Source organism: Pseudophryne corroboree, chromosome 8 (assembly GCF_028390025.1).
Source record: "Pseudophryne corroboree isolate aPseCor3 chromosome 8, aPseCor3.hap2, whole genome shotgun sequence".
NCBI lineage: Eukaryota > Metazoa > Chordata > Amphibia > Anura > Myobatrachidae > Pseudophryne > Pseudophryne corroboree.
The window spans coordinates 199,522,356-199,594,444 of NC_086451.1; positions in this window are offsets into that span (position 1 = coordinate 199,522,356).

The window sequence follows — 72,089 nt, forward strand, 5'->3', positions numbered from 1 at the left end:
TATCATTGCTGCATTGTGGTGACCAGTACATAGTAGTACAGTACAGTAGTCCAATGCTGTTCTCGCTGCCCAGTGTCAGTACCATTATCCTGAACAGTGCTCAGTATCTGTGCTCATTATTATCATTGCTGCATTGTGGTGACCACTGATCAGTATATATTAGTACAGTACAGTAGTCCAGTGCTGTTCTCGATGACCAGTGTCAGTTCTATTATCCTGAACAGTGCTCAGTATCTGTGCTCATTATTATTATTGCTGCATTGTGGCGGCCACTGACCAGTATGTAGTAGTACAGTATAGTAATCCAGTGCTGTTCTCGCTGCCAAGGGACAGTACCATTATCCTGAACAGTGCTCAGTATTTGTGCTCATTATTATCATTGCTGCATTGTAGTGACCACTGACTATTATATAGTAGTACAGTACAGTAGTCCAGTGCTGTTCTCGCTGCCCAGTGTCAGTTCTATTATCCTGAACAGTGCTCAGTATCTGTGCTCATTATTATCATTGCTGCATTGTGGTGACCACTGACCAGTATATAGTAGTACAGTAGTCCAGTACTGTTCTCGCTGCCCAGTGCCAGTTCTATTATCCTGAACAGTGCTCAGTATCTGTGCTCATTATTATCATTGCTGCATTGTGTTGACCACTGACCAGTATATAGTAGTACAGTACAGTACAGTAGTCCAGTGCTGTTCTCGCTGCTCAGTGTAAGTTCTATTATCCTGAGCAGTGCTCAGTATCTGTGCTCATTATTATCATTGCTGCATTGTGGTGACCACTGTCCAGTATATAGTAGTACAGTACAGTAGTCAATTGCTGTATTTTGCTGCTCTGTGTTAGTTCTATTATCCTGAACAGTGCTCAGTATCTGTGCTCATTATTATCATTGCTGCATTGTGGTGACCACTGACCAGTATATAGTAGTACAGTACAGTAGTCCAGTGCTGTTCTCGCTGCCCAGTGTCCGTTCTATTATCCTGAACAGTGCTCAGTATCTGTGCTCATTACTTTTATTGCTGCATTGTGGTGACCACTGACCAGTATATAGTAGTACAGTACAGTAGTCCAGTGCTGTTCTCGCTGCCTAGTGTCAGTTCTAGTATCCTGAACAGTGCTCAATATCTGTGTTCATTATTATCATTGCTGCATTGTGGTGACCAGTATATGGTAGTACAGTACAGTAGTCAATTGCTGTATTTTGCTGCTCTGTGTTAGTTCTATTATCCTGAACAGTGCTCAGTATCTGTGCTCATTATTATCATTGCTGCATTGTGGTGACCACTGACCCGTGTATAGTAGTACAGTACAGTAGTCCAGTGCTGTTCTCACTGCCCAGTGTCAGTTCTATTATCCTGAACAGTGCTCAGTATCTGTGCTCATTATTATTATTGCTGCATTGTGGCGGCCACTGACCAGTATGTAGTAGTACAGTATAGTAATCCAGTGCTGTTCTCGCTGCCCAGGGACAGTACCATTATCCTGAACAGTGCTCAGTATTTGTGCTCATTATTATCATTGCTGCATTGTGGTGACCACTGACTATTATATAGTAGTACAGTACAGTAGTCCAGTGCTGTTCTCTCTGCCCAGTGTCAGTTCTATTATCCTGAACAGTGCTCAGTGTCTGTGCTCATTATTATCATTGCTGCATTGTGGTGACCACTGACCAGTATATAGTAGTACAGTAGTCCAGTACTGTTCTCGCTGCCCAGTGCCAGTTCTATTATCCTGAACAGTGCTCAGTATCTGTGCTCATTATTATCATTGCTGCATTGTGTTGACCACTGACCAGTATATAGAAGTACAGTACAGTACAGTAGTCCAGTGCTGTTCTCGCTGCTCAGTGTAAGTTCTATTATCCTGAGCAGTGCTCAGTATCTGTGCTCATTATTATCATTGCTGCATTGTGGTGACCACTGTCCAGTATATAGTAGTACAGTACAGTAGTCCAGTGCTGTTCTCACTGCCCAGTGTCAGTACCATTATGCTGAACAGTACTCAGTATCTGTGCTCATTATTATCATTGCTGCATTGTGGTGACCATTGACCAGTATATAGTAGTACAGTACAGTAGTCCAGTGCTGTTCTCGCTGCCCAGTGTCAGTTCTATTATCCTGAACAGTGCTCAGTATCTGTGCTCATTATTATCATTGCTGCATTGTGGTGACCACTGACCAGTTTATAGTTGTACAGTACAGTAGTCCAGTGCTTTTTTCGCTGCCCAGTGTCAGTTCTATTATCCTGAACAGTGCTCAATATCTGTGCTCGTTATTATCATTCCTGCATTGTGGTGACCAGTATATGGTAGTAAGAAAACAGTAGTCAATTGCTGTATTTTGCTGCTCTGTATTAGTTCTATTATCCTGAACAGTGCTCAGTATCTGTGCTCATTATTATCATTGCTGCATTGTGGTGACCACTGACCAGTATATAGTAGTACAGTACAGTAGTCCATTGCTGTTCTCGCTGCCCAGTGTCAGTTCTATTATCCTGAATAGTGCTCAGTATCTGAGCTCATTATTATCATTGCTGCATTGTGGTGACCAGTATATAGTAGTACAGTACAGTAGTCCAGTGCTGTTCTCGCTGCCCAGTGTCAGTACCATTATCCTGAACAGTGCTCAGTATCTGTGCTCATTATTATCATTGCTGCATTGTGGTGACCACTGACCATTATATAGTAGTACAGTACAGTAGTGCAGTGCTGTTCTCGCTGCCCAGTGTCAGTTCTATTATCCTGAACAGTGCTCAGTATCTGTGCTCATTATTATCATTGCTGCATTGTGGTGACCACTGACCAGTATATAGTATTACAGTAGTCCAGTGCTGTTCTCGCTGCCCAGTTCCAGTTCTATTATCCTGAACAGTGCTCAGTATCTGTGCTCATTATTATCATTGCTGCATTGTGTTGACCACTGACCAGTATGTAGTAGTACAGTACAGTACAGTACAGTAGTCCAGTGCTGTTCTCGCTGCCCAGTGTCAGTTCTATTATCCTGTACAGTGCTCAGTATCTGTGCTCATTACTTTTATTGCTGCATTGTGGTGACCACTGACCAGTATATAGTAGTACAGTACAGTAGTCCAGTGCTGTTCTCGCTGCCCAGTGTCAGTTCTAGTATCCTGAACAGTGCTCAATATCTGTGTTCATTATTATCATTGCTGCATTGTGGTGACCAGTATATGGTAGTACAGTACAGTAGTCAATTGCTGTATTTTGCTGCTCTGTGTCAGTTCTATTATCCTGAACAGTGCTCAGTGTTTGTGCTCATTATTATCATTGCTGCATTGTGGTGACCACTGACCAGTATATAGTAGTACAGTAGTCCAGTGCTGTTCTCACTGCCCAGTGTCAGTTCTATTATCCTGAACAGTGCTCAGTATCTGTGCTCATTATTATCATTGCTGCATTGTGGTGACCACTGACCAGTATATAGTAGTACAGTACAGTAGTCCAGTGCTGTTCTCACTGCCCAGTGTCAGTGCCATTATCCTGAACAGTGCTCAGTATCTGTGCTCATTATTATCATTGCTGCATTGTGGTGACCACTGACCAGTATATAGTAGTACAGTACAGTAGTCCATTGCTGTTCTCACTGCCCAGTGTCAGTACTATTATCCTGAACAGTGCTCAGTATCTGTGCTCATTATTATCATTGCTGCATTGTGGTGACCACTGACCAGTATATTGTAGTACAGTACAGTAGTCCAGTGCTGTTCTCGCTGCCCAGTGTCTGTACCATTATCCTGAACAGTGCTCAGTATCTGTGCTCATTATTATCGTTGCTGCATTGTGGTGACCACTGACCAGTTTATAGTAGTACAGTACAGTAGTCCAGTGCTGTTCTCGCTGACCAGTGTCAGTTCTATTATCCTGAACAGTGCTCAGTATCTGTGCTCATTATTATCATTGCTGCATTGTGGTGACCACTGACCAGTATATAGTAGTACAGTACAGTACAGTAGTCCAGTGCTGTTCTCACTGCCCAGTGTCAGTACCATTATCCTGAACAGTGCTCAGTATTTGTGCTCATTATTATCATTGCTGCATTGTGGTGACCACTGACCAGTATATAGTAGTACAGTACAGTAGTCCAGTGCTGTTCTCGCTGCCCAGTGTCAGTTCTATTATCCTGAACAGTGCTCAGTATCTGTGCTCATTATTATCATTGCTGCATTGTGGTGACCACTGACCAGTATATAGTAGTACAGTACAGTAGTCCAGTGCTGTTCTCGCTGACCAGTGTCAGTTCTATTATCCTGAACAGTGCTCAGTATCTGTGCTCATTATTATCATTGCTGCATTGTTGTGACCAGTATATAGTAGTACAGTACAGTACAGTAGTCCAGTACTGTTCTCACTGCCCAGTTTCAGTACCATTATCCTGAACAGTGCTCAGTATCTGTGCTCATTATTTTCATTGCTGCATTGTGGTGACCACTGACCAGTATATGGTAGTACAGTACAGTAGTCCATTGCTGTATTTTGCTGCTCTGTGTCAGTTCCATTATCCTGAACAGTGCTCAGTATCTGTGCTCATTATTTTCATTGCTGCATTGTGGTGACCACTGACCAGTATATAGTAGTACAGTACAGTAGTCCAATGCTGTTCTCGCTGCCCAGTGTCAGTTCTAGTATCCTGAACAGTGCTCAATATCTGTTTTCATTATTATCATTGCTGCATTGTGGTGACCAGTATATGGTAGTACAGTACAGTAGTCAATTGCTGTATTTTGCTGCTCTGTGTTAGTTCCATTATCCTGAACAGTGCTCAGTATCTGTGCTCATTATTATCATTGCTGCATTGTGGTGACCACTGACCAGTATATAGTAATACAGTACAGTAGTCCAGTGCTGTTCTCGCTGCCCAGTGTCAGTTCTATTATCCTGGACAGTGCTCAGTATCTGTGCTCATTATTATCATTGCTGCATTGTGGTGACCACTGACCAGTATATAGTAGTACAGTACAGTAGTCCAGAGCTGTTCTCGATGCCCAGTGTCATTTCTATTATCCTGAACAGTGCTCAGTATATGTGCTCATTATTTTTATTGCTGCATTGTGGTGACCACTGACCATTATATAGTAGTACAGTGCAGTAGTCCATTGCTGTATTTTGTTGCTCTGTATTAGTTCTATTTTCCTGAACAGTGCTCAGTATCTGTGCTCATTATTATCATTGCTGCATTGTGGAGACCACTGACCAGTATATAGTAGTACAGTAGTCCAGTGCTGTTCTCACTGCCCAGTGTCAGTACCATTATCCTGAACAGTACTCAGTATGTGTGCTCATTATTATCATTGCTGCATTGTGGTGACCAGTATATGGTAGTACAGTACAGTAGTCAATTGCTGTATTTTGCTGCTCTGTGTCAGTTCTATTATCCTGAACAGTGCTCAGTATCTGTGCTCATTATTATCATTGCTGCATTGTGGTGACCACTGACCAGTATATACTAATACAGTACAGTAGTCCAGTGCTGTTCTCGCTGCCCAGTGTCAGTACTATTATCCTGAACAGTGCTCAGTATCTGTACTCATTATTATCATTGCTGCATTGTGGTGACCACTGACCAGTATATAGTAATACAGTACTGTAGTCCCATTGCTGTTCTAACGGCCCAGTGTCAGCACCATTATCCTGAACAGTGCTCAGTATCTGTGCTCATTATTATCATTGCTGCATTGTGGTGACCACTGACCAGTATATAGTAGTACAGTACAGTAGTCCACTGCTGTTCTCGCTGCCCAGTGTCAGTGCTATTATCCTGAACAGTGCTCAGTATCTGTGCTCATTATTTTCATTGCTGCATTGTGGTGACCACTGACCAGAATATAGTAGTACAGTACAGTAGTCCAATGCTGTTCTCACGGGCCAGTGTCAGTACCATTATCCTGAACAGTGCTCAGTATCTTTGCTCATTATTATAATTGCTGCATTGTGGTAACCACTGACCAGTATATAGTAGTACAATAGTCCAGTGCTGTTCTCGCTGCCCAGTGTCAGTTCTAGTATCCTGAACAGTGCTCAATATCTGTTTTCATTATTATCATTGCTGCATTGTGGTGACCAGTATATGGTAGTAAGAGTACAGTAGTCAATTGCTGTATTTTGCTGCTCTGTGTCAGTTCTATTATCCTGAACAGTGCTCAGTATCTGTGCTCATTATTATCATTGCTACATCGCGGTGACCACTGACCAGTATATAGTAGTACATTACAGTAGTCCAGTGCTGTTCTCGCTGCCCAGTGTCAGTTCTATTATCCTGAACAGTGCTCAGTATCTGTGCTCAATATTATCATTGCTGCATTGTGGTGACCAATGACAAGTGTATAGTAGTACAATAGTCCAGTGCTGTTCTCGCTGCCCCGTGTCAGTTCTATTATCCTGAACAGTGCTCAGTATCTGTGCTCATTATTATCATTGCTGCATTGTGGTGACCACTGACCAGTATATAGTAGTACAGTAGTCCAGTGCTGTTCTCGCTGCCCAGTGCCAGTTCTATTATCCTGAACAGTGCTCAGTATCTGTGCTCATTATTATCATTGCTGCATTGTGTTGACCACTGACCAGTATATAGTAGTACAGTACAGTACAGTAGTCCAGTGCTGTTCTCGCTGCTCAGTGTAAGTTCTATTATCCTGAGCAGTGCTCAGTATCTGTGCTCATTATTATCATTGCTGCATTGTGGTGACCACTGTCCAGTATATAGTAGTACAGTACAGTAGTCAATTGCTGTATTTTGCTGCTCTGTGTTAGTTCTATTATCCTGAACAGTGCTCAGTATCTGTGCTCATTATTATCATTGCTGCATTGTGGTGACCACTGACCAGTATATAGTAGTACAGTACAGTAGTCCAGTGCTGTTCTCGCTGCCCAGTGTCCGTTCTATTATCCTGAACAGTGCTCAGTATCTGTGCTCATTACTTTTATTGCTGCATTGTGGTGACCACTGACCAGTATATAGTAGTACAGTACAGTAGTCCAGTGCTGTTCTCACTGCCCAGTGTCAGTACCATTATCCTGAACAGTGCTCAGTATCTGTGCTCATTATTATCATTGCTGCATTGTGGTGACCACTGACCAGTATATAGTAGAACAGTACAGTAGTCCATTGCTGTTCTCGCTGCCCAGTGTCAGTACTATTATCCTGAACAATGCTCAGTATCTGTGCTCATTATTATCATTGCTGCATTGTGGTGACCACGGACCAGTATATAGTAGTATAGTACAGTAGTCCAGTGCTGTTCTCACTGCCCAGTGTCAGTACCATTATGCTGAACAGTACTCAGTATCTGTGCTCATTATTATCATTGCTGCATTGTGGTGACCACTGACCAGTATATAGTAGTACAGTACAGTAGTCCAGTGCTGTTCTCGCTGCCCAGTGTCAGTTCTATTATCCTGAACAGTGCTCAGTATCTGTGCTCATTATTATCATTGCTGCATTGTGGTGACCACTGACCAGTTTATAGTTGTACAGTACAGTAGTCCAGTGCTTTTTTCGCTGCCCAGTGTCAGTTCTATTATCCTGAACAGTGCTCAATATCTGTGCTCGTTATTATCATTCCTGCATTGTGGTGACCAGTATATGGTAGTAAGAAAACAGTAGTCAATTGCTGTATTTTGCTGCTCTGTATTAGTTCTATTATCCTGAACAGTGCTCAGTATCTGTGCTCATTATTATCATTGCTGCATTGTGGTGACCACTGACCAGTATATAGTAGTGCAGTATAGTAGTCCATTGCTGTTCTCGCTGCCCAGTGTCAGTTCTATTATCCTGAATAGTGCTCAGTATCTGAGCTCATTATTATCATTGCTGCATTGTGGTGACCAGTATATAGTAGTACAGTACAGTAGTCCAGTGCTGTTCTCGCTGCCCAGTGTCAGTACCATTATCCTGAACAGTGCTCAGTATCTGTGCTCATTATTATCATTGCTGCATTGTGGTGACCACTGACCAGTATATAGTAGTACAGTACAGTAGTCAAGTGCTGTTCTCGATGACCAGTGTCAGTTCTATTATCCTGAACAGTGCTCAGTATCTGTGCTCATTATTATTATTGCTGTATTGTGGTGGCCACTGACCAGTATGTAGTAGTACAGTACAGAAGTCCAGTGCTGTTCTCGCTGCCCAGGGTCAGTACCATTATCCTGAACAATGCTCAGTATTTGTGCTCATTATTATCATTGCTGCATTGTGGTGACCACTGACCATTATATAGTAGTACAGTACAGTAGTCCAGTGCTGTTCTCGCTGCCCAGTGTCAGTTCTATTATCCTGAACAGTGCTCAGTATCTGTGCTCATTATTATCATTGCTGCATTGTGGTGACCACTGACCAGTATATAGTAGTACAGTAGTCCAGTGCTGTTCTCGCTGCCCAGTTCCTGTTCTATAATCCTGAACAGTGCTCAGTATCTGTGCTCATTATTATCATTGCTGCATTGTGTTGACCACTGACCAGTATATAGTAGTACAGTACAGTACAGTAGTCCAGTGCTGTTCTCGCTGCTCAGTGTCAGTTCTATTATCCTGAGCAGTGCTCAGTATCTGTATTCATTATTATCATTGCTGCATTGTGGTGACCACTGTCCAGTATATAGTAGTACAGTACAGTAGTCCAGTGCTGTTCTCGCTGCCCAGTGTCAGTTCTATTATCCTGTACAGTGCTCAGTATCTGTGCTCATTACTTTTATTGCTGCATTGTGGTGACCACTGACCAGTATATAGTAGTACAGTACAGTAGTCCAGTGCTGTTCTCACTGCCCAGTGTCAGTTCTAGTATCCTGAACAGTGCTCAATATCTGTGTTCATTATTATCATTGCTGCATTGTGGTGACCAGTATATGGTAGTACAGTACAGTAGTCAATTGCTGTATTTTGCTGCTCTGTGTCAGTTCTATTATCCTGAACAGTGCTCAGTATTTGTGCTCATTATTATTATTGCTGCATTGTGGTGACCACTGACCAGTATATAGTAGTACAGTACAGTAGTCCAGTGCTGTTCTCACTGCCCAGTGTCAGTTCTATTATCCTGAACAGTGCTCAGTATCTGTGCTCATTATTATCATTGCTGCATTGTGGTGACCACTGACCAGTATATAGTAGTACAGTACAGTAGTCCAGTGCTGTTCTCACTGCCCAGTGTCAGTACCATTATCCTGAACAGTGCTCAGTATCTGTGCTCATTATTATCATTGCTGCATTGTGGTGACCACTGACCAGTATATAGTAGTACAGTACAGTAGTCCATTGCTGTTCTCACTGCCCAGTGTCAGTACTATTATCCTGAACAGTGCTCAGTATCTGTGCTCATTATTATCATTGCTGCATTGTGGTGACCACTGACCAGTATATAGTAGTACAGTACAGTAGTCCAGTGCTGTTCTCGCTGCCCAGTGTCTGTACCATTATCCTGAACAGTGCTCAGTATCTGTGCTCATTATTATCGTTGCTGCATTGTGGTGACCACTGACCAGTTTATAGTAGTACAGTACAGTAGTCCAGTGCTGTTCTCGCTGACCAGTGTCAGTTCTATTATCCTGAACAGTGCTCAGTATCTGTGCTCATTATTATCATTGCTGCATTGTGGTGACCACTGACCAGTATATAGTAGTACAGTACAGTACAGTAGTCCAATGCTGTTCTCACTGCCCAGTGTCAGTACCATTATCCTGAACAGTGCTCAGTATTTGTGCTCATTATTATCATTGCTGCATTGTGGTGACCACTGACCAGTATATAGTAGTACAGTACAGTAGTCCAGTGCTGTTCTCGCTGCCCAGTGTCAGTTCTATTATCCTGAACAGTGCTCAGTATCTGTGCTCATTATTATCATTGCTGCATTGTTGTGACCAGTATATAGTAGTACAGTACAGTACAGTAGTCCAGTACTGTTCTCACTGCCCAGTTTCAGTACCATTATCCTGAACAGTGCTCAGTATCTGTGCTCATTATTTTCATTGCTGCATTGTGGTGACCACTGACCAGTATATGGTAGTACAGTACAGTAGTCCATTGCTGTATTTTGCTGCTCTGTGTCAGTTCCAGTATCCTGAACAGTGCTCAGTATCTGTGCTCATTATTTTCATTGCTGCATTGTGGTGACCACTGACCAGTATATAGTAGTACAGTACAGTAGTCCAATGCTGTTCTCGCTGCCCAGTGTCAGTTCTAGTATCCTGAACAGTGCTCAATATCTGTTTTCATTATTATCATTGCTGCATTGTGGTGACCAGTATATGGTAGTACAGTACAGTAGTCAATTGCTGTATTTTGCTGCTCTGTGTTAGTTCCATTATCCTGAACAGTGCTCAGTATCTGTGCTCATTATTATCATTGCTGCATTGTGGTGACCACTGACCAGTATATAGTAATACAGTACAGTAGTCCATTGCTGTTCTCGCTGCCCAGTGTCAGTTCTATTATCCTGAACAGTGCTCAGTATCTGTGCTCATTATTATCATTGCTGCATTGTGGTGACCACTGACCAGTATATAGTAGTACAGTACAGTAGTCCAGTGCTGTTCTCGCTGCCCAGTGTCATTTCTAATATCCTGAACAGTGCTCAGTATATGTGCTCATTATTTTTATTGCTGCATTGTGGTGACCACTGACCAGTATATAGTAGTACAGTGCAGTAGTCCATTGCTGTATTTTGTTGCTCTGTATTAGTTCTATTTTCCTGAACAGTGCTCAGTATCTCTGCTCATTATTATCATTGCTGCATTGTGGTGACCACTGACCAGTATATAGTAGTACAGTACAGTAGTCCAGTGCTGTTCTCACTGCCCAGTGTCAGTACCATTATCCTGAACAGTACTCAGTATCTGTGCTCATTATTATCATTGCTGCATTGTGGTGACCAGTATATGGTAGTACAGTACAGTAGTCAATTGCTGTATTTTGCTGCTCTGTGTCAGTTCTATTATCCTGAACAGTGCTCAGTATCTGTGCTCATTATTATCATTGCTGCATTGTGGTGACCACTGACCAGTATATACTAATACAGTACAGTAGTCCAGTGCTGTTCTCGCTGCCCAGTGTCAGTACTATTATCCTGAACAGTGCTCAGTATCTGTACTCATTATTATCATTGCTGCATTGTGGTGACCACTGACCAGTATATAGTAGTACAGTACTGTAGTCCATTGCTGTTCGAACGGCCCAGTGTCAGCACCATTATCCTGAACAGTGCTCAGTATCTGTGCTCATTATTATCATTGCTGCATTGTGGTGACCACTGACCAGTATATTGTAGTACAGTACTGTGGTCCAGTGCTGTTCTCGCTGCCCAGTGTCAGTTCTATTATCCTAAACAGTGCTCAGTATCTGTGCTCATTATTTTCATTGCTGCATTGTGTTGTCCACTAACCAGTATATAGTAGTACAGTCCAGTAGTCCAGTGCTGTTCTCGCTGCCCAGTGTCAGTTCTATTATACTGAACAGTGCTCTGTATCTGTGCTCATGATTTTCATTGCTGCATTGTGTTGACCACTGACCAGTATATAGTAGTCCAGTACAGTAGTCCATTGCTGCATTTTGTTGCTCTGTATTAGTTCTTTTATCCTGAACAGTGCTCAGTATCTGTGCTCATTATTATCATTGCTGCATTGTGGTGACCACTGACCAGTATATAGTAGTACAGTACAGTAGTCCACTGCTGTTCTCGCTGCCCAGTGTCAGTTCCATTATCCTGAACAGTGCTCAGTATCTGAGCTCATTATTTTCATTGCTGCATTGTGGTGACCACTGACCAGTATATAGTAGTACAGTACAGTAGTCCAGTGCTGTTTTCTCTGCCCAGTGTCAGTTCTATTATCCTGAACAGTGCTAAGTATCTGTGCTCATTATTATCATTGCTGCATTGTGGTGACCACTGACCAGTATACAGTAGTACAGTACAGTAGTCTAGTGCTGTTCTCGCTGCCCAGTGTCAGTTCTATTATCCTGAACAGTGCTCAGTATCTGTTTTCATTATTTTCATTGCTGCATTGTGGTGACCAGTATATGGTAGTACAGTACAGTAGTCAATTGCTGTATTTTGCTGCTCTGTGTTAGTTCCATTATCCTAAACAGTGCTTAGTATCTGTGCTCATTATTATCATTGCTGCATTGTGTTGACCACTGACCAGTATATAATAGTACAGTACAGTACAGTAGTCCAGTGCTGTTCTCGCTGCCCAGTGTCAGTTCTATTATCCTGTACAGTGCTCAGTATCTGTGCTCATTATTTTCATTGCTGCAATGTGGTGACCACTGACCAGTATATAGTAGTACAGTACAGTAGTCCAGTGCTGTTCTCGCTGCCCAGTGTCAGTTCTAGTATCGTGAACAGTGCTCAATATCTGTTTTCATTATTTTCATTGCTGCATTGTGGTGACCAGTATATGGTAGTACAGTACAGTAGTCAATTGCTGTATTTTGCTGCTCTGTGTTAGTTCCATTATCCTAAACAGTGCTTAGTATCTGTGCTCATTATTATCATTGCTGCATTGTGGTGACCACTGACCAGTATATAGTAGTACAATAGTCCAGTGCTGTTCTCGCTGCCCAGTGTCAGTTCTATTATTCTGAACAGTGCTCAGTATCTGTGCTCATTATTATCATTGCTGCATTGTGTTGAACAGTATATGGTAGTACAGTACAGTAGTTCATTGCTGTATTTTGCTGCTCTGTGTTTTATTTCCATTATCCTAAACAGTGCTCAGTATCTGTGCTCATTATTATCATTGCTGCATTGTGGTGACCACTGACCAGTATATATAGTAGTACAATAGTCCAGTGCTGTTCTCGCTGCCCAGTGTCAGTTCTATTATCCTGAACAGTGCTCAGTATCTGTGCTCATTATTTTCATTGCTGCATTGTGGTGACCACTGACCAGTATATAGTAGTACAGTACAGTAGTCCAGTGCTGTTCTCGCTGCCCAGTGTCAGTTCTATTATCCTGAACACTGCTCAGTATCTGTGCTCATTATTTTCATTGCTGCATTGTGGTGACCACTGACCAGTATATAGTAGTACAGTACAGTAGTGCATTGCTGTATTTTGCTGCTCTGTATTAGTTCTATTATCCTGAACGGTGCTATATATCTGTGCTCATTATTATCATTGCTTCATTGTGGTGAACAGTATATGGTAGTACAGTACAGAAGTCCATTACTGTCTTTTTGCTGCTCCGAGTCGCTTCTATTATCCTGAACAGTGCTCAATATCTGTGCTCATTATTATCAATGCTGCATTGTGGTGACCATTGACCAGTATATAGTAGTACAGTACAGTAGTCCAGTGCTGTTCTCACGGCCCAGTGACAGTACCATTATCCTGAACAGTGCTCAGTATCTGTACTCATTATTATCATTGCTGCATTGTAGTGACCACTGACCAGTATATAGTAGTACAGTACAGTAGTCCATTGCTGTTCTCGCTGCCCGGTGTCAGTTCTATTATCCTGAATAGTGCTCAGTATCTGAGCTCATTATTATCATTGCTGCATTGTGGTGACCAGTATATAGTAGTACAGTACAGTAGTCCAATGCTGTTCTCGCTGCCCAGTGTCAGTACCATTATCCTGAACAGTGCTCAGTATCTGTGCTCATTATTATCATTGCTGCATTGTGGTGACCACTGATCAGTATATATTAGTACAGTACAGTAGTCCAGTGCTGTTCTCGATGACCAGTGTCAGTTCTATTATCCTGAACAGTGCTCAGTATCTGTGCTCATTATTATTATTGCTGCATTGTGGCGGCCACTGACCAGTATGTAGTAGTACAGTATAGTAATCCAGTGCTGTTCTCGCTGCCCAGGGACAGTACCATTATCCTGAACAGTGCTCAGTATTTGTGCTCATTATTATCATTGCTGCATTGTGGTGACCACTGACTATTATATAGTTGTACAGTACAGTAGTCCAGTGCTGTTCTCGCTGCCCAGTGTCAGTTCTATTATCCTGAACAGTGCTCAGTATCTGTGCTCATTATTATCATTGCTGCATTGTGGTGACCACTGACCAGTATATACTAGTACAGTAGTCCAGTACTGTTCTCGCTGCCCAGTGCCAGTTCTATTATCCTGAACAGTGCTCAGTATCTGTGCTCATTATTATCATTGCTGCATTGTGTTGACCACTGACCAGTATATAGTAGTACAGTACAGTACAGTAGTCCAGTGCTGTTCTCGCTGCTCAGTGTAAGTTCTATTATCCTGAGCAGTGCTCAGTATCTGTGCTCATTATTATCATTGCTGCATTGTGGTGACCACTGTCCAGTATATAGTAGTACAGTACAGTAGTCAATTGCTGTATTTTGCTGCTCTGTGTTAGTTCTATTATCCTGAACAGTGCTCAGTATCTGTGCTCATTATTATCATTGCTGCATTGTGGTGACCACTGACCAGTATATAGTAGTACAGTACAGTAGTCCAGTGCTGTTCTCGCTGCCCAGTGTCCGTTCTATTATCCTGAACAGTGCTCAGTATCTGTGCTCATTACTCTTATTGCTGCATTGTGGTGACCACTGACCAGTATATAGTAGTACAGTACAGTAGTCCAGTGCTGTTCTCGCTGCCTAGTGTCAGTTCTAGTATCCTGAACAGTGCTCAATATCTGTGTTCATTATTATCATTGCTGCATTGTGGTGACCAGTATATGGTAGTACAGTACAGTAGTCAATTGCTGTATTTTGCTGCTCTGTGTTAGTTCTATTATCCTGAACAGTGCTCAGTATCTGTGCTCATTATTATCATTGCTGCATTGTGGTGACCACTGACCAGTATATAGTAGTACAGTACAGTAGTCCAGTGCTGTTCTCACTGCCCAGTGTCAGTTCTATTATCCTGAACAGTGCTCAGTATCTGTGCTCATTATTATTATTGCTGCATTGTGGCGGCCACTGACCAGTATGTAGTAGTACAGTATAGTAATCCAGTGCTGTTCTCGCTGCCCAGGGACAGTACCATTATCCTGAACAGTGCTCAGTATTTGTGCTCATTATTATCATTGCTGCATTGTGGTGACCACTGACTATTATATAGTAGTACAGTACAGTAGTCCAGTGCTGTTCTCGCTGCCCAGTGTCAGTTCTATTATCCTGAACAGTGCTCAGTATCTGTGCTCATTATTATCATTGCTGCATTGTGGTGACCACTGACCAGTATATAGTAGTACAGTAGTCCAGTACTGTTCTCGCTGCCCAGTGCCAGTTCTATTATCCTGAACAGTGCTCAGTATCTGTGCTCATTATTATCATTGCTGCATTGTGTTGACCACTGACCAGTATATAGAAGTACAGTACAGTACAGTAGTCCAGTGCTGTTCTCGCTGCTCAGTGTAAGTTCTATTATCCTGAGCAGTGCTCAGTATCTGTGCTCATTATTATCATTGCTGCATTGTGGTGACCACTGTCCAGTATATAGTAGTACAGTACAGTAGTCCAGTGCTGTTCTCACTGCCCAGTGTCAGTACCATTATGCTGAACAGTACTCAGTATCTGTGCTCATTATTATCATTGCTGCATTGTGGTGACCATTGACCAGTATATAGTAGTACAGTACAGTAGTCCAGTGCTGTTCTCGCTGCCCAGTGTCAGTTCTATTATCCTGAACAGTGCTCAGTATCTGTGCTCATTATTATCATTGCTGCATTGTGGTGACCACTGACCAGTTTATAGTTGTACAGTACAGTAGTCCAGTGCTTTTTTCGCTGCCCAGTGTCAGTTCTATTATCCTGAACAGTGCTCAATATCTGTGCTCGTTATTATCATTCCTGCATTGTGGTGACCAGTATATGGTAGTAAGAAAACAGTAGTCAATTGCTGTATTTTGCTGCTCTGTATTAGTTCTATTATCCTGAACAGTGCTCAGTATCTGTGCTCATTATTATCATTGCTGCATTGTGGTGACCACTGACCAGTATATAGTAGTACAGTACAGTAGTCCATTGCTGTTCTCGCTGCCCAGTGTCAGTTCTATTATCCTGAATAGTGCTCAGTATCTGAGCTCATTATTATCATTGCTGCATTGTGGTGACCAGTATATAGTAGTACAGAACAGTAGTCCAGTGCTGTTCTCGCTGCCCAGTGTCAGTACCATTATCCTGAACAGTGCTCAGTATCTGTGCTCATTATTATCATTGCTGCATTGTGGTGACCACTGACCAGTATGTAGTAGTACAGTACAGAAGTCCAGTGCTGTTCTCGCTGCCCAGGGTCAGTACCATTATCCTGAACAATGCTCAGTATTTGTGCTCATTATTATCATTGCTGCATTGTGGTGACCACTGACCAGTATCTAGTAGTACAGTACAGTAGTGCAGTGCTGTTCTCGCTGCCCAGTGTCAGTTCTATTATCCTGAACAGTGCTCAGTATCTGTGCTCATTATTATCATTGCTGCATTGTGGTGACCACTGACCAGTATATAGTAGTACAGTAGTCCAGTGCTGTTCTCGCTGCCCAGTTCCAGTTCTATTATCCTGAACAGTGCTCAGTATCTGTGCTCATTATTATCATTGCTGCATTGTGTTGACCACTGACCAGTATATAATAGTACAGTACAGTACAGTAGTCCAGTGCTGTTCTCGCTGCCCAGTGTCAGTTCTATTATCCTGTACAGTGCTCAGTATCTGTGCTCATTACTTTTATTGCTGCATTGTGGTGACCACTGACCAGTATATAGTAGTACAGTACAGTAGTCCAGTGCTGTTCTCGCTGCCCAGTGTCAGTTCTAGTATCCTGAACAGTGCTCAATATCTGTGTTCATTATTATCATTGCTGCATTGTGGTGACCAGTATATGGTAGTACAGTACAGTAGTCCAGTGCTGTTCTCGCTGCCCAGTTCCAGTTCTATTATCCTGAACAGTGCTCAGTATATGTGCTCATTATTATCATTGCTGCATTGTGTTGACCACTGACCAGTATATAGTAGTACAGTACAGTACAGTAGTCCAGTGCTGTTCTCGCTGCCCAGTGTCAGTTCTATTATCCTGTACAGTGCTCAGTATCTGTGCTCATTACTTTTATTGCTGCATTGTGGTGACCACTGACCAGTATAAAGTAGTACAGTACAGTAGTCCAGTGCTGTTCTCACTGCCCAGTGTCAGTTCTATTATCCTGAACAGTGCTCAGTATCTGTGCTCATTATTATCATTGTTGCATTGTGGTGACCACTGACCAGTATATAGTAGTACAGTACAGTAGTCCAGTGCTGTTCTCACTGCCCAGTGTCAGTACCATTATCCTGAACAGTGCTCAGTATCTGTGCTCATTATTATCATTGCTGCATTGTGGTGACCACTGACCAGTATATAGTAGTACAGTACAGTAGTCCATTGCTGTTCTCACTGCCCGGTGTCAGTACTATTATCCTGAACAGTGCTCAGTATCTGTGCTCATTATTATCATTGCTGCATTGTGGTGACCACTGACCAGTATATTGTAGTACAGTACAGTAGTCCAGTGCTGTTCTCGCTGCCCAGTGTCTGTACCATTATCCTGAACAGTGCTCAGTATCTGTGCTCATTATTATCGTTGCTGCATTGTGGTGACCACTGACCAGTTTATAGTAGTACAGTACAGTAGTCCAGTGCTGTTCTCGCTGACCAGTGTCAGTTCTATTATCCTGAACAGTGCTCAGTATCTGTGCTCATTATTATCATTGCTGCATTGTGGTGACCACTGACCAGTATATAGTAGTACAGTACAGTACAGTACAGTAGTCCAGTGCTGTTCTCACTGCCCAGTGTCAGTACCATTATCCTGAACAGTGCTCAGTATCTGTGCTCATTATTATCATTGCTGCATTGTGGTGACCACTGACCAGTATATAGTAGTACAGTCCAGTAGTCCAGTGCTGTTCTCGCTGACCAGTGTCAGTTCTATTATCCTGAACAGTGCTCAGTATCTGTGCTCATTATTATCATTGCTGCATTGTTGTGACCAGTATATAGTAGTACAGTACAGTAGTCCATTACTGTTCTCACTGCCCAGTTTCAGTACCATTATCCTGAACAGTGCTCAGTATCTGTGCTCATTATTTTCATTGCTGCATTGTGGTGACCACTGACCAGTATATGGTAGTACAGTACAGTAGTCCATTGCTGTATTTTGCTGCTCTGTGTCAGTTCCATTATCCTGAACAGTGCTCAGTATCTGTGCTCATTATTTTCATTGCTGCATTGTGGTGACCACTGACCAGTATATAGTAGTACAGTACAGTAGTCCAATGCTGTTCTCGCTGCCCAGTGTCAGTTCTAGTATCCTGAACAGTGCTCAATATCTGTTTTCATTATTATCATTGCTGCATTGTGGTGACCAGTATATGGTAGTACAGTACAGTAGTCAATTGCTGTATTTTGCTGCTCTGTGTTAGTTCCATTATCCTGAACAGTGCTCAGTATCTGTGCTCATTATTATCATTGCTGCATTGTGGTGACCACTGACCAGTATATAGTAATACAGTACAGTAGTCCAGTGCTGTTCTCGCTGCCCAGTGTCAGTTCTATTATCCTGGACAGTGCTCAGTATCTGTGCTCATTATTATCATTGCTGCATTGTGGTGACCACTGACCAGTATATAGTAGTACAGTACAGTAGTCCAGTGCTGTTCTCGCTGCCCAGTGTCATTTCTATTATCCTGAACAGTGCTCAGTATATGTGCTCATTATTTTTATTGCTGCATTGTGGTGACCACTGACCATTATATAGTAGTACAGTGCAGTAGTCCATTGCTGTATTTTGTTGCTCTGTATTAGTTCTATTTTCCTGAACAGTGCTCAGTATCTGTGCTCATTATTATCATTGCTGCATTGTGGAGACCACTGACCAGTATATAGTAGTACAGTACAGTAGTCCAGTGCTGTTCTCACTGCCCAGTGTCAGTACCATTATCCTGAACAGTACTCAGTATCTGTGCTCATTATTATCATTGCTGCATTGTGGTGACCAGTATATGGTAGTACAGTACAGTAGTCAATTGCTGTATTTTGCTGCTCTGTGTCAGTTCTATTATCCTGAACAGTGCTCAGTATCTGTGCTCATTATTATCATTGCTGCATTGTGGTGACCACTGACCAGTATATAGTAGTACAGTACTGTAGTCCCATTGCTGCTCTAACGGCCCAGTGTCAGCACCATTATCCTGAACAGTGCTCAGTATCTGTGCTCATTATTATCATTGCTGCATTGTGGTGACCACTGACCAGTATATAGTAGTACAGTACAGTAGTCCACTGCTGTTCTCGCTGCCTAGTGTCAGTTCTATTATCCTGAACAGTGCTCAGTATCTGTGCTCATTATTTTCATTGCTGCATTGTGGTGACCACTGACCAGAATATAGTAGTACAGTAGTCCAATGCTGTTCTCACGGGCCAGTGTCAGTACCATTATCCTGAACAGTGCTCAGTATCTTTGCTCATTATTATAATTGCTGCATTGTGGTGACCACTGACCAGTATATAGTAGTACAATAGTCCAGTGCTGTTCTCGCTGCCCAGTGTCAGTTCTAGTATCCTGAACAGTGCTCAATATCTGTTTTCATTATTATCATTGCTGCATTGTGGTGACCAGTATATGGTAGTAAGAGTACAGTAGTCAATTGCTGTATTTTGCTGCTCTGTGTCAGTTCTATTATCCTGAACAGTGCTCAGTATCTGTGCTCATTATTATCATTGCTACATCGCGGTGACCACTGACCAGTATATAGTAGTACATTACAGTAGTCCAGTGCTGTTCTCGCTGCCCAGTGTCAGTTCTATTATCCTGAACAGTGCTCAGTATCTGTGCTCATTATTATCATTGCTGCATTGTGGTGACCAATGACAAGTGTATAGTAGTACAATAGTCCAGTGCTGTTCTCGCTGCCCCGTGTCAGTTCTATTTTCCTGAACAGTGCTCAGTATCTGTGCTCATTATTATCATTGCTGCATTTTGGTGACCACTGACCAGTATATAGTAGTACATTACAGTAGTCCAGTGCTGTTCTCGCTGCCCAGTGTTAGTTCTATTATCCTGAATAGTGCTCAGTATCTGTGCTCATTATTATCATTGCTGCATTGTGGTGACCACTGACCAGTATCTAGTAGTACTGTACATTGTCCAGTGCTGTTCTCGCTGCCCAGTGTCAGTTCTATTATCCTTAACAGTGCTCAGTATCTGTGCTCATTATTATCATTCCTGCATTGTGGTGACCAGTATATGGTAGTAAGAGTACAGTAGTCAATTGCTGTTTTTTGCTGCTCTGTGTCAGTTCTTTTATCCTGAACAGTGCTCAGTATATGTGCTCATTATTATCATTGCTGCATTGTGGTGACCACTGACCAGTATCTAGTAGTACAGTACAGTAGTCCAGTGCTGTTCTCGCTGCCCAGTGTCAGTTCTATTATCCTGAACAGTGCTCAGTATCTGTGCTCATTATTATCATTGCTGCATTGTGGTGACCACTGACCAGTATATAGTAGTACAGTACAGTAGTCCAGTGCTGTTCTCGCTGCCCAGTGTCAGTTCTAGTATCGTGAACAGTGCTCAATATCTGTTTTCATTATTATCATTGCTGCATTGTGGTGACCAGTATATGGTAGTACAGTACAGTAGTCAATTGCTGTATTTTGCTGCTCTGTGTAAGTACCATTATCCTGAACAGTGCTCAGTATCTGTGCTCATTATTATCATTGCTGCATTGTGGTGACCACTGACCAGTATATAGTAGTACAATAGTACAGTGCTGTTATCGGTGCCCAGTGTCAGTTCTATTACCCTGAACAGTGCTCAGTATCTGTGCTCATTATTATCATTGCTGCATTGTGGTGACCACTGACCAGTATATAGTAGTACAGTACAGTAGTCCAGTGCTGTTCTCGCTGCCCAGTGTCAGTTCCATTATCCTGAACAGTGCTTAGTATCTGAGCTCATTATTTTCATTGCTGCATTGTGGTGTCCACTGACCAGTATATAGTAGTACAGTACAGTAGTCCAGTGCTGTTCTCGCTGCCCAGTGTCAGTTCCATTATCCTGAACAGTGCTAAGTATCTGTGCTCATTATTATCATTGCTGCATTGTGGTGACCACTGACCATTATATAGTAGTACAGTGCAGTAGTCCATTGCTGTATTTTGTTGCTCTGTATTAGTTCTATTTTCCTGAACAGTGCTCAGTATCTGTGCTCATTATTATCATTGCTGCATTGTGGAGACCACTGACCAGTATATAGTAGTACAGTACAGTAGTCCAGTGCTGTTCTCACTGCCCAGTGTCAGTACCATTATCCTGAACAGTACTCAGTATCTGTGCTCATTATTATCATTGCTGCATTGTGGTGACCAGTATATGGTAGTACAGTACAGTAGTCAATTGCTGTATTTTGCTGCTCTGTGTCAGTTCTATTATCCTGAACAGTGCTCAGTATCTGTGCTCATTATTATCATTGCTGCATTGTGGTGACCACTGACCAGTATATAGTAATACAGTACTGTAGTCCCATTGCTGCTCTAACGGCCCAGTGTCAGCACCATTATCCTGAACAGTGCTCAGTATCTGTGCTCATTATTATCATTGCTGCATTGTGGTGACCACTGACCAGTATATAGTAGTACAGTACAGTAGTCCACTGCTGTTCTCGCTGCCCAGTGTCAGTTCTATTATCCTGAACAGTGCTCAGTATCTGTGCTCATTATTTTCATTGCTGCATTGTGGTGACCACTGACCAGAATATAGTAGTACAGTAGTCCAATGCTGTTCTCACGGGCCAGTGTCAGTACCATTATCCTGAACAGTGCTCAGTATCTTTGCTCATTTTTATAATTGCTGCATTGTGGTGACCACTGACCAGTATATAGTAGTACAATAGTCCAGTGCTGTTCTCGCTGCCCAGTGTCAGTTCTAGTATCCTGAACAGTGCTCAATATCTGTTTTCATTATTATCATTGCTGCATTGTGGTGACCAGTATATGGTAGTAAGAGTACAGTAGTCAATTGCTGTATTTTGCTGCTCTGTGTCAGTTCTATTATCCTGAACAGTGCTCAGTATCTGTGCTCATTATTATCATTGCTACATCGCGGTGACCACTGACCAGTATATAGTAGTACATTACAGTAGTCCAGTGCTGTTCTCGCTGCCCAGTGTCAGTTCTATTATCCTGAACAGTGCTCAGTATCTGTGCTCATTATTATCATTGCTGCATTGTGGTGACCAATGACAAGTGTATAGTAGTACAATAGTCCAGTGCTGTTCTCGCTGCCCCGTGTCAGTTCTATTTTCCTGAACAGTGCTCAGTATCTGTGCTCATTATTATCATTGCTGCATTTTGGTGACCACTGACCAGTATATAGTAGTACATTACAGTAGTCCAGTGCTGTTCTCGCTGCCCAGTGTTAGTTCTATTATCCTGAATAGTGCTCAGTATCTGTGCTCATTATTATCATTGCTGCATTGTGGTGACCACTGACCAGTATCTAGTAGTACAGTACATTGTCCAGTGCTGTTCTCGCTGCCCAGTGTCAGTTCTATTATCCTTAACAGTGCTCAGTATCTGTGCTCATTATTATCATTCCTGCATTGTGGTGACCAGTATATGGTAGTAAGAGTACAGTAGTCAATTGCTGTTTTTTGCTGCTCTGTGTCAGTTCTTTTATCCTGAACAGTGCTCAGTATATGTGCTCATTATTATCATTGCTGCATTGTGGTGACCACTGACCAGTATCTAGTAGTACAGTACAGTAGTCCAGTGCTGTTCTCGCTGCCCAGTGTCAGTTCTATTATCCTGAACAGTGCTCAGTATCTGTGCTCATTATTATCATTGCTGCATTGTGGTGACCACTGACCAGTATATAGTAGTACAGTACAGTAGTCCAGTGCTGTTCTCGCTGCCCAGTGTCAGTTCTAGTATCGTGAACAGTGCTCAATATCTGTTTTCATTATTATCATTGCTGCATTGTGGTGACCAGTATATGGTAGTACAGTACAGTAGTCAATTGCTGTATTTTCCTGCTCTGTGTAAGTACCATTATCCTGAACAGTGCTCAGTATCTGTGCTCATTATTATCATTGCTGCATTGTGGTGACCACTGACCAGTATATAGTAGTACAATAGTACAGTGCTGTTATCGGTGCCCAGTGTCAGTTCTATTACCCTGAACAGTGCTCAGTATCTGTGCTCATTATTATCATTGCTGCATTGTGGTGACCACTGACCAGTATATAGTAGTACAGTACAGTAGTCCAGTGCTGTTCTCGCTGCCCAGTGTCAGTACCATTATCCTGAACAGTGCTTAGTATCTGAGCTCATTATTTTCATTGCTGCATTGTGGTGTCCACTGACCAGTATATAGTAGTACAGTACAGTACAGTAGTCCAGTGCTGTTCTCGCTGCCCAGTGTCAGTTCCATTATCCTGAACAGTGCTAAGTATCTGTGCTCATTATTATCATTGCTGCATTGTGGTGACCACTGACCAGTATATAGTAGTACAGTACAGTAGTCCAGTGCTGTTCTCGCTGCCCAGTGTCAGTTCTAGTATCGTGAACAGTGCTCAATATCTGTTTTCATTATTATCATTGCTGCATTGTGGTGACCAGTATATGGTAGTACAGTACAGTAGTCAATTGCTGTATTTTGCTGCTCTGTGTAGGTTTCATTATCCTGAACAGTGCTCAGTATCTGTGCTCATTATTATCATTGCTGCATTGTGGTGACCACTGACCAGGATACAGTAGTACAGTACAATAGTCTAGTGCTGTTCTCGCTGCCCAGTGTCAGTTCTATTATCCTGAACAGTGCTCAGTATCTGTACTCATTATTTTCATTGCTGCAATGTGGTGACCACTGACCAGTATATAGTAGTACAATAGTCCAGTGCTGTTCTCGCTGCCCAGTGTCAGTTCTATTATCCTGAACAGTGCTCAGTATCTGTGCTCATTATTTTCATTGCTGCATTGTGGTGACCACTGACCAGTTTATAGTAGTACAGTACAGTAGTCCAGTGCTGTTCTCGCTGCCCAGTGTCAGTTCTATTATCCTGAACAGTGCTCAGTATCTGTGCTCATTATTTTCATTGCTGCATTGTGGTGACCACTGACCAGTTTATAGTAGTACAGTACAGTAGTCCAGTGCTGTTCTCGCTGCCCAGTGTCAGTTCTATTATCCTGAACAGTGCTCAGTATCTGTGCTCATTATTATCATTGCTGCATTGTGGTGACCACTGACCAGTATATAGTAGTACAGTACAGTAGTCCAGTGCTGTTCTCGATAACCAGTGTCAGTTCTATTATCCTGAACAGTGCTCAGTATCTGTGCTCATTATTATTATTGCTGCATTGTGGTGGCCACTGACCAGTATGTAGTAGTACAGTACAGAAGTCCAGTGCTGTTCTCGCTGCCCAGGGTCAGTACCATTATCCTGAACAATGCTCAGTATTTGTGCTCATTATTATCATTGCTGCATTGTGGTGACCACTGACCATTATATAGTAGTACAGTACAGTAGTCCATTGCTGTTCTCGCTGCCCAGTGTCAGTTCTATTATCCTGAACAGTGCTCAGTATCTGTGCTCATTATTATCATTGCTGCATTGTGGTGACCACTGACCATTATATAGTGGTACAGTACAGTAGTCCATTGCTGTTCTCGCTGCCCAGTGTCAGTTCTATTATCCTGAACAGTGCTCAGTATCTGTGCTCATTATTATCATTGCTACATTGTGGTGACCACTAACCAGTATATAGTAGTACAGTACAGTAGTCCATTACTGTATTTTGCTGCTCTGTATTAGTTCTATTATCCTGAACAGTGCTCAGTATCTGTGCTCATTATTATCATTGCTGCATTGTGGTTACCACTGACCAGTATATAGTAGTATAGTACAGTAGTCCAGTGCTGTTCTCACTGCCCAGTGTCAGTACCATTATCCTGAACAGTACTCAGTATCTGTGCTCATTATTATCATTGCTGCATTGTGGTGACCACTGACCAGTATATAGTAGTACAGTACAGTAGTCCAGTGCTGTTCTCGCTGCCCAGTGTCAGTTCTATTATCCTGAACAGTGCTCAGTATCTGTGCTCATTATTATCATTGCTGCATTGTGGTGACCACTGACCAGTTTATAGTTGTACAGTACAGTAGTCCAGTGCTTTTCTCGCTGCCCAGTGTCAGTTCTATTATCCTGAACAGTGCTCAGTATCTGTGCTCATTATTATCATTGCTGCATTGTGGTGACCACTGACCAGTTTATAGTTGTACAGTACAGTAGACCAGTGCTTTTCTCGCTGCCCAGTGTCAGTTCTATTATCCTGAACAGTGCTCAATATCTGTGCTCATTATTATCATTCCTGCATTGTGGTGACCAGTATATGGTAGTAAGAAAACAGTAGTCAATTGCTGTATTTTGCTGCTCTGTATTAGTTCTATTATCCTGAACAGTGCTCAGTATCTGTGCTCATTATTATCATTGCTGCATTGTGGTGACCACTGACCAGTATATAGTAGTACAGTACAGTAGTCCATTGCTGTTCTCGCTGCCCAGTGTCAGTTCTATTATCCTGAATAGTGCTCAGTATCTTAGCTCATTATTATCATTGCTGCATTGTGGTGACCAGTATATAGTAGCACAGTACAGTAGTCCAGTGCTGTTCTCGCTGCCCAGTGTCAGTACCATTATCCTGAACAGTGCTCAGTATCTGTGCTCATTATTATCATTGCTGCATTGTGGTGACCACTGATCAGTATATAGTAGTACAGTACAGTAGTCCAGTGCTGTTCTCGATGACCAGTGTCAGTTCTATTATCCTGAACAGTGCTCAGTATCTGTGCTCATTATTATTATTGCTGCAATGTGGTGGCCACTGACCAGTATGTAGTAGTACAGTATAGTAGTCCAGTGCTGTTCTCGCTGCCCAGGGTCAGTACCATTATCCTGAACAATGCTCAGTATTTGTGCTCATTATTATCATTGCTGCATTGTGGTGACCACTGACCATTATATAGTAGTACAGTACAGTAGTCCAGTGCTGTTCTCGCTGCCCAGTGTCAGTTCTATTATCCTAAACAGTGCTCAGTATCTGTGCTCATTATTATCATTGCTGCATTGTGGTGACCACTGACCAGTATATAGTAGTACAGTAGTCCAGTGCTGTTCTCGCTGCCCAGTGCCAGTTCTATTATCCTGAACAGTGCTCAGTATCTGTGCTCATTATTATCATTGCTGCATTGTGTTGACCACTGACCAGTATATAGTAGTACAGTACAGTACAGTACAGTAGTCCAGTGCTGTTCTCGCTGCTCAGTGTCAGTTCTATTATCCTGAACAGTGCTAAGTATCTGTGCTCATTATTATCATTGCTGCATTGTGGTGACCACTGTCCAGTATATAGTATTACAGTACAGTAGTCAATTGCTGTATTTTGCTGCTCTGTGTTAGTTCTATTATCCTGAACAGTGCTCAGTATCTGTGCTCATTCTTATCATTGCTGCATTGTGGTGACCACTGACCAGTATATAGTAGTACAGTACAGTAGTCCAGTGCTGTTCTCGCTGCCCAGTGTCAGTTCTATTATCCTGAACAGTGCTCAGTATCTGTGCTCATTACTTTTATTGCTGCATTGTGTTGACCACTGACCAGTATATAGTAGTACAGTACAGTAGTCCAGTGCTGTTCTCGCTGCCGTGTCAGTTCTAGTATCCTGAACAGTGCTCAATATCTGTGTTCATTATTATCATTGCTGCATTGTGGTGACCAGTATATGGTAGTACAGTACAGTAGTCAATTGCTGTATTTTGCTGCTCTGTGTTAGTTCTATTATCCTGAACAGTGCTCAGTATTTGTGCTCATTATTATCATTGCTGCATTGTGGTGACCACTGACCAGTATATAGTAGTACAGTACAGTAGTCCAGTGCTGTTCTCACTGCCCAGTGTCAGTTCTATTATCCTGAACAGTGCTCAGTATCTGTGCTCATTATTATCATTGCTGCATTGTGGTGACCACTGACCAGTATATAGTAGTACAGTACAGTAATCCAGTGCTGTTCTCACTGCCCAGTGTCAGTACCATTATCCTGAACAGTGCTCAGTATCTGTGCTCATTATTATCATTGCTGCATTGTGGTGACCACTGACCAGTATATAGTAGTACAGTACAGTAGTCCATTGCTGTTCTCGCTGCCCAGTGTCAGTACTATTATCCTGAACAGTGCTCAGTATCTGTGCTCATTATTATCATTGCTGCATTGTGGTGACCACTGACCAGTATATAGTAGTACAGTACAGTAGTCCAGTGCTGTTCTCGCTGCCCAGTGTCTGTACCATTATCCTGAACAGTGCTCAGTATCTGTGCTCATTATTATCATTGCTGTTGTGGTGACCACTGACCAGTATATAGTAGTATAGTACAGTAGTCCAGTGCTGTTCTCACTGCCCAGTGTCAGTACCATTATCCTGAACAGTACTCAGTATCTGTGCTCATTATTATCATTGCTGCATTGTGGTGACCACTGACCAGTATATAGTAGTACAGTACAGTAGTCCAGTGCTGTTCTCGCTGCCCAGTGTCAGTTCTATTATCCTGAACAGTGCTCAGTATCTGTGCTCATTATTATCATTGCTGCATTGTGGTGACCACTGACAAGTTTATAGTTGTACAGTACAGTAGTCCAGTGCTTTTCTCGCTGCCCAGTGTCAGTTCTATTATCCTGAACAGTGCTCAATATCTGTGCTCGTTATTATCATTCCTGCATTGTGGTGACCAGTATATGGTAGTAAGAAAACAGTAGTCAATTGCTGTATTTTGCTGCTCTGTATTAGTTCTATTATCCTGAACAGTGCTCCGTATCTGTGCTCATTATTATCATTGCTGCATTGTGGTGACCACTGACCAGTATATAGTAGTACAGTACAGTAGTCCATTGCTGTTCTCGCTGCCCAGTGTCAGTTCTATTATCCTGAATAGTGCTCAGTATCTGAGCTCATTATTATCATTGCTGCATTGTGGTGACCAGTATATAGTAGTACAGTACAGTAGTCCAGTGCTGTTCTCGCTGCCCAGTGTCAGTACCATTATCCTGAACAGTGCTCAGTATCTGTGCTCATTATTATCATTGCTGCATTGTGGTGACCACTGACCAGTATATAGTAGTACAGTACAGTAGTCCAGTGCTGTTCTCGATAACCAGTGTCAGTTCTATTATCCTGAACAGTGCTCAGTATCTGTGCTCATTATTATTATTGCTGCATTGTGGTGGCCACTGACCAGTATGTAGTAGTACAGTACAGAAGTCCAGTGCTGTTCTCGCTGCCCAGGGTCAGTACCATTATCCTGAACAATGCTCAGTATTTGTGCTCATTATTATCATTGCTGCATTGTGGTGACCACTGACCATTATATAGTAGTACAGTACAGTAGTCCATTGCTGTTCTCGCTGCCCTGTGTCAGTTCTATTATCCTGAACAGTGCTCAGTATCTGTGCTCATTATTATCATTGCTGCATTGTGGTGACCACTGACCATTATATAGTGGTACAGTACAGTAGTCCATTGCTGTTCTCGCTGCCCAGTGTCAGTTCTATTATCCTGAACAGTGCTCAGTATCTGTGCTCATTATTATCATTGCTGCATTGTGGTGACCACTGACCAGTATAGAGTAGTACAGTACAGTACAGTAGTCCAGTGCTGTTCTCACTGCCCAGTGTCAGTACCATTATCCTGAACAGTGCTCAGTATTTGTGCTCATTATTATCATTGCTGCATTGTGGTGACCACTGACCATTATATAGTAGTACAGTACAGTAGTCCATTGCTGTTCTCGCTGCCCAGTGTCAGTTCTATTATCCTGAACAGTGCTCAGTATCTGTGCTCATTATTATCATTGCTGCATTGTGGTGACCACTGACCATTATATAGTGGTACAGTACAGTAGTCCATTGCTGTTCTCGCTGCCCAGTGTCAGTTCTATTATCCTGAACAGTGCTCAGTATCTGTGCTCATTATTATCATTGCTGCATTGTGGTGACCACTGACCAGTATATAGTAGTACAGTACAGTACAGTAGTCCAGTGCTGTTCTCACTGCCCAGTGTCAGTACCATTATCCTGAACAGTGCTCAGTATTTGTGCACATTATTATCATTGCTGCATTGTGGTGACCACTGACCAGTATATAGTAGTACAGTACAGTAGTCCAGTGCTGTTCTCGCTGCCCACTGTCAGTTCTATTATCCTGAACAGTGCTCAGTATCTGTGCTCATTATTTTCATTGCTGCATTATGGTGACCACTTACCAGTATATAGTAGTACAGTACAGTAGTCCATTGCTGTATTTTGCTGCTTTGTATTAGTTCTATTATCCTGAACAGTGCTCAGTATTTGTGCTCATTATTATCAGTGCTGCATTGTGGTGACCACTAACCATTATATAGTAGTACAGTACAGTAGTCCAGTGCTGTTCTCGCTTCCCAGTGTCAGTACTATTATCCTGAACAGTGCTCAGTATCTGTGCTCATTATTATCATTGCTGCATTGTGGTGACCACTGACCTTTATATAGTAGTACAGTACAGTAGTCAATTGCTGTATTTTTCTGCTCTGTGTTAGTTCTATTATCCTGAACAGTGCTCAGTGTCTGTGCTCATTATTATCATTGCTGCATTGTGTTGACCACTGACCAGTATATAGTAGTACAGTACAGTAGTCCATTGCTGTATTTTGCTGCTCTGTATTAGTTCTATTATCCTGAACAGTGCTCAGTATCTGTGCTCATTATTATCATTGCTGCATTGTGGTGTGTTATGAGCCATGGCTGTGGCTCATTCCTGTTTTGCATTTTGGCTATGTATTTTATGTTATACTTCTGTTTATGTTCCCCGTGGGTGTCATGGGGTATTCGGAGCTCACCCTTAAGGAGAGGGTACTGTTATGAACCACAGGTAGTGGATCATTCCTATTTTATGTTTATAGTTGTCTTGCAGGCCAGGATTTCCCGTTGCTCTGGTTTAAGAATACTCTTGTTTGCTGCCGGGGGTGAGTCTGTGTAATTGCAGCTTGTTCCCATGTGTTCAGCCTCACCTGTCTGTTGATTGCACCTCTCAGTTGTGCAGCAGGGCAGCTGCACGACATAATTAATTAAGACTCTCTGTTATATTCTGGCTCAGTGCAATTCACAGACGCTGGTGATATTTCCTGAGTTCCAGAGTTCTTGAGTTCTGAGCTAGTCTCTGCCAGTTCCTGAGCTCCTGTCTAGCAGTATCTGTCTAGCTGCTTCCAGTGTCGGTTCCTGAGTGTCAGTTCCTGTGTCGATTCCAGTTTCTGATCCTGTGTCCTGCTGTGAAGCGTTCCTGTCCAGGAGTCCTGTGACTTTGTCTGTGCCTGGGCGAGTGTCTGGCTTCTTGGTGTCCACCGGACTGTCGTTTGTGATTCTGCCTGTCCTCCGGTTCTGAGAGTCTGTGTCGGCTGCATTGGGGGTTCCTGTCCGTTTGCCAGTATTTGTACCGGTTCCATGAGTAGCGGCTCCGCTGTGTCCGTCAGCCTAGGCCGCAGTATTCTTTGGTTATATTTGGTTACTGGTGTTTTGCAGTGGGTTCTGCTTATGCTGTCACCACCGGTACACAACAGTATTGTGTCGGCGAGTGGACAGCATTTCCTTTATTGTTCTTTTCCTTTGGCGGCGTGCAGCACATATTTTTAGTTTTAGGGTTGTTAGTAGCCCCTAGCCTTCTGTTTGTTTTAGTTAGAGGTCCCCTTGTCATTATACTGTCTCGGTTCACGCTTTGTCTCACTTTAAGACCTGGGGGCATCGGATTTGGGCAGACCTAATCCGCCTTTCAAACGCGGCTGCCGTGGGCCCAAGAAACCATAGTCACTCAGGTGTGAATTGACCACACGAGTAAGACAACAGAGGTAGGGTGCTAGGGGCTATTTCCACACCACACCTTATTTCAGCCTCACGTTCTGGTGCTCAGGACTCACTACGCAACATCTCCCTTGTTCTGAGCACCAGGAACCTAACATTATCACCAGCCATACAACAAAAAAGAAACAAAGCTAAATAGTAGTTTTTTCTTTTTTGGTCCCGAGTCCTGTCAAAAATCCAGTCCTGTCTAGAACTCAATGTGCAGAATCCAGTCCGCTGTTTAGAATCCAGTCCTGTCTAGAATTCAGAGTGCAGAATCCAGTCCGGTGTTTAAAAATCGTGTCTAGTCTTGTCTTGTCTAGTTTGAAATCCTCCTATGCCTACTATGCAAGCCCTACAAGCATCTCTCTCAGCCCTGAACTCTACTTTCAGTGCTTTGAAACCTGAGCGACTGGAAGTTTTGCAGCAATCCTTAAAGCAACTGCAAAACCTTCTGACTAAAATTTTGCTTATCTTGCCAGAAGTTATTGAGTTCATCTACCTCTAAAGAGACTCTTGCTCACAATATGGTGACAAGAATCCTCAGGTTTAATTAGAGAGAAAAAGTTTGAAAGTTTTCTGCGACCCAGGCTCTCAGAAGAGGAGCGTCTGCATCGCAGAAACTTAAACTTATGCCTTTATTGTGGGGGTTTAGGCCACTATCTGCAGACCTGTAAGTTGTGCAAGCGAAAGTGTGGCGACAAGTCTTGCCCTCTGGCCAAGTTGAGTCAGGATACAAGACCTACTCCTGTCTCAACTGTGGCAGAGGTGCTTGTCACACAACCCACACTAAAAATCACTCTGTCCTATAATTGGGGTCATTGGGCTAGGGAGCCCCATTATAGATTCAGGAACCAAAGGAGAATGTTTCACTCCTCTCTTGATTTTCCTGTGGAAGCAGAGTTGCAAACCCCTGGAGTGGTGCCCGATGCCCAGGGTCCTGGAGTGATGCCCGATGCCCAGGGTCCTGGAGTGGTGCCCGATGCCCAGGGTCCTGGAGCGGTACCCGATGCCCAGGTTCCTGGAGCGGCGCCCGATGCCCAGGGTCCTGGAGCGGCGTCGATGCCCAGGGTCCTGGAGCGGCACCCGATGCCCAGTGTCCTGGAGCGGCACCCGATGCCCAGAGTCCTGGAGTGGCGCCGGATGCCCAGAGTCCTGGAGCAGCGCCCGATGCCCAGAGTCCTGGAGCAGCACCCGATGCCCTGGATCATAGAGGGACATCGAATATTTTAGCTCAGGTGTCAATACCAGAAGGGGTCTCAGAAGCTGTTACCCCAGGTAGGGACTTTAAAAGCGTAACTCCAGAGAAGGTGTCTAAAACCATAGTTCTAAAAGGGAACTCGAGAAGCAAAACCCCAGAAGGGATCTTTGAAGTAATATCCCCAAGTGGGGTCTCGAGAGACACAGCCCTAGAGAAGGGTCTAGAAGTCGTTTCCCCTGGAAAGGACTTAAGAGGCATAGCGTTAGTGGAGGTTCTGAAGGTTATAGCTTCAGCAAAAGTCCCGGAAGTCATAGTCCCGGGAGAAGTTTCGGTAATTATCAACTCTGAGAGGGAGGCTGACGGCCCAGTCCCAGTAAAAGAATCCGAGGTGCTGCCCCCAGCAGGGTTCCCGAAGGCCACTCCCCCTGCGGGGTTCCCGAAAGCCACTGCCCCAGCGGGGTTCCCGAAGGTCACTGCCCCAGAGGGGGTTCTGAGGGTCACTGCCCCAGGTGGGGTTCAGAAAGTCTCAGCCTCGAGTAAGGTCAATAGTGACCAGGTCCTAGCAAAGCACTCTAGTCAGTCAGATGGGAAGGAAGCAGATCCTGACTCTGTTGATGTCTCAACATTTATAATCTTTGTAAAGCGCCAGAAATTGGACTAAGTCACCATCAAACACTATTACACCATTATGTTGTCTAGACCATTTCTGGGCATCACTTTAGAGAACCTTGTGCTCTATCTGATATATTCCTTTAGAGGGGAGCCTTTTGAGTGGGCATCCAATTTAATGAAAACTGAAGATCCCATCCTTCAGGATGCCCCAGCATTCAGTGATGCAGTTATTAAAAGATATGGTTCCAAAGATATTGGTTCAGGTTCCTCTAGGTCACCCGTCTTATCTGCTGAGAGTTCACCGTATACTGTAAACTCGGCACAAGAGTCTCAGCCCGTTGTTTTGACTGCAGGATGTGCTTTTCTGTCTTATTCTAATTGTAGTACTTTGCCTGAAAGTTCAGCTCCCAAGTTTAAGAAACCAATCTCTGATTTGAACCCAGCCTTGCTGGGAGGTACCATCAGTTCAGACAATGTTTGGGGAATTACCTTGGTCAGACCTCAAGAACTTTGTAAAAATAATAATAATAATAATAATAATAAGAAGAAGAATAAATAATTATTGACTCTTGCCTTGAGATATTAAAACAAATATATATATATTTTTTTCCTTGTCTTGTGTCCAGTGGTCACCGTCAAGAGGGGGGCACTGTTACAAGCTGTTGCCACAGCTTGTTTCTGTTTCTTATCTTTGTATGTTTATTCCAGTGTCAGGTTTATTAATGTATACCTTGTTTTGGATAACCTGAATTTTGGGGTCCTTTGACCCCTCCTCAAGGGGGGGGGGGGTAATGTTATGAGCCATGGCTGTGGCTCATTCCTGTTTTGCATTTTGGCTATGTATTTTATGTTATACTTCTGTTTATGTTCCCCGTGGGTGTCATGGGGTGTTCGGAGCTCACCCTTAAGGAGAGGGTACTGTTATGAACCACAGGTAGTGGTTCATTCCTATTTTATGTTTATAGTTGTCTTGCAGGCCAGGATTTCCCGTTGCTCTGGTTTAAGAATACTCTTGTTTGCTGCCGGGGGTGAGTCTGTGTAATTGCAGCTTGTTCCCATGTGTTCAGCCTCACCTGTCTGTTGATTGCACCTCTCAGTTGTGCAGCAGGGCAGCTGCACGACATAATTAATTAAGACTCTCTGTTATATTCTGGCTCAGTGCAATTCACAGACGCTGGTGATATTTCCTGAGTTCCAGAGTTCTTGAGTTCTGAGCTAGTCTCTGCCAGTTCCTGAGCTCCTGTCTAGCAGTATCTGTCTAGCTGCTTCCAGTGTCGGTTCCTGAGTGTCGGTTCCTGTGTCGATTCCAGTTTCTGATCCTGTGTCCTGCTGTGAAGCGTTCCTGTCCAGGAGTCCTGTGACTTTGTCTGTGCCTGGGCGAGTGTCTGGCTTCTTGGTGTCCACCGGACTGTCGTTTGGGATTCTGCCTGTCCTCCGGTTCTGAGAGTCTGTGTCGGCTGCATTGGGGGTTCCTGTCCGTTTGCCAGTATTTGTAACGGTTCCGTGAGTAGCGGCTTCGCTGTGTCCGTCAGCCTAGGCCGCAGTATTCTTTGGTTATATTTGGTAACTGGTGTTTTGCAGAGGGTTATGCTTATGCTGTCACCGCCGGTACACAACAGTATTGTGTCGGCGAGTGGACAGCATTTCCTTGGTTGTTCTTTTCCTTTGGCGGCGTGCAGCACATATGTTTAGTTTTAGGGTTGTTAGTAGCCCCTAGCCTTCTGTTTGTTTTAGTTAGAGGTCCCCTTGTTATTATCCTGTCTCGGTTCACGCTTTGTCTCACTTTAAGACCTGGGGGCATCGGATTTGGGCAGACCTAATCCGCCCTTCAAACGCGGCTGCCGTGGGCCCAAGAAACCATAGTCACTCAGGTGTGAATTGACCACACGGGTAAGACAACAGAGGTAGGGTGCTAGGGGCTATTTCCACACCACACCTTATTTCAGCCTCACGTTCTGGTGCTCAGGACTCACTACGCAACATCTCCCTTGTTCTGAGCACCAGGAACCTAACATGGTGACCACTGACCAGTATATAGTAGTACAGTACAGTAGTCCAGTGCTGTTCTCGCTGCCCAGTGTCAGTTCTATTATCCTGAACAGTGCTCAGTATCTGTGCTCATTATTTTCATTGCTGCATTGTGGTGACCACTGACCAGTATATAGTAGTACAGTACAGTAGTCCAGTGCTGTTCTCGCTGCCCAGTGTCAGTTCTATTATCCTGAACAGTGCTCAGTATCTGCGCTCATTATTATTATTGCTGTATTGTGGTGGCCACTGAGCAGTATGTAGTAGTACAGTACTGTAGTCCAGTGCTGTTCTCGCTGCCCAGTGTCAGTTCTATTATCCTGAACAGTGCTCAGTATCTGCGCTCATTATTATTATTGCTGTATTGTGGTGGCCACTGAGCAGTATGTAGTAGTACAGTACTGTAGTCCAGTGCTGTTCTCGCTGCCCAGTGTCAGTTCTATTATCCTGAACAGTGCTCAATATCTGTGCTCCTTATTATCATTGCTTCATTGTGGTAAACAGTATATGGTAGTACAGTACAGTAGTCCATTGCTGTATTTTGCTGCTCCGTGTCAGTTCTATTATCCTGAACAGTGCTCAGTATATGTGCTCATTATTATCATTGCTGCATTGTGGTGACCACTGACCAGTATATAGTAGTCTAGTACAGTAGTCCAGTGCTGTTCTCGCTGCCCACTGTCAGTTCTATTATCCTGAACAGTGCTCAATATCTGTGCTCATTATTATCATTGCTGCATTGTGGTGGCCACTGACAAGTATGTAGTAGTACAGTACTGTAGTCCAGTACTGTTCTCGCTGCCCAGTGTCAGTTCTATTATCCTGAACAGTGCTCAGTATCTGTGCTCATTATTATCATTGCTGCATTGTGGTGACCACTGACCAGTATGTAGTAGTACAGTACAGTAGTCCAGTGCTATTTTCGCTGTCCAGTGTCAGTTCTAGTATCCTGAACAGTGCTCAGTATCTGTGCTCATTATTATCATTGCTGCATTGTGGTGAACAGTATATGGTAGTACAGTACAGTAGTCCATTGCTGTATTTTGCTGCTCCGTGTCAGTTCTATTATCCTGAACAGTGCTCAGTATATGTGCTCATTATTATCATTGCTGCATTGTGGTGACCACTGACCAGTATATGGTAGTACAGTATAGTAGTGCAGTGCTGTTCTCGCTGCCCAGTGTCAGTTCTATTATCCTGTACAGTGCTCGATATCTGTGCTCCTTATCATTGTTGCATTGTGGTGACCAGTATATGGTAATATAGTACAGTAGTCCAATGCAGTATTTTTCTGCTCCGTGTCAGTTCTATTATCCTGAACAGTGCCCAATATATGTGCTCATTATTATCATTGCTGCATTGTGGTGACCACTGACCAGTTTATAGTAGTACAGTACAGTACAGTAGTCCAATGCTGTTCTCGCTGCCCAGTGTCAGTTCTATTATCCTGAACAGTGCCCAGTATCTGTGCTCATTATTTTCATTGCTGCATTGTGGTGACCACGGACCAGTATATAGTAGTACAGTACAGTAGTCCATTGCTGTATTTTGCTGCTCTGTATTAGTTCTATTATCCTGAACAGTGCTCAGTATCTGTGCTCATTATTTTCATTGCTGCATTGTGGTGAACAGTATATGGTAGTACAGTACAGTAGTCCATTGCTGTATTTTGCTGCTCCGTGTCAGTTATATTATCCTGAACAGTGCTCAATATCTGTGCTCATTATTATCAATGCTGCATTGTGGTGACCACTGACCAGTATATAGTAGTACAGTACAGTACTCCAGTGCTGTTCTCACTGCCCACTGTCAGTTCTATTATCCTGAACAGTGCTCAATATCTGTGCTCATTATTATCATTGCTGCATTGTGGTGACCAGTATATGGTAGTACAGTACAGTAGCCCATTGCTATATCTTGCTGCTCCATGTCACTTCTAGTATCCTGAACAGTGCTCAGTATCGCTGGTCAGTGTCATGTCAGAACAAAATGTTTTGGAGGTTGTGGAGGTGTCTTCCTCAGAGGAGTCTGTACCAGGTACTCAGGATTGCCTAGAGTGGTTTCATCCCATTAGAATAGAGACATAATGGCTTAATAGCCTAGGAAATAAGATTCCTCAGAGTTCATTAGGGCATAAGTTGCTGGAAAAAAGCTACAAATAATGCTCTAAATATGGATCAGTCCATTTCATCTAGGACCCCCTCAGCTCCTGATACACAGGTCTTGCAGGCCAATGCGGACATCGATGCCGACACAGGGATCGACACAGAAGTTAGAGGGGGCACTATGATAGATCGGAATATAAAATTCAGCAATTTATCTATGCCATTAGGGATGTGTTAGAAATACCTATACAAATGGTGGAAAATTCTTGTATGCTAACTGCAAAATCATTAGTGACATTCCCGGTTTCGGAAGAGTTGAATACCCTATTTGAAAGATCCTGGTTAAACCCAGAAGAGGTTTTTCACATCCCCAATAAAGTACTTAAGACATATCCCTTTCCTGAGGAGGATAGAAGGAGATGGGAGATTCCTCCCATAATGGACATTTCGGTGTCCAGGCCATCAGGGGTAATTACATTACCTGTACCAGGCTCGGCCTCATTAACGGAGCAGACTGACCGCTAGATAGAGCCAACTCTAAAATCTATTTACACGGCTACTGGAGCCGCCCTTAGGCCCACTATTGCATGCACTTGGGTAGCTAGGGCTATGTTAAAATGGTCAGACAATTTAATAGAAGACCTTGATACAATCCATAGGGATGATTCTAGGTCACATAAAGGATTCGGCTAAATTCATGGTGAAAGCCATGAGGGACATTGGGCTGATGAATTCTAGAGCATCCTCCATGGCAGTAGCGGCTCGCAGAGGTCTCTGGATCCTCCAATGGAATGCAGACGCCGAATCCAAGAGGTACCTCCCCTTCGTAGGACAGACACCGCTTGGGGACACTCTGAATACAAAGCCTTCCGCAGCACCACCTGTGAGAAGACGTAACTCTGCTTCTCAGATGCAGTCCCCTTGGGCTGCCAGATCGAGAAAATTTGGGCCTACTTCTGTACGAGGCTAGTCCATAGAAAGAGCAGAAAGTCTGCAACCTCTATAGGTGCAAGGGTTCAGATGTTGTATTCTACTCCCTTAGCATCCTCAGCGTGACGCGAAAGGACTCCCATGTGGGGGTCCATTGGTGGGGGGGGGGAATCTCATCTACATCACTACAGGGGAGCCTTAGTGATTATTATTATATCCCGGGTAATAAAAATTATTACCCAGGGTTACAAACTGGATTCAGGAGTTTCCTCCTGGCTGTTTGTTTAATTAGCCCTGCCAATTGTTAGGACAGTGGGATTGTCCCTGTCATATAAAAAAAAAGTTTTTTTTAAAGTGCCATCATGTCTGACACTTCCGTATATGTCCAGTGGTACTGCCATTTGATATAATTCCTGATATTACTGCCATTTAATTCCAGTGATTTTGTCATTTTCTTCCAGGGATTTGGACCAATAATACCATTGATTAGAACGAATAATTCCTGTGATAATGGCTTTTAATTCCAGTGATTTTGTCATTTTCTTCCAGTGATTTGGACCAATAATACCATTGATTAGAACGAATAATTCCTGTTATCCTGGCTTTTAATTCTCGTGATTTTGTCATTTTTTTCCAGTGATTTGGACCAATAAATAATACCATTGATTAGAACGAATAATTCCTGTGATATTGAGGCGTTTGTGTCACTTAGCTTAGCCATCCAGTTACCGCCATCCAGCGACCTTGGTGCACCTCTTTTTTTCTTTGCATCATGTGCTGTTTGGGGACTATTTTTTTAAGTGCCATCCTGTCTGACACTGCAGTGCCACTCCTAGATGGACCAGGTGTTTGTGCTGCCCACTTGGGTCACTTTGCTTAGTCATCCAGCGACCTCGGTGCAAATTTTAGCTCTAAAAATAATATTGTGAGGTGTGAGGTGTTCAGAATATACTGGAAATGAGTGGAAATTATGGTTATTGAGGTTAATAATACTATAGGATCAAAATTACCAGCAAATTCTATGATTTAAGCTGGTTTTGAGGGTTTAAAAAAAACAAAAAAACACCCGAATCCAAAACGCACCCGAATCCGACAAAAAATCTTAAGGGAGGTTTTGCCAAAACGCATCCGAATCTAAAACACGACCCCGGAACCGAATCCAAAACCAAAACACAAAAAATGTCCAGTGCACATCTCTAATTTTAAGTACCTCCACGGCCACACTGCAGCCCAATACACAGCAGAGTGTGTTGGGCTGAGGAGAAGATCTGAAGCTGCCAGGTAAGGGGGAGGGAGCCTGGGCCCCTACTGGACCCTCACTGGGCCCCTCCATTAGACCTGAGCCCGGGTAATTTGTACCGTCTCCCCCCCTCTCTCTGCACCACTGCACATACTGTAAACAAAGATTTCAAACTTACATATGCGGTGTTCTACAGTATACACTACACCAGGGCTGGGAGGAGAGGGGTGGCAGTGGCAGTGTGAGGACGGAGGGAGCTGCTGTGACTGAGCATGCACAGCCAGCAGCTCCCCCATTCCTCAGGACATTTTGTAAGCAGGGAGCTGCATAGCTCCGTGGCTGTGGCCGCGGCCTTTGCTGAGAGAGGAGACACAGCTGTCTCAGTCTCAAAAAGAAAATTTGTGTTATCAGAGGGGGTTTCCAGGTACTCGGAAACCTTTCCTGTGTGCGCCACTGAATGATGTATATGATATACTGATATCTACAGTAGCTTTGTTAAATAGCACTGATACATAATTCTGCCTTAAACATGTGGAAACGCTGTTTAAGGACAGAATTACTTTTATAAATAGACCCCATGAATAGAAACTTCCCTGGCGCACATACCGTTTGAGCTCTATTGACAAGGGAATACAGTGGAATATTTAATACTAGTGCAAGTCATAAGTAACATACAGGAATGAATAATGTTTAAAAGAAAAAAAAACTATTTTCCCTATAATCCCATAGTAAAATATAACATTTCCAAACTTCACAAATACAAAAACTGATTTAACTTTATTTTCCAATTTTCCCCTTCCTGCTTCCAGTCCTGCCCTAAATAGAACAATCTCTGCTTAATCTCTTTTGTGTTATATGAGCACAGCAGGGTTTAATTTTAAACTCTGCGCTGCCTTTGGTGTGTGAAATCTGCTTATTCCTGTGTCTACCAAGTATATGTTTTCATGACAGGTCATTTAATTTGTGCTAACCAATTTCTGCATAAAAGAACATGCACCCTATAAATGTGCTTATCATAGTCATATGTGAACATAGGTATTATTTTCATTTCTATTTGGATTTTGTGCTTTGCAAAACTGAACTATGCCTGAGATGAAACTCACAATAGAGGATCTTAGGGGGTCATTCTGAGTTGTTCGCTCGTTGCCGAGTTTTGCTATATTGCGATTAGTCGCTTACTGCGCATGCGCATGGTTCGCAGAGCGCATGCGCTTAGATATTTACAAAAGATAAGCTGAAGGCTGCATAAGCCTGAGGCCATATAAGCGATCAACTTTTTGTGATTGGTTGTTAAATGACTAAGCAGTTGCTAGGCAGATCAGTTTTCCCGGTTGGTTTTTTCCTATTGGTTTAAGGGGTTGTGCATCAGGATGAAGAGGAGGGTCTTAGGTTAGTATATAGGGGGTGGCCATCTTGCTAGACTCCCTCTTGCCTTTCAGTTTATGCCCCAGGAAGGATAAGTACTATTGCTTATTTTCACTGCCTGTAAATTGTTTTTGTTTTGTTTTTTTTGAATTTCATTTGCCTTCTCTAGGGCATTATACAGTGCTGTGCCCCCTCTCTGCGTGTCATTGTCTACTTTTGCAGATTCTCCCCCCTCTGCCATGCCTCGTCCAAAACGTGCAGCTCCCCCCCCCCGGCGCCTCGTGGATGCGGGGAGCGCCTTCCGCTCCCGCTCCCCGAGCGTTGCGCCACAGAGAGGACTTCCCCCTGTTTCAGACAGGCGGCGGGGACGGGCAGTTACAGCCCGCTCCCCTGCCGCACGGAGACGGGCGGCCAGCGGCCGCTCGTCACGTGGTGCCGATGCGCGCGGCTCGGCCGGGCCGCGCGTCCCGGCGCTCGCAGCGGGACGGGCCTCTCCTCTCCCTCCTGCCTCGGGCGTCTGCAGCACTTCCCCTCCGGCGGCCGGCGGCCGCTCTGCACGTGGCGCGGGTGCGCGCGGTCCGGCTGGGCCGCGCTCCCCGGCGCCTCCCGCGGGCGAAACTACTTCCCTCCCTCCTTCCATAAGTGCCTCCGGCCCTCCTCCTCCATCCCCGCGGTCGGCTCTCGGCGGCGTCCTGGGGGCACAAGCTGTGCCGGACGGCCGCGGCAGAGCTGCGGGGGGCGAGGGGGGGGTCAATATGCAGCTGGGGGATATGAGCCCAGGGCAGCGGGTAGCGGCTCCCGCCGTCCCCGGGACAATACAGGGCCCCATACTACCCCCCTCCAGCGGGGGGTTTAGCACACCGCACCTCAATTTAAATAATATTGGGCCGTTTGGGCCTAGTGTCGCCGGGGCGGGGGACGTGGCAGCGGCGGCCGCCACACCCGCCCCGGCGGCAGTCACATGGCAGGGTTTTCCCCCGGCCTCGGTGGCCTGCTCGGGCTCCTCCTGGGTGTCAGACGCCCCGACGCCATTAACGGCGCCCCCGCTCGTCGGTTTTCAAACCCCTCTCCACGCCCTTCCCGGTCCTTTTCAGTTTGGGTCCACACAGACATCCATCTCGGCGGCTTATATGACGCCCGGCGGGGCGCTTTCGGTAGCAGCGCAGCAAGGCTTCGCGGGGAGCCAGTCCTTCCCCGGGGGTTTTGCGTGGCCTCCGGCTCCAGCATTCCCCTTAGCCGCCAGCATGCCTTCCATGGGCTTCATGACGGTGTCCGGCACACAGTTTTCCCCGCACGGGGCCAGCGCGGGCGCCGGCGTGCAGTCCACGTGGTTGGTCGGTGGCCCCCGAGTCGCGGTGCCCTTGCCGGCCTTTGCGGGCCTGCAGTCAGGGCAGGCACCGGGCGGTGGGTATCAGGTGGCACAGAGTTGGCCCCCTCTCGCGGCGCCCCCTCAGTTCCTTCCGGCGTCATACGGATGGGCGGGGGCGGGCGGCTGCCCGCCGCATTCGGCGTGGCGGCCGTCTTACCCCGCGAGTTTCGGTGCAGTGAGCGGGTCAGCCTTTACGCAGTCGATCGGGTACACCTCGGCGGGGGCCCCCTCCCTGCAGCTGCCGGGCGGCCATCCGCCACGGAACGGGGGGACGGGCTCTCCGCCTCCGCATTTGCGGACAAGTGTTAATGATGTTCTGGTTCCCCCGCTGCCGGTTGTCCCCTCTTTTTCTCCCTTGCAGGTTCCGTCTAATTCAGGGGCTACGCCCGTCACGAGGCGAAGGTCACGGACAAGCGCGACTGCGAACGTGGAGGTACGGCCATCAGCGGAGGCGGGTGCAGCGGACGACGCGGTTCCGGGTCCTTCAAATTCCGGTGAGCTAAATATTCCTTTACACGTTTCAACTTGTAGTTCCTCGTCTTCTAGCAGCGTATCATCCGGCTCTCCGCGGCGCCCGCGTAAATTAGCTAGGCTCATCGCGCGGCGAATGGCCAAGGAGGCGCACAAGGTGGCCGCTCCTGCGCAGGTGGTCCCCTCCGACCCTCCCCGTTACGGCGAGATGGTACATTGCGCCAACACGGCAGTGACAAGAGGGGTTCGTAAGCGCATGCGGGAAAAAATACGTAAGGGGAAGTATGTAGACATATTCACCCTTACAGAGGAAATGCGGCAGGGTTTTGACGCGGCCAAGAAACCGGGTGGTATTGGGGAAAATGCGTTTCGCAATTTTCACCAGTGGCTGCGTGGGTTTTTGGTGTTCATGGCTTGCTACACGGAATCGCGTCCCGCGGAGTATGCCAACTTGGTGAAATATTTGTTTTTAGTACACGATATGTACTTAAAATCCAAGGGTTCCGCGTGGCGGGATTACGACGAGAAGTTTCGTCGCAATCAGGATGGCAACCCCATCCTGCCCGCGGGTTTTAAGGATGTTGAGGTGTGGTTGGAGGTCACGCAGCAGGTCAAACCCACCCCGGACGTCACGGCCAAGAAGCCCGGGGCGGCCGGGGCGGTGGCTTCTCGATTGACGGGAAAAGGCAAGTGCTTTGCCTACAACGACGGCAAATGCGGCAAAGGAACGGGCTGTCGTTTTCGCCACTCATGCAGGTTGTGCGGAGCCAGTCACCCGGCCAAGGAATGCACCGCGGCGACAGGCGGTAAGCCTGCCGCTTCCACCGAGGCCGGTGGAATTGGCAAGTAAGGCCTTCTCTCCGATTATAGTTCCCGAGTTGCAGCGCTGGCTTACCTTGTACCCCGATGAGTCGGCGGCATCGTTTCTCTTGCAGGGCTTTCAGCACGGTTTTCGTTTGCCAATCCCGGATTCGGTGTATGTGGTTGCACGCCAGAATTTGAGATCGGCTCGGGAATTCCCGCAGGAAGTCCGGCGGAAGGTTGACGGGGAGATTGGGCTGGGGCGCATGGCTGGGCCCTACGCCCTTTCCCCGTTGCCCTCCTTGTGCATTTCCCCAGTAGGGGTAGTGCCCAAGAAGGCCATAGGTAAGTTTCATTTGATACAGCACTTGTCGCACCCGCCGGGGCTGTCGGTCAACGACGCTATCCCGGAAGCCCAATGCAGAGTTCGATATCAGTCGTTTGACGACGCGCTGCGATTAGTGCGGGATTGTGGTCCGGGGAGTCTGTTGGCAAAATTGGACGTGGAGTCGGCCTTTCGGCTACTCCCGCTACACCCAGATTCCCTGCGGTTTCTGGGTTTCAAAATAGGGGGCGAATTCTACGTCGATCGGTGTCTCCCCATGGGTTGCTCTGTCTCCTGCGCCTACTTTGAGTGCTTTAGCACGTTTTTGCACTGGTGCGTCCAGACCGCCTCCGGGCAGATGGGGGTGGCTCACTACCTGGATGACTTTCTTTTTGTAGGCCCCGGAGACAGTTCGGTCTGTGGGGACATTCTCTCGGTGGCCAGGTCGTTATTCTGCGCTTTAGGGGTACCGGTTGCGCAGGATAAGTGCGAGGGTCCTTGCACTTGTCTTAGCTATTTAGGTATCGAGATTGACACGGTAGGGGGGTGCTGTCGCTTGCCCGAGGATAAGGTGCGGAAACTATTGGGTTTGATTACAGACTGTTTAGGAAAACGCAGGGTTCAGCTTAAACAGGTGCAGTCCTTGCTTGGTTCTCTCAATTTTGCGTGTCGGATTATCCCCATGGGTAGGATTTTCTGTCGCAAACTTGAGCGGGCCACCGCGGGGACGGTTCGACAGAATCACTCCGTGTACCTTTCCCGCGAGATCAAGGATGATTTGCGGATTTGGGTCTCGTTCCTGGTGTCCTTCAACAGGGAGGTGTTGTGGCCCGCTCCTTGTTGTTCCAGTAAGCAGCTGCAGTTGTTCACGGATGCTTCAGGCAGTCGAGGTTTCGGCGCGTTCTTCGCTGGCTCATGGTGCGCTGCGGCCTGGCCGGCATCTTGGGTAACGCGTGGGTTTACCAAGAACCTGCTTCTGCTGGAATTGTTCCCGATCTTAGTGGCGCTTGAGTTATGGGCCGGACGGTTCGCAAATAGGGACATTTAGTTTCTTTGCGACAACTTAGGGGTAGTGCATGCGATTAATAACCAGCGTTCCTCATCTCCGCAGGCGCTGCGATTGCTAAGGCATTTAGTGTTGGTTTGTTTGCAGCGCAATATTAATTTTAGGGCTCGCCACGTACCTGGAGTTGACAATGGAATTGCGGATGCATTGTCCCGGTTCCAGTTTGACAAATTCAGGACGTTGGTTCCGGGAGCGGAGGCAGAGGGGTTACAGTGCCCACCTTCTGTCTGGCAGATGGTCGAAGCGGTTTAACGGCGTTGGCCAGGTGTGCACTGGCTCCCTCTACGCTACGAGCGTATGATGCTGCATGGCGGGATTGGTCAGCCTTTCAGAGTAGGTACGGGGTAGCAGGTGAGTCCTCGGCCGACGCTCTGTTGACCTTTGTTTGGGAGCATTACCAAAACGGTAGGTCAAAAGCGGCCATGGCTACTGCCCTTGCGGGCATCGCCTTTCACTCGCGACTCCACGGGACAACGGACCCCACGGGGTCGTTTGTCCTTTCCAGAGCGCTGAAAGGTTGGGCTAGGTTGCACCCGGCGCCTGCGGATTCACGTAGGCCTATAACGTTGCAGCTGCTAGCGGAATTGCTGCGTGTGCTACCTCGGATTGCGTCCTCGGAATTTGAGGTGGCATTGTTTAGTAGCGCGTATGCCCTGGCCTTTTTCGGGGCTTTTCGGGTGAGCGAGCTAGTGGCGAGCAGCAAGGCGTCCCGGGAATCGGGTCTGCTCTACGAGAATGTGCGCTTGCAGGAGGGCCTGTTGCTCTGTAGGATTGTGCGGTCCAAGACAGATCAAACAGGTCGGGGTCGCTGGTTGTCCTTGGAAGCTCAGGGAGGTATGGGCGTTTGCCCGCTGCGGTTGACACAAGAGTATGTGCGGTTAAGACCTCCGGGGGGCAACCAGTTGCTGGTGCACGCGCAGTTGGACCCTCTGACAAAGTTTCAGTTCTCATCGGTGTTCAAGAAATGTTTGACGGCGCTGGGCTTGCAGGAGGCGGACTTCGGTACTCATTCCTTTCGGATTGGGGCGGCTACCCATGCGGCGGCCGCTGGTTCATCACCAGCGGCTATTCGGGAGTTGGGTCGCTGGAAGTCGGCCTCCTATAAGTCCTATGTCCGTATAGATAAGTTATAAGTGCGCCTGTTGCGCTAACCCAAAAACGTGTTTACTCGTCGGTTTTTGAACGCTTACCGTTCAGGAATCGAGGGTGTGAAGCGAATTTTTAAAATTTTTCCTCCGAGGGGGCCTAATTTCAATTGGCTGTTCTACCAAGGTCCACGGGAGGTTTTTTGAGTTTTCTCCTTCACTTGGGTTTTATTGGTTACGTTGTGTTTAAGTTACAGATTATGTGCATAATCTGACATTAGGATATTTTCTTTTACAGCTGTCAGCAATTTTGGAGACCACATATGGATGGTTGGTCATTCATATGTTTTTTGGGCGGAGAAACATCCCATGGCATCTAGGGCGACTGAGATTTTTGGGTCCCGGCAATTTAGATGGTTAGGTGTTAGGGGCATGTTATGGGGTGATTTGTTGCGCGTCCTTTTTTCTAGGGAGCGCCGCTGGGGTCGCCCCAGTTGTATTATCATTCATCTGGGTGGTAATGATCTGGGCCGAGTTAAAGGCATAGACTTGATTTTGTCTATAAAGGCGGATGTGGTGGCGATACGTTGTCACTGGCCTGGGGTATGCATTGTCTGGTCGGAAATGGTGCCCCGTTTCCATTGGCGTGGTGCGGTGCGTTTCTCGGCGCTGGAGAAAGCACGCAAAAAGGTGAACTCGACGGTGTCTCTGTTTGTCAAGGCCATAGGCGGAGTGGCAATTAAGCATCCTCTGCTGGTGCTGCGGAACAGGCAGTTCTATAGAGACGATGGGGTTCACCTTTCTCCGGAAGGAGTGCAGTTTTTTCTGGAAGATATTTTCGGTCTTTTTCGTTAGAGCTAGTTAGTTTCTGGTTGGTTAAGGTTCTGTTTGCGGATGGCGGTGGCGGTTTGGAAAACCTTGGTGGCGGGAAATCGCTGCCAACTAGCTGTCACACAGGCATAAGTGGTCATTGTGGGGCTCCCTCTTTAAATGGACGGCAGGTGTGTCCTTTTCTTGCGGTTGGACATTTAGACGTTCCCCTGCGGGAACCGAACGTTTGCCAGAGAAAGAGGGGTAAGGCCAGCACAATGCGGGTTATGCGGGAAGGAGGCGGGGTATGTGTACTCCCCTCCTTGGTTTGGTGGTTTGTCATCTAGGTGACGGGTGCTGGTGTTTGGCAGCGGTTTTCTGTTTGCCATCCTCCAAACTGAAGTTAATATATATTCAATTCAATTCTAATTCGGCCTCAATTATTAGTTTAAAGAGTTGGTCAGCGATTAATAAACATCGTCTGACCTTTAACTCCAGCTACTGTGTCCGTGTCTTTATTTCAGTGTGTGGTGTGGTTTTATTTAGTGATAAGCTAGCTTAAGTAAAAGGTTTATGTAATCACAATAAAGTTATGAGCGGCTTAGATAAGCTGAAGGCTGCATAAGCCTGAGGCCATATAAGCGATCAACTTTTTGTGATTGGTTGTTAAATGACTAAGCAGTTGCTAGGCAGATCAGTTTTCCCGGTTGGTTTTTTCCTATTGGTTTAAGGGGTTGTGCATCAGGATGAAGAGGAGGGTCTTAGGTTAGTATATAGGGGGTGGCCATCTTGCTAGACTCCCTCTTGCCTTTCAGTTTATGCCCGCCCGCCCTCCCAGAATGCGTCTACGTTTTTTGTTCTTGCTGTGGGCTATTGAAAGCCAGATTGGCGGGAAATCGCTGCCAACCAGCTGTCACACAGGCATAAGTGGTCATTGTGGGGCTCCCTCTTTAAATGGACGGCAGGTGTGTCCTTTTCTTGCGGTTGGACATTTAGACGTTCCCCTGCGGGAACCGAACGTTTGCCAGAGAAAGAGGGGTAAGGCCAGCACAATGCGGGTTATGCGGGAAGGAGGCGGGGTATGTGTACTCCCCTCCTTGGTTTGGTGGTTTGTCATCTAGGTGACGGGTGCTGGTGTTTGGCAGCGGTTTTCTGTTTGCCATCCTCCAAACTGAAGTTAATATATATTCAATTCAATTCTAATTCGGCCTCAATTATTAGTTTAAAGAGTTGGTCAGCGATTAATAAACATCGTCTGACCTTTAACTCCAGCTACTGTGTCCGTGTCTTTATTTCAGTGTGTGGTGTGGTTTTATTTAGTGATAAGCTAGCTTAAGTAAAAGGTTTATGTAATCACAATAAAGTTATGAGCGGCTTAAAGTTAGGTATTTTACTCACGGCATAACGAGGATTTTTCATCGTTCTGGTGATCGGAGTGTGATTGACAGGAAGTGGGCGTTTCTGGGCGGAAACTTGCCGTTTTCTGGGCGTGTGCGAAAAACGCTGGCGTTTCTGGGAAAAACGCAGGAGTGTCTGAAGAAACGGGGGAGTGTCTGGGCGAACGCTGGGTGTGTTTGTGACGTCAAACCAGGAACAAAACTGACTGAACTGATCGCAATGGCTGAGTAAGTCTGGAGCTACTCAGAAACTGCTAAGAAATTTCTATTCGCAATTCTGCGAATCTTTCGTTCGCAATTCTGCTAAGCTAAGATACACTCCCAGAGGGCAGCGGCTTAGCGTGTGCAATGCTGCTAAAAGCAGCTAGCGAGCGAACAACTCGGAATGAGGGCCTTAGATCCTCAAGTAAAAATAGTGTTTAACAGCATGTATCGTTATATTAATTGGTCTCAAAACAATATGAAAACAGTTGTTTACACTGTAGGTTGTAGCTGTTACAATGTACGTTGTAGCTGTTTGCTCCTTGTGTAATTGTCTATTTTATTAATGCATGTATAGTATTTTTTAATTTTTTTCAAGGCTCCAGTCTTTTTATAATAGGTATCACATTATCTGTTTGGAATGAGCATATTCACATGACCATTATTACAACAGTTCCACTACATTCCATTCCACTACCACCATACAATATATGTGCTCACTTCTACTGTATACTGTATGTCTTATCTTGTAGGGAGATCAAGGATTGAGCATAATTTTAGTGCCACTAATCTAAGCCACTTTCATTAAACAGTCCATTATAGATTGACAGATATTCGTAGCATTTGCAATCACACCAGGCAAGAGATGACTCAATCCAGCAACTCAAATTCATACAAGAGAAAGGTGGTCACTCATATTAGGGTAATAATTATCCATGAGTAGATAAATCTCTGTTTAGTGGTGATTAATTGATGTGTGCATTGCTTTTAATTATTGCCAAGTATATCTATCTCATTATTTTTGAAAGAGTGGAAGCAGTAGCTACCAACTATGCTTCAGAATAGACCCATTAGAGGGGGCAAAAATATTAACTCAGAGAACAGAAACATTTATCTCTTTATGAGGGGTGAATTTAGGGGTGAGGGGACCCCTACGCACAAAAGTAACTCTGCCTCCCCAAACCACACACACACACACACACACACACACACACACACACACACACACACACTGCCTAAGTTTATTATTTTCATGGATTGGTTATAACTTATAAATCCTCATTGGATGATTTAATAGAATAATAAAAAAGGCACTGTGACTTTTTTTTTAATTAATAACACATACAGTTACTACACAGGACAGCTTACAAGGACAGTATGTGCATGTCTTACCCGTTTCTACTCCATTCAAGATGGCACATGGTAAAGTGGAATTAATTTGCAGTAACTGGTACCTTTCGGGCTGACAGCCAGGAGCGGTTCTAGGCATGGGCAAGCAGGCATGGCCGCAATCACCCCCCAGGCGCCTGCCACCCACCTGCACCCCGCATAACGCTCCCCAGCTGCAGGAGGCGCCGTGGGCTTTATTGGCGCACGCTGCAGCCGACGCCATTGTCAGACGCTAGAGGTCATAATTGACCTCTAGTGTCTGTGCGGTGCTATGGGAGAGACGTCATGATGTCTCTCCCATAGAGAGGAGTGGGCAGCCAGAGACAGAGCAGCAGCGGCAGCAGCGGTCAGGAAGCAGGAACGGGGCATCTGAGTATTGTGTGGTTTTTTTTGTGTTTGTAAGTGGGGACACAACTACAGGGGACACAACTAATGGGGGCACAGCTACAGGACACAAAACTACAGGGAGCACAACTACTGGTGGCACAGCTACAGGCGGCATAGCTACAGGGGCACAACTGCTGGGGACAAATCTACTGGGGGCACAACTACATGGGTTATAATCTACTGGGGGCACAACTACTAGGGGCACAGCTACAGGGGACTCCGGGGGCATAACTGTGGCCACGCCCCTTCGCTATGAAGCCATGCCCCTATTTTTTATATTATATTTATTTATTTATATTTCCTTTGGCCCGCACTAACTGTGTTTTACCTGTCGGGGGAGGGGGGGGCGCCAAAGGAAACTTTTGCCACCCTGGGCGCCACAAGGTCTAGATTCGGCCCTGCTGACAGCACCAGAAAAACATCCAAGTGCAAACCCCCCAACAAGTGCCACTCTTTGGCACGTGTATCAAATGCCTAATGAGAAATCACCGCTACTCTTATGTGTCTCATGACACTGTATGACTCTTAAGGTGGGTACACACTGACAGATATATTTGACGATCAATTGATCTGCAGATATATCTATGGACGTATCAGGCAGTGTGCTGTGCATACACACTGCCCAATCCATCAGGGACTGACGTCATGAACTGGGTGGGCATGTACACATGCCCGCCCAGTTCAACTGTCAATCACCGCCGGCCGCCGCAGCATGTGTACAGGCGGTTGGCCAACCACCCGTACACACACAGCGATGCACCAATATATTGGTAGATATATTGGCCGTTGGCTGTGCTGCGGGGCTGATGCAATATGTCTGTGAACGACGGAGTTCACAGACATATCGCCCGTACATACTGGCCGACGGACCAGCGATATATTGGCCGTTCAAGGAACGGCCGATACTGTATATCGGCCAGTGTGTACGGGCCTTTACACAACACTGCAAGACTTGTGTGTTTATTTGTTAAGCGCTCTTTCCTGACATGTTTAATTGCAATGCTTTTAAAAGCAAAACACCCCTAATAAAAACACCACTTAATAAATAAACCTTTCAGTGTATAGAATACTGTAATACAGGTAGACTCAGTGTATAAGCTAACTGTGAGTAGGGGCAGCACCGTAGCTGCCCCACAGTCCCTGAATCTGGTTAACAGAGTAATTCAAACGGCCCCCTGCAGCCAGACTCACTAGTGCAATCCCATCTGGTTCGTCCTTTTGATGCTCCAGACATGCACATTTCAGCCTGTAGATTTCCTTCCTCCGGAGCATCCTGAGTATGCAGTGCTGTTCCTCACATAGGCCATGACCCCTCAGCATGACATGATGCACTCAGACGGCAAAACTAGCACAGGACACTGTAAAGCCCTGTTACGGAGCTGAGGCTATCCTAATATGGCAAGATTCAGTGTATGGGATACCCAAGCCCACCATCAGGGGGAAGCCAGTGGCACAGCTGTCCCGGGCTGGCCTCTCTAACGAGAGCTGAGGGCCCGGGCCGCTCATGATACTAGAGAAGGCTCCTCTAGTATCTTTAATAACTGTCTCCTCTGAGGCAGTGGCCATTTTGGAAGGGACGTTTTCAATTGAAGCTTGCAGCGCCCTCTCCCCCTCCTGTGACAGTGTCAGAACTCGGGCATGAAAAGGGGACAAAGCTATATGGAATAGAGGGGTGGAGCTACACAGGACCAGCATGCTAACACAGGAGAATGATAGGCTACAACTCCGGCCAGCCTGTGATAGGTAAGTTGAGGGAGAGTGAGTGAGAGAAAGTGTGTGTGTGTGTGTGTGTGTGTGTGTGTGTGTGTTTGTGTGTGTGTATGTATTTGAATGTTTGTCTATATGTGTGTGAGTGTAGTCATTATGTGTAAGCAACGCTACTACTGGAGACATGTATAAGCGGCACCGCTACTGGGGGGGGGGGGGCATTATGTGCACAAGCAGCAGCGCTACTGGGAGCATTATGTGTATAAGCGGCGCCGCTACTGGGGGGGTATTATGTGTTCAAGCAGCAGCACTACTGGGAGCATTATGTGCATAAGCGGTGACGCTACTGGGGGCATTGTGTGTATAAGCGGTGCCGCTACTGGGGGCATTGTGTATATAAGCAGCACCGCTACTAGGGGCATTATGTGTATAAGTGGCGCTGCTATGTGCAGTGTAATGTGAATAGGATTGTGGTACTTTGTGGCGTAATTTGAAATGGGTGTACTATTGTGTGTCCACATCCCTTCCTTGTGAGACCACACACCTTTTTTGCAGCGCACCCTGTCCCTTTGTAAAGTACGGGATGGTGCAAATTTATAGTTTGCAGGGGGGCACCAAACACCCTAGCACAGGCCTAGTGACAAGGGCATTAATGTGGGGGCGTAATAGATTGTCTGGGACATTACTCTGTGGAGCATTTTATGGTGATAGGGGCATAACTGAGGCAGCATAATATGGGGTCAGGGGCATTACTGTGGGGACTTAATATGGTGCAAGGGGCATAATATGGTGTCCATCTTCTACAGTGTTCAAAAAGTTAAAGAAAGTGAAGAAAAGGGAAAAAAATATATAAAAAAAACCCTTAAAAGTCAGGAAAAGTAAAAAAGTAAAAAAAAAAACAAATTGTAAAAAGTTATCCATTAAAAACAAGTACTGTGACTAGTGGGTATCCATAGCATACATGTACTGTGACTACTGTGTATCCATAACATCCAAGTACTGTGATTACTGTGTATCCATAACATCCAAGTAATGTGACTACTGTGTATCCATAACATACAAGTACTGTGAATATTGTGTATCCATAACATACAAGTACTGTGGCTACTGTGTGTCCATAATATGCAAGTACCGTGACTACTCTATGTTCATAACATACAAGTACTGTGACTTTGCAGGCTGTACCCTACTGTGTGTCAATAACATACAAGTACTGTGAATATTGTGTATCCATAACAAACATGTACTGTGACTACTGGGTATCCATAACAGATAAGTACTGTGACACTGCATGTAGTACACCACTGCATATCCATAACATACAAGTACTGTGACTCCACAGTGAGTGGTGATTTCCAACAAAAAGGTTCAAGTACATAAATAATACTATTAAACTGTTTTTGTACATGAGTGTGTTCATCAATATGGATCAAGATGATCAGTTGAGAGAAGAGCAGGAGCAGCAAAAGAATACTAACACTACAGCTTTAGCAACCAGTCATGATGAAACTAGTCCCTCAACATTATCTAAAGTAATGCTCAGGGGCATAGTGGGTTTAAGTCAGGACATCTAAAATAAATTAAAGAATATACAGTGGAAAACAAAAAAACACCTCTATTAAAGGGAAACTTTAGTGCAGGAAAACATAAAATTGGCAACAATACTAAGGTCTTGGCCTTTATTTACGAGTGGTGGTTCTGCAACTGTCAATGAGGCATCTTCTTCTTTCTCTCATGATGACACAAGACGTTTTTACTCAGAGTTTAGTAGAGGTGTAAAAAATAAATAAAAGCAAAATATCAGTAGAACCAACTATGTGATCAGAACCATCACACATCTCAGGAGAGTCTACGGTTGTTAGCTATGTGTGAGTCTCACATCTCTCAAACTGTCCACATACAGAAGCCTTTGTTATCTGCACATGTGGTGAGCAGAACAAGTAAAGACAGTGATGAGGACATAATAAAAACTGAGGATGCTTGTGTGGAAGTGGAACATGATAAGAGGGATAAGTGTGTACTACTACTATCTGACACTGAAGATGAGGATGTTGATTATGTTGTTTGTGTAAGTCAGCCAACAGTGGCTGCAGTTCTTTCCTGTGATAATAAAGGAAGCCATTGTGATGCCTATGCATAAGACCAAAATGTCACCTCTTGGGTGTGGAATTATTTTAACCCAAATCCTGGCATTTGTGAAAACATCTGCTCCATTTGTGGGGCTAAGTTAGTAGAGGTAGGGACATTAGCATCTAGGCACCTCCTCCATGTTACGTAATTTGCAGTGAGTTCAGGAAATTTATTTTACAAAATTATAATGTGATTAATATCATTATCAACCCTCTCATTAGTGATCGGTAGTAGTCCTTCAAAAAATTGTTTTGTGGGGGTCCAAACAAAAGTGTTAGTCCCTGTTATTGAACTGCTTGGTTTGTTAAACTGTGCTTGTCCTTTTTAATATCAAACATAAAAGTGGGGGGGAAGGGCCCAAGGGCAATTACATCTTGTGCCACTTTTATTTTCAAAATGGGCTGTAATTTTGGGAGGGCATTATGGATTTTTTTTTACATGAATATTTCTATTGGTTATATGGAGCTTTATTTGCATTATGGGCTGCATTGTTGGGCGGCATTGATAACTGCCTTACTCTTTTATTGTCTTTTTGCCACAAGGCCTCACCTCACAAAGACGACAGACCATACATTTGTCAGTGCTTACCACAATCAATCAACCTTTTTTTTTTATTGTCTTTTTGCTTCTAGGCCTCACAGAGAAACGTTCATTCACATCAGTGTCTTCCCTAGTGGACCATACAGTTGCCAATGCTTTCCTCAATCAATCAGTCCATTAATCAATCAATCAATCATTATTTTTTTAATCTTCTTTTATTGTCTTTTTGCTGCTAGGCCTCACAGATAAAAGTTCATTCACATCAGGGTCTTCCTCAGTGTACCATACAGTTACCAATGCCTACCAAAATGAATCAATCAACCTTTATTTTTAATTCTTCTTTTGTTGTTGACATAGTAAATATAAGTGAGGTGAATGGCCACTGTGGGTTGTCATTTGCAAAAAAATTTGTTTTAAAAAATTATCTTTCTAATTGCACAACTTGAGTACAGTATGTTGAGTTCATCAATATGGATAACGTGGGCCATACAATTGATTACTATAATCAATTAATCAATCAATCTTTATTTATTTAGTTTTTTTATTTTATTTTTGCCACTAGGCCTCACCTCACTGTCACATAGCTTACTCAGCCAGTTAGCTCATTGCAGCCTTTTGGTCTAAACTGGATGAAAATAATATTGTGAGCTACAAGGGGGTTAAAATTTAGTGGATATGTGGGAAAATACTCAAGTAATTAAAAAAGCCCTAAATTATGTGATTTTAGTATTTTTTGAAAATTTTGGGGAAAAATGCAAAACAAAAACCAGACACAGACGAAATACAAAGCTAAAGCCAGATGATGAATTAGAGCCAAAACCAGCAAAAATGGTCAGGTGCAAATCTCTACTGTTAAATTTGGCAAGCCTTATGGTATTTTAGACATTTCTGAACATTTCATCTTAGAATCCCATTCTGTTGATGGATAAATGTCAAATACTCTAAAAAGAAATTGGATGTAGTCATCAAAGATTATGGAGTTCATGGAAAAAATGGCATTTAAAGGTTAAAACAATGTACTTGTGTGTATGCCGATACATCTATATTTTGCAGACCAATTGTTTAACAGAGTTAATTAAATGTCAAATCTATAGGGCAGATTTGCAATTTAGCTTAATCCAATTAAAGATCTTATATTCTTGTTGCTTTAAGAATTTTCTTATTTACTTGTACTGAACTGTTTCATGGCAGTTGACTTCCATGTAAAGTGTTAACAATGTTCACATTACATTTTAATTGGAACAGTGATGGAGTCTTGCAGAATGTAATATCTACCCATTCAGATAAATTAATTTCCTATCTAGTTTCATGTACTGAAAGGTCCTTGTGGCTCCCTGGTGTATTTATTTAAGTACAAGACCTTTGTGAAGAGTAGTTATATATAATAAAATATTTTTTTTCTGCACAGCATATATATTTGACCCTCCCATTATTAATTTTCATTCTTGGTCAACGCAGACACTTTGCACAACATTTTTGGAATGTTTGGCTAGAGCGTTAAACGTGCGTCTGCAAGAAATAACATGTCCCTTTAACGTCTTGCTTGTTATCAGATTTATTCCTCCTCTTAATTTATTTGAACTTTAATTTTTCTCCTAGAACATTTCTCTTTTCAAAAGTATTTGTTTTATATTACTCAGACTGTAACTCAGGGGCAGCTTTTAATTCATGTGTCAAAATTGTAGATCTTATTATTTCATTAATCATAAGAGTTCATAAATTATGCCATAAGAAAATCTTTGGGACAGGGCTAATAAGGGCTTGTGTACACAAGTTTTTGTTTACATAAAACAGATACCTAGTAATTGTGATACCAATTAGTGTGAATAATTACTAGAGGATTTTTGGGCATGGAAGGGATTTTTCAGGGGAGTGCATTTACCCAATTTTGAAACTGAATAGTACAAAAAATAGAGGTTGTTTTTCTAGATTATTTTCTAAAGGAGACTTTGTCATACCAAGTGGCAAATTTCTCATTAGGCACATGATGCACGTGCCTAGGAGCAGCAGTTGTTTGGAGCAGCACTTGGATGCTTGTGTTGGTACTGTCAGCCCGAAATGTACCAATAATTGCGAAATATTTCCACTGTACTATAACATATACCATTTTGAATGCAGTGTAAATGGGTAGGACATGCACATACTAACCATGTAAGCTGTCCTACTTACTAAATATGTGTACATACATATAGTAACTCAAAAAATAAAAATGTCATAATGGCTTTATTATTATTCTACTAAATTGGCTATAATCAAATGAGAGCTTATAACCAACCAATGAAAATAATAAAATTAGTTAAGAGTAGGGGGGGGGGACATCTATTGCTGTTGTGCCTAGGGGCGCCCTAACCCCTAAATCCGCCTCTGGTCATGCCAAAACTGAATACGGACATAAAAAATATTCCTGAAACTAAGGGTTGGATGTAATGAAGTCCAAGTTAGATGGGCGTGCGGGATTCCGGCTGTAATCGGACATTTTTTTAAAGGGGCAATCATTTGCAAGGCATAGTTTTACCTTGTAATTTATTGCCTCTGTATAAAAGGTCCAAGTTTGGCCAGCTTCCCACACGACCACCAAATTCGGACCTCATAACATCCCGTCTTTAATGTGAGTGAAAACTACGTATTTACGTTTAACTGAAGTCTCTAACTTTTGCCTCTTTTGAGAATGTAAGTGTAAAAAGAGGAGGATGGCAAAGGAAAAGACGCTACCAGACGCCAGCTCCAGTCACTTAAATTGTATGCACAAAAATGTAGGAGGGGCCTAAACAACAACACCGCTTCCTACCTGCATAACCTGCATTGTGCAGGACTCACCACTCTTCTCTTTGGCAAATATTGATGTTCCCACAGGGGAATGTCTATTGTCCACCTGCAAGATAAGGACACACTCGCCGTCTTTCCAACAGAGGGTTCCCCACAATGACCACGTATGCCTAGCTGACTGTTGGCTGATAGCGACTTCCCGCCACAACAAGGTTTAACTAAACCGAGACTGCCGTCCAAACAAAAGAAAACAACAGAAACAACAGAAAACTCCTAACAAAGAGGCCCAAATATACTCTCCAAGAAAAGGCTGATACCTGATGGGGAAAGATGGACACCATCGTCTTTGTAAAACAGCCTATTATGCACAACCAAACATGGATGCTTGACCACCGCACCCCTTAAAGCAGAGACAAACAAGGAAACAGCCGAGTTAACTTTCTTGCCCACCTTTTCAATGACCAAGAAACGAACAGCTCCTCTCCAATGAAAACCATCTCGGACCAAACAAAACGGACCCCAGGCCAACGACAGCACAAAAAGCTACCAAATCCGCCTTGATCGACAAAATGAGGTTGATGCTTTTCACACGAACCATATCGTTGCCGCCCTGGTGCAAAACAATCCACTCCGGGCTGCCCCACCTTCACTCATGATTAAAAAAGAGCCTCAGCAAATCACCCCACCTCAAACCACTGGACGACCCTGTGCCCAAAAACCTCACCCGACCTGTGTGCCATGTGTGTCTTGCCGCCAAAAAAATATAAGAATGGCCAACTAGCCACACTTGTTCTGAGGGATCGGTGACCGCTGCAAAAGAAAAATTCCCGTGGACCTAATGCTAATTGTAATTAGGCACCTTCAGAGGAAAAATAGGATTTTGATAACCTACCGGTAAATGCTTTTCTCCTAGTCCGTAGAGGATGCTGGGGACGACATCAAGACCATGGGGTATAGACGGGAATGCGCAGGAGACATGGGCACTTCAAAGACTTTTCATTGGGTGTGAACTGTCTCCTCCCTCTATGCCCCTCCTCCAGACCTCAGTTGTAGGAACTGTACCCAAGGAGACGGACATTTCGAGGAAAGGAATTACTTAACTAGTGGTGAGATATCTACCAACTCACACCCTCAACCATGCCGCACACAAGGCATTGAACATAACACACGCCAACAGGCATGAACTAATTGCAGCAACATGCTGAAACCAAGATAACACAACTTGTGTAAATGTAATAACTAAACTGCAGGTAAAGTACGCACTGAGACAGGGGCCTCTACGGACTAGGAGAAAAGGATTTACCAGTAGGTTAATCCTATTTTCTCATACGTCCTAGAGGATGCTGGGGACGACATCAAGACCATGGGGTCTATACCAAAGCTCCAGTACGGGCGGGAGAGTGTGGATGACCCTGCAGCACCGATTGACTAAACTTTAGGTCCTCATCGGCCAAGGTGTCAAACTTGTAGAACTTAGCAAATGTGTTTGACCCTGACCAAGTAGCTGCTCAGCAAAGTTGTAATGCCGAGACCCCCCGGGTAGCCGCCCAGTATGAGCACACCTTCCTAGTGGAGTGGGCCTTTACTGACGTCGGTAACGGCAATCCAGCCATAGTATGAGCTTGCTGAATCGTATTTCTAATCCAACATGCAATAGTCTGCTTGGAAGCAGGACAGCTAATATTGTTGTGATCATACAGGACAAACAGAGCCTCTGTTTTCCGTATACGAGCTGTTCTAGCAACATAGATTTTCAAAGGTCTAACCACATCTAGAGACTTTGAAACAGTGAATGTGTCAGTAACTACTGGCACCACAATAGGTTGGTTTATGTGAAAAGCAGAAACCACCTTTGGAAGAAAATGTTGGCGAGTTCGCAACTCTGCCCTATCCTCATGGAAAATCAGGTAAGGGCTCTTGTGAGACAAGGCCCCCAATTCCGACACCTGCCTTGCGGATGCCAATGCCAAAAGCATCACCACTTTCCAAGTGAGAAACTTAAACTCTATCTTTTGTAGAGGCTCAAACCAATCCGATTGAAGGAACTGCAATACCACGTTAAGGTCCCATGGTGCCACTGGAGGCACGAATGGAGGCTGGATGTTCAGAACCCCTTTCACGAAGGTCTGAACCTCTGAAAGAGAGGCCAATTGTTTTTGGAAGAACACTGACAAGGCCAAAATGTGGACCTTGATTGATCCCAATCGTAGGCCCGTCTCCACACCATCCTGCAAAAAATGGAGAAAACGTCCTAAGTGAAAATCTTCTCTAGGAGCTTTCTTGATTCACACCAAGACACATATTTTCTCCAAATACAGTGGTAATGTTTTGACGTTACTTCCTTTCTGGCCTGAATAAGTGTGGGGATGACCTCCCAGGCTAGGATAAGGTGCTCAACAGCTATGCCGTCAAACGTAGCCGCGGTAAGTTTTTGGTGCTCAACAGCCATGCCGTCAAACGTAGCCGCGGTAAGTTTTGGTACACACACGGCCCCTGCTGCAGCAGGTTCTCCCGAGGAGGAAGAGGCCGAGGATCTCCTATGAGTAACTGCTGAAGATCTGGGTACCAACCCCTTCCTGGCCAGTCTGGGGCAATGAAGATTGCTCGAACCCTTGTCTTTCTTATGATCCTGAGTACTTTTGGTATCAGCGGAAGTAGAGGGAAAACATACACTGATGGAAACACCCACTGGGTCACCAGTGCATCCACTGCTACTGCTTGAGGGTCTCTCGACTTGGAACAGTATCTCTGAAGCTTCTTGTTGAGACAAGACGCCATCATGTCTATTTGAGGAACTCCCCAAAGACTTGTCACCTCTGCGAAGACTTCTAGGTGGAGGCCCCACTCTCCTGGATGGAGATCGTGTCTGCTGAGGAAGTCTGCTTCCCAGTTGTCTACTCCTGGAATGAATATTGCCGACAGAGCTTGTAGATGTTTTTCTGCCCAGCGGAGGATTTTTGTCGCCTCTGCCATTGCCGCTCTGCTTTTCGTTCCGCCCTGCCTGTTTATGTATGCGACTGCTATTACATTGTCCGCCTGGATCTGCACGGGACGGTCATCAAGAAGATGTACCGCTTGTTGAAGGCCTCTTAGCTCCAGAACGTTTATGCGAAGGCAGGCTTCCTGTTGTGACCAACGTCCCTGGAAGTTTTCTCCCTGAGAGACTGCTTCCCAGCCTCAGAGACTTGCATCCGTGGTTACTAGGACCCAGTCCTGAATCCCGAACCTGCATCCCTCTAGCACAGAGGTTCTCAAACTCGGTCCTCGGGGGCCCACACAGTGCATGTTTTGCAGGTAACCCTGCAGGTGCACAGGTGTATTAATTACTCACTGACACATTTTAAAAGGTCCACAGGTGGAGCTAATTATTTCACTTGCGATTTTGTGAGGAGACCTGCAAAACATGCACTGTGTGGGCCCCCGAGTACCGAGTTTGAGAACCTCAGCTCTAGCAGGTGAGAGCTGTGCAACCACCACAGGAGCGAAATCCTGGTTTTTGACGACAGGATTATCTTTCTGTGCATGTGTAGGTGTGACCGCCACCACTTGTCCAACAGGTCCCACCGGAATACTCTGGCATGGAACCTGCCAAACTGTATGGCCTCGTAGGCCACCACCATCTTCCCCAACAACCGAATGCACTGATGGATCGACACACTTGATGGTTTCAATATCTGTTTTACCATTTTCTGGATTTCCAGAGCCTTTTCCAGCGGAAGTAATACTCTCTGAACTTCTGTGTCCAGAATCATCCCGAGGAAAGACCACCTTGTCGTCGGTTCCAACTGTGACTTTGGGTAATTTATGATCTACCCGTGTTGTTGGAGTATTGATAGGGAAAGGGATATGTTTTGTAATAACTGCTCCCTGGATCTCGCCTTTATCAGGAGGTTGTCCAGATAAGGGATTATATTGACTGCTTTCTGATGAAGGAGGACCATCATCTCCGCCATCACCTTGGAGGATAAATGGGAACATGCAGGTGAGCATCCTTTTATGTCCACCGACACCAAGTAGTCCCCCTCCTCCACACTGGCAATCACCGCCCGAAGTGATTCCATCTTGAACTTGAACCTTTTCAGGAAGAAATTCAGATCTTTTAGATTTAGGATCGGTCTGACCGAGCCGTCCGACTTCGGAACAACAAAGAGGCTTGTATAAAAATCCCGCCCTTGTTGTGACAATGGTACCAGGACTATGACCTGGTCTTGACATCATTTTTGGATTGCCGCTGTTACTGCTTCTCTCTCTGGCGGAGAAGCTGGCAAGGTCGATTTGAAAAATCGGCATGGGGGAACGTCTTGAAACTCTAGTTTGTATCCCTGGGATACTATTTGCAACACCCAGGGGTCCAGGCCAGACAGAATCCAATCCTGGCTGAAGAGTTTGAGATGTGCCCCCACCCGAGCGGCCTCCTGCAAGGGAGTTCCAGCGTCATGCTGGGGATTTGGCAGAATTAGGGATAGACTTTTGCTCTTAGGAGCCTGGAGCCGGTGTGGGCTTCTTTCCCCTTCCCCTTCCCCTAAATGCAAAGAAGGGGGAACCTCTCGACTTTTTGTATTTATTGGGCCGAAAGGACTGCATTTGCGGGTGATAGGTCTTTTTTGCCGGTGCAGGCGCAGAGGGCAAAACTGTTGACTTACCTGCGGTAGCCGCTGAGACTAACGCATCCAGGCCATCGCCAAATAAGGCCTCACCTTTATATGGGAGAGCCTCCATGTTTCTTTTGGAATCTGCATCCGCGTTCCACTGGCGAATCCATAACGCCCGCCTAGCCGATACTGCCATGGTAGCAGCTTGTGAACTCAAGAGTCCAATATCCTTCATTGCTTCCAGCATGAAGGCGGCAGCGTCCTTGATATTCCCTAACTTTTAAGAAGTATCTCATCTTTATCAATCGTGTCAATTTCTGATGACACGCTTTCTGACCATTTTTCAATAGCGCGACTCACCCATGTGCAGGCAATAGTGGGCCTGAGCAGTGTACTATTGGTAACATAAATGGATTTCAATGTCGTTTCCATTTTGCGGTCTGCCGGCTCTTTAAGAGAAGCCGTACCAGGATCAGGGAGAATTACCTTCTTTGTCAACCTGGAAACTGCACTGTCTAACACAAGGGGTGACTCCCATTTTTTCCTGTCTTCAACCGGGAAAGGATAAGCTACTGTATGTGAATCCTTTTGGGAATACGAAATTTTTTTATCCGGATTCACCCACATCCCTTCAAACAGAGCATTTAATTCGTGTGAAGGAGGGAACGTGACTTTGGATTTCTTTTCCTTACATAAATAAGCTTTCTCCTGAGGAACAGGAGTGCTTTCTGTAGCCTCCAACACGTCCCTTATAGCCACAATCATATATTGTATACTTTTTGCCAATTTATGATCTATCTCTCTGGATTCACTATTGTCGACACAAGAATCAGAATCCGTGTCGGTATCAGTGTTTACAACATTTGCAAATGGTCTCTTATGTGACCCAGAGGGGCCGCCCGCATAAGGAATAACAGCATCCTGAAAAATCACATCTTCCACAGATTTCATCCAGCATGCAGCCTTAGATTCAGACTTATCTAATCTACGGTTAATCAGATGCATAATGTCACGTAGCTCTTTCATCCATGCAGGCTCTTGGTGTGCCGGTAGTGCCACCACATTACAACTCTGTGTCCCTAAAATGGCTTCCTCCGGGGAGGAACTCCCTGCCTCAGACATGCCTCACACGTGTACACCACACTCACAGACACACTGGGACTTATTTTGGGGACAGACCGACAGTAAAATCTGTCAGAGGGACACAGGATAGGAGCAGCCAGTTTACAAACCCAGCGCCAGTATTGCCTGTGAACACAGTATGTCCACAGCGGAAAAGCGCTTTTAAATAGTAATATACACTATCAAATGCACCACAATCGCTTTGTGCCCCCCCTTTATAGCACCCTGTACTTGTCAGAAGTGGAGGAGAGGACCAGCGTGTTCTCTGCAGCCTGAGGAGAGAGAGAAAATGGTGCTGAGTAGTGTGCTGGCTGCCTGAGGAAGAAGCTCCGCCTCTCAGTATCCATGACAATATTTATACTGGCGGGGGTAGGGCTGTGCCAGTTTGAGGTATTTCTCTTGCTGCCCAGGGCGGCCTCCCACCGCGCCCTGCACCCTGCCGTGCCTGTGTGTGTGGGCAGCAATGGCGCGCTGCGCTCCCGCCAGCTGTGCCGCACCTCAGCCATCACTTACTTGATTGAAGATCATTCTTCTCATACTCACCTGTCTTCTGACTTCTGGCTCTGTGAGGGGGGTGACGGCGTGCTGGGTGAGTGAGCATCTAGACACGGCTAGCGTTCAGTTCCCTTCAGGAGCTAATGGTGTCCTGTTAGCCAGAAACAGAGCCATGAAATTCTGAGGAAGTTGGTTCTGCTTCTGCCCCCTCAGTCCCACGAAGCAGGGAGTCTGATGCCAGCAGATCTCCCTGAAAATAAAAAACCTAACATAAGTCTTTTCAGAGAAACTCAGTAGAGATCTTCAGAGTGCATCCAGTCGACCTGGGCACATTTCTAAAACTGGGGTCTGGAGGAGGGGCATAGAGGGAGGAGCCAGTTCACATCCAATGAAAAGTCTTTGGAGTGCCCATGTCTCCTGCGGATCCCGTCTATACCCCATGGTCTTGATGTCGTCCCCAGCATCCTCTACGACGTATAAGAAATAAAAAAATTAATTTCACACCCCCAATTCCTGAATTCTACTCATTCAAAAACCAACGGATAAACATAGTTTCTGGGTTAGCGCAACAGGCGCAACTAAACCTTATCCAAACGTATGTACAGTAAGACTTATATGCAGCGGACTTCCAGCGGCCCAGTGCCTGAATCGCTGCCACTGAGAAGCCCTCTGCCGCCGCATGCGTAGCCGCCCCAATCCGAAAAGAATGGGTACCAAAATCCGCACATTGAAAACCGAAAGCCCCAAAACATTGCGAAACACTGCGGCAAACTGGAATTTGGTGAGCGGACACATGCATGCATGCAGCAAAAACTGTTTGCCACCCGGGGGTCGCAACTGTACATACTCGCTCGCCAGACGCAACGGGCAAATACCCTCACCTCTTCACGCCTCAAGGGACACCCAGCGACCACGGCCAGCCTGATCCATCTTAGAATGTGGAATTTTGCATAGCAACCTATCATCCTGCAACATCATATTACACCAGAGGAGGCTGGAGTCCCAAGACGACTTGCTACTCGCCACTAGGTCACTGATCCTAAAAGCCCCAAAGAAAGCAAGCGCAAAAGCCAAACCAAAGAGAGCAACCTCAAAACTGGATTCGGCCACACTAGGTAGCACCCCTAGCAATTCTGTTAACATCTGCAAAGTAACAGGCTTCTGAGAATCCGCAGGCTTATGGCTTTCCTTAGCCCAACCCTTAAGTGCTTTGGACAGGACGAAAGACTTGGTGCGGTCTGCCTGTCGGTGTACCCGCGCATGGAAGGAAATGCCCGCAAGGTCAGATCCCATGGACGCCTTGTACCTACATGCTTCATAATGGCTCCAGAAAAAGGCCATCAAACAGCCAACGGATGACTGACCCCCTGGACCATACCTACTCGCAAATGCCATCCACTCACGCCAGGCCGCATCGTACACCCTAAGCGTGGAAGGAGCTAAAGCCTTCCTGGCCAACTCAGCTAATCCGGCTCGATAATCTGCCAGATAGAAGGCAGGCATGGTAAACCTTCAAATGCCGCCCCTGGCACCAACTCACAGAACTTATCAAACTGAAAGCGAGACAAAGCATCCACTATCTTGTTGTCGATGCCAGGAAGGTGGTGAGCCCTGAAATTGATATTGTGCCGTAAGCATTTAAGTACTAAATACCGCAAAAGGTGCAAGGCCTGTGGGGAGCAGGAACGCTGGTTGTTAATAGCTTGGACCACCCCCATGTTGTCGCAGCGGAAAGAAATGATCCAATGCAAAAATTTGGAAGCCCATGGGTCTAAAGCTATGATTATGGGGAAAAGTTCCAACAACAGAAGGTTCCTGGTGATCCCACGGTATACCCAGGAGGCAGGCCAGGGAGAAGCACACCACTCGCATGTGAAAAAGGTGCTGAACCCGAAACTGCCTGAAGCGTCTGTGAACAGCTGGATGCAGCTGTTGGTACAGCGCCATGAAGGCCACAGAACTTCCCGGTTAAAAGAAACCAAGAACGAGGACCAGACCCGCAAATCATCCTTGATCTCATGGGAGAGGTAAATGGTGTGATGCTGCCTGACCATCCCCGCCGTGGCTCGTTCAAGTTTCTGGCAAAAAACCCTCCCCATGGGGATGATCCTGCACACAAAATTGAAAGAACCCTGCAAAGTTCCCTGAATCTGGCGGAAGTCAGCACATCCACAAACTGTCTCTCTAGCCCATAAAAATAAAATCATCTAGGTAATGAGTGACCCCGGATTGGCCGAAGGCGACCTGGATGCACCAATAAAGAAAAGTGCTTAATCTCTCAAAATAGGCACAACAGACCGAACAGCCCATGGGTAGGCACCTGTTTATGTAGAACTCCCTATCCAACTTGAAACCGAGGAACTCTACGACTCTACGTATGACTCTACGCCCAGCTTAGCCAGTAAGGCCCCCGGGCCGAAGCCCTGAACCAAACGCAGAGCCTCATCGAAAGATTGATAACGCACTCTGCAAATTTATTCGGGGATGGCATAGTTTACAGAACCTCCATGTGGATGGGACAAATTCTGGATGAGGCGGAACCTGCCCGGGATACTTTTGGGTATCACTCCGACAGGGAAGATGCACAAGGAGGGCAGCGGAGGGGTAGCATAGGGTCTGTACATGTGTCCCAAACTAATCTCCGCCTCCACCTTCTGACTGATCACCTGTGGGAAATCGTGAGCAGATTTCAACTTCCTGAGTGCAATGACGTGCACGGAATCCGAAATGGGCAGGCGAAAACCGTGACTAAAACCGTCCAGCAAAAACTGAGCAGCCGCCCTGTTGGGATACAAACCAATCCTTCGGCCTAGCTCCCGCACCAGGATCGGGGAATATGCCTTACTTGTTACTTCCACCGGCCTCGGCCGCGGCAGAGGGCTTACAGCCCGTGGCTGAGGTGCAGTCCATGGCTGGGTGACCAGCACTGCAAACTTTGCTGGGGTGGCAAAAGCGGCAGGCAAGGCCCCTGGTGCACTTGCCTTCATTAAATGCGAAACACCTGCCTTTTGCCACCGAGCGTGAACCTTACATGCCAAGTTTATGAGGCTTTTTACTTTGAGAATCCGTGGGAGGCCGGACTTGTTGGGTAACCTCAAGCCACACCTCCACGTCCTTGAACCCCAAGGGTAAAATGGAGTTGCCATCTTGATTATGACAAAATTTTTCAGCGTAATCTCTCCAAGCATAACCCTTGGTTTTCAAATACATCTCATGCACCAAAAACAGATACTTCACTATATTAAGATACTCGGCAGGCCGTGAATCCACATAACAAGCCGGAAAAAAAAAAAAAGTAATCGCTGATGGAAGTTACGAAAGGCGTTCTCCCCTATGCCGCCCGCCTTTTTAGCCTCATCAAAAGCCTGATGCATGTCATCCGTAAGGGTGAACATGTCGACGTACTTGCCATTTCTAATCTTCTTTCATCCATTTCCTAATGCTCCTGGCCACTATTGGCACAATGCAACATTTCTGTGAAACGCGGGGATCCGCGGGAACCATGGCTGACGGTACTTTGTCTTTCCTAATTTCCTTCACCACACAGCACACTATAAGCCTAGCCAATTTATGCGGGCGCCTGGGAGAACCTGAGGAGACACTAGTGGAAGAGCTAGAAGAAGTACTGGATGAACAAGGAGAAATAACAGCATGCTCACCCATACCTGAGGGGCCTGGAACCCTATTCGCTTCTTCCACCACCACTGGCCCTGGCGGCATGCCTTCAGCCAACGCCACAACCTTCCCTCTCCCAGCTCTCTGACTCCTTTGTGGCGTAGACACTGGGACCGCTGGACTCGCTGACACCTGTACGGAAGACTCATGGGGCACAACAAAGGCCGATAACAATTGTGAATCAACATGTGCCACAGGCAGCAAGGGAGGAAGGGGGGCAACTCCCCACTTACCCCTGGAGGAGGACCCGGGGGAAGAGGCGGGGTGGGGGAAACACATTGAGGGGAGGACACTGTGGCCGAAGGGGAGGTCCTGATCGACGATTGGTTCCTGATGCTGTAGGCTGGTGGCCACGATGTGGGGGGAACATATGCCGGACCCCAGGGACCCAACTGTGGGACCAGTGGAAACTGCCCCGTGGCAAAAGGTAACTGCCAAAACTGGGTGTGCAGGGATGACGTGGGGGTGAAACCCCCAATGTATGACCCGGAAAATGCCGTGTGGGGAATGAAAAACTGAGGCCCACTAAAGGACCATGTGGCTGGGACCCTGATGATGAACCCGCAAAATAGGGAAAAAAAAGGGGAACCGCAGAAACAGACACCCCATGATGCCATGCCCCGAGGGAGGGGGTACGGGGAATGGCTGAGGCACCGCACATGGCTGCACTCCGGTGAAACCCACTGAGAAACAGCCCCAGGCATACAGGGAAGGATGGCCCGATAATGGAATTGAGCTGGCCAGAGAGCCCTGTGCAGGCATCACTTGCAACACTTCAGAGTGACCAGCAGGTGGCGCCTGTGACACCTCAAAAAAGGGGAGTGCGGGCATCGTCAGCCCCAGGGAGCTGGATACTACCCTAAACAGCGCCCCCCTGTGGACTCCTCATCGCAGGCTCCCCTGCCAACGGGGTCCACCGAGGCCCCAACCATCCCAGAGCCTTGGCCCCCAGAAACCCCACCTGCCTGGGCTAGCAGCATGCCAGCTTCCTATGCTGGCGCTGGACACAGCTCCCCACCCCCTGCACGGGTGTCCCCTCATTTGCGCCATGATTTGACCCCTCCGGCCGCCGCACCAGCGATGGCCCGGAACCCCCACGATGAGGACTCCCTCTGCCAGCAGACCAGGGCCGCAGGTCACCACGAGGGCACCACAGCCGCCGGCCGTACCTTCAGATGAGGAGGGGGAGTGGGACCCAGGAGGATTGGCAGAGGAGGCAGGGACAGCTGCAGGAGGAGCAGCGGCCATCAGGCAGATCCCTGCCCACGTGAACGCGCACGTAAGTAAGCATGTAAGCGGGTACGTGGCCTCGGCAAGACGCCAGGGGGTAGTGCTGACCTGCATGGATGGGGCATTGTGGAGGGAAATGAGAGGGCAGGGAGCAAACAATTGAAACAGAAGGCACTGGCTGGGAGGACAGAATAAGGAGATGGTGACAGGAGGATAAGCGGATTAATTAAACAGTGAGAGACAATGAGTGATGAGAGAAGATTCTACTCAGCCTGCCTGCATTACAAAAAATGTCAAGAGGAAGTCTGAGGCACATGATTGAGGATTATATACTACCCTAAGCCTACACCCACAATTCCTGATTGACATACAAACACACCTATGGGAAAACTACCAGGGCCCTTGAAAACACCTAGCAACTGCTTAGTCATCAACAACCAATCACAAAAAATGGGGCTCTTAAATAGCCTCGAACTTAGTCAGTCCTTAGCTAATATTATTATTATTATTTATTTATTTATTTATTTTTCACCTTTTGGCCTCACTGTCACACTGTGAATGAGCAAATGCAGGTTTTCTAAAGATGATTTTTAACTTTTTTGCTTTTGGAAAAAAAGTATGGTTAAGTCTCACCTGGGCACACTATGACTGCGCTCACTTGAATCCAGTAATCTGCCCAACAAAGATCTTTGTCAAGTGGCTGTAAGAACATGAACTACAGTACTGTATAGTAAGCAGCAATCTGAGTTGGATTTACAGAAGGGGCCCACTGATATTATTAAGCATGATGACTCCTTTGCTCTCCTGAGTTAACAAAAACACACACCCAGAATATAAAGTCACTACAGTTATGTATAATATTGCTGCCCCACATACTGTACTGCAGTTTTAAATGAAATCATAACACCATCTCAGGGTGGCAATCAGCTGAGTAGAGTCAATTCTTACTGCTTCCTCACCATCTTGGCGTGTAACTCCTTCTCTTTTTCAGTGTTTACAGCAGGCATTAAGCAGTAAAATGCAAGCATTTATATGTTAACGTCCATAGATATCCTACTTTCTTCTCTTCAGGTCACAGGTTGTTGAAAAAACAATGCTTGGAGCATCACTCAGTGGAATCCTGATGTCCAGGAGAATTTCCTGTCTTGCATGCCAATAATTTACAGGATCTAGTGATTGCAATGTGCAGGAACTTATAGTATTAATTTTTGCAGCATGCAGGAGCTAATGATAGCAGTACAGATGTTATCACAGCATAGAAGAGCTAGTACTCAGGTTATTGATTATGCTAGTGAAAGGGCTAATTGTTGTAGTCTGAATAACTATGTACAGTATGTGTACGTGCCTAGAGTAATTTCAAAAGTCCCAAAAAGTAGCCTTTCACCAGTAATGAAAAAATCAAGATATAGGACCCGATTCAGTAAGGATTGCAAATTCTGTTAAGTAGCAGAATTTGCAATACTTTTGATCGCATGCTGGGGGCCGCCCATCGCAGGGCAAGGCTGCCCAGCATCCTAACCGTGATTTCAGCGTGATTGCTAAAAATATGGTAGCCTCCTGCCGGCGCGCCTGGCTACACCCGCAGGAGGCCCACCGATATTGTTGTGATCGCAGCGGCTGTGTGTGACGTCACGCAGCCACCCCAAACAAGCCCACGCTACTCGTTCGACTACCTCATCCCCCGTCTTTAAGCCACGTCCCCGCAATGCTTCCTCTCTGCCTAGGAAATGGAGCGTTGCCGCCCTGAGCATGTGCTCGTGGGGTGATTGTAAAAATTTCGGTTGGATCACTATTCACGATCGAACCTGAATTAGCACCATAGAGCGCTGTCACAATGCAGCTGGAAAAGGGGTTGTCACAGTGGCGTAACTAGAAATTTTTACCCCCAAACCAAAAAATTCTCTGGCGCCCCCCCAGATGAATCTGCGCACGCCATAAAAGAGGTGTGGCCTTGCTGACATGGGCGTGGCTTTGCATATAGGGGCGTGGCATTGCAGGAAAAGACTACCTTATACCCCAGTTTTGCAACCTGCACGCCCAGACATTGGCCACCACAGGAAAAAAAATAATCCTGATTCATGCCCCTTACATTATTTGTCATTTTTCCTCCTTATAGTAATGCCCAGTAAACATTATGCCACATACTTCAATGGCCCATAGACATTATGCCACACACCATAATGCCCCCGACAGATTATGCCACACACCATAATGCCTGTGACACATTATGCCACACACCGTAATGCCTGTGACACATTATGACATGAATCGCAATGCCCGTTATACATTATGCTACACACTGCAATGCCCCTGATACATTATAGCACATACAATGCCTGTAGCACATTATGAAACACACCGCAATGACCCTGAGACATTATACCACATACTACAATGCCCGTGATGTAGTATACCACACACCGTAATGCCTGTGACACATATCGCAATGCCCGTTATACCCTATGCCACACACCGCAATACCCGTTATACATTATGCCACACACTGCAATGCCCCTGAGACATTATACCACATACCACAATGCCCGTGATATAGTATGCCACACACCGTAACGCCTGTGACACATTATGACACACACCGCAATGTCCGTGATACATTATGCCACACACCGCAATGCCCATTACACATTAAGTCCTACAGTAAGGCTTCTAATTACTATTAAATTACCTGCTCATTGCCAGGGGTTTCATGCTCTTGGTTCCATGCACAGTGCCAAGGGTTTTTATGCCCAGGGTGTCATGCTCGTTGCCAGGGGTTTAATGCGGTAGGTGTTATGCTTCTTGCCAGAGGTATCATGTGCTGGGTTTCAAGCTTGTTGCCAGGTGGTAATATTCGTAGCCAGGGGTTTCATGCATTGGGTGTCATGCTCGTTGCTAGGGGGTAATGCTTGTTGCCAGGGATTTCATGAGCTGGGTGTTGTGCTTGAACCAGGGGGCAATGCTTGTTGCTATGGCTGTGCTCCCAGTGCCACATATGCCCCTAGTGCCAGATATTTTGCCACAGTGACAGGTACACATATACCCCCCAGTGCCAAATATGCCCGCCCACCCCCCCCCCCCCCAGTGCCAGGTACACATATACCCCCAATGCCAAACATGCCCCCAGTGCCAAATATGCCCTCACCCAGTGCCAAATATGCCCTTCCCCAGTGCTAAATATGCTCCCCCAGTGCAAGGTACACCCCCCCAAGTGCTAAATATGCTCCCCCAGTGCCAGGTACACCCTCCCCCCAGTGCTAAATATGCTCCCCCAGTGCCAGTTAAACCCTCCCCCCAGTGCTAAATATGCTCCCCCAGTGCCAGGTACACCCCCTCCCCCCAGTGCTGAATATGCTCCCCTAGTGCCAGGTACAACCCTCCAGTGCTAAATATGCTCCCCCAGTGCCAGGTACAACCCCCCCCGCAGTGCTAAATATGCTCCCCCAGTGCCAGGTACCCAGCACCCCCCCCCCCCACCGTGCTCCCCCGCTGCTTTGCAATTCGAGAAGGAGGAACACGGAGGGCACAACGCGCGCCTCTCCTGTGTGTCCCTCCTGCGTCTAAGGCGGCAGCGGCGTGTCTGTTAAATAAAGTGTCGGGCACTTCATTTAACAGACACGCCACTGCTGCCGAAGACCCAGGAGACCCAGGAGGGACACACAGGAGAGGCACGCGCTGTACCCTCCATGTCCCTCCTTCCCAGCAGAAATCAGTGGCAGCGGCTAGGGCGCCCCGCAGTCCTGTGCGCCCCCAAGAGCTCGCAGGAGCTGCGGGCCCCAAGTTACGCCACTGGCTTGTCAGCCCCTACAAATATCAAAACAAGTAGTAATGAAACCAGCACTAGTACATACAATGAATCAATTAATATATGATGGACAGTATATGGTAAAGAAAACAGGATTTTAATACCTACCGGTAAATCCTTTTCTCCTAGTCCGTAGAGGATGCTGGGGTCCATTTCATGACCATGAGGGGTATAGACGGTTCCGCAGGAGCCATGGGCACTTTAAGACTTTTCAAGGGTGTGAACTGGCTCCTCCTTCTATGCCCCTCCTCCAGACCTCAGTTATAGGAACTGTGCCCAGGGAGACGGACATTTCGAGGAAAGGATTTACTTTTATACTAATGGTGAGATTCATACCAGCTCACACCCTCAACCATGTCGCACAACATGGCATTCAACATGACACACGCCAACAGGCATGAACCATTTACAGAAACATGCTGAAAACAAATGTAACACACTTGTGCAACTAACTGAACAAAACTGCAGGTAAAGTACGCACTGGGAAGGGCGCCCAGCATCCTCTACGGACTAGGAGAAAAGGATTTACCGGCATGTATTAAAATCCTGTTTTCTCATATGTCCTAGAGGATACTGGGGTCCATTTCATGACCATGGGGTTT